General features: G+C 41.4%; 1 protein-coding gene and 1 pseudogene across 6 annotated transcripts; one reads left to right on the forward strand and one right to left on the reverse strand.

Annotated features, from left to right (window-relative positions):
- Positions 1 to 3638: 3638 nt before the first annotated feature.
- On the reverse strand, positions 3639 to 7141 carry LOC139634258 (uncharacterized; annotated as a pseudogene).
- A 4611-nt stretch (positions 7142 to 11752) lies between these two features.
- On the forward strand, positions 11753 to 57522 carry LOC139634138 (NLR family CARD domain-containing protein 3-like). Of its 6 annotated transcripts, XR_011693906.1 has the most exons (17): positions 11755 to 12905; positions 13782 to 13847; positions 14353 to 15979; positions 16153 to 17944; positions 24034 to 24210; positions 26502 to 26675; positions 27476 to 27649; positions 30622 to 30662; positions 38927 to 38989; positions 39565 to 39644; positions 40730 to 40785; positions 41171 to 41385; positions 46997 to 47274; positions 48638 to 48751; positions 48835 to 48970; positions 51139 to 56965; positions 57044 to 57522. XR_011693906.1 is itself a non-coding variant. In XM_071500418.1 (16 exons), exons 3-16 carry the CDS (start codon positions 15694 to 15696, stop codon positions 51435 to 51437), a joined length of 3885 nt encoding a protein of 1294 aa, XP_071356519.1. In that variant the 5' UTR covers positions 11753 to 12905; positions 13782 to 13904; positions 14353 to 15693; the 3' UTR covers positions 51438 to 57522. The 6 variants fall into 6 exon arrangements, 5 of the variants coding, with proteins under 5 accessions (XP_071356519.1, XP_071356521.1, XP_071356517.1 ...); XM_071500418.1 differs by having other exon boundaries at positions 11753 to 12905; positions 13782 to 13904; positions 51139 to 57522; XM_071500416.1 differs by having other exon boundaries at positions 51139 to 57522.
- The last annotated feature ends 3426 nt before the right edge of the window (positions 57523 to 60948 follow it).

Here is a 60948-nt window from a genome sequence, read left to right on the forward strand (position 1 = left end):
TACTAATATACTTATACTATATACTATAAACTATATATATATATATATATATATATATATATATATATATATATATATATATATATATATATATATATATATATATGTATATATATAAAATATAAAATACTATACATTTACTATATAATATACTTATAATACATCCATGGTTACGGGCAGCACCAATGGTATGAAATGGTGTACACTGCCTGTCTCTTAAGTGGGCGTGGGCCTGATGTCACAGCACTAGATACAGTTTGAATTTTTAATAATACATTTATCTCTGTTAACCGTTTGTTTTGAATGTCTCAAGGTGTTTGAAAGCGTCCATGCTATTGGTTGGCCTTAACCATAGACTGTATATAAAAACCTTAACATACTCACCCTTTTTGAGTATATAGTGGGGCAGGTAAGCATGACCGTGTATTTTATGACTAAAGCATGAATGTTTCAGTATATAATCTACATATACCAAGGTCCTATTTTTGTCAGTCTCCATTATCCTGCGTATCTTTGCCAAAATTCAATCTGTTCAATTTGTTCTAAAGAAGATGCCACCATTTCCAGATGTTAAGGTAGCTAAACCTGGTTAAGAACTTTGACCATTTTTGCTGTATGTTCTATAGAATTACATGACTCATTTGAGAAATCATGTGTGTTTATTCTGACTGAAAGCTACATTATCAAGAATATAGAAGACATAATAATAATAATAATAATGATCATTATTATTGTTGTTGTTACTATTATTATTATTAATTATACAGCAATTTTCTTTAAAAAAAACTTCACAAAATGATAAAAACAACAATAAATAAACAAAACCATTATATTTCATATGATTAAGTTGTTGGGTATTTTTTTTTTTTTTTTTTTAAAGAATGCTTTAAGAAGGAAAACTTATCTCAGTAGGCCGTTCATTCAGATTAGGGGCCTGGACTGCAAAAGCACGACAGCCTTTAGTCATTAATCGGGCTCTGGGAACAACTGGCAGCCACAATCATCTGGTCTACATCCACACTACTATGTTTTTCTTTGAAAACAGCATTTTAAAATGAAAACAATCTCCGTTGAGACTAGTGTTTAGCTCCATATCAGAAACAATCTGCATCCATACTACCACACCTGAAAACGCATACGTGTGACCATTCACGGAAACAGGGCATGTGCAAGCCGGTGTAAACAGGTAGCAGATTGTTTACGCTCAGGTGTATTCAACTGATAAGTTGCAGAAAATAATACAGCGGAAGAAAGCAAAGCTAGTTGTAGTGTTAACATACAGGATTTTAATGAACAACAGCAACTAGCAAAGACAACAAAGTCAGTTACACTTGTAATTCATATTTTCACTACCGGTGGCTGAGGCTGATAAGAGCCAATCAGGGAGCGACCCGGTGTGTCTACGTCATTGTTTCCAAAGGACTCAGTTTTTGCCCAACCATACCACAACCATAGACTGTATATAAAAACCACAATGCAGCCCCGGAACATTCGAACTAAAACAGAGCCATCAGCGTTTCCAAAACGCTCCGTTTTCGAAGAAAGATTGAATTAATTCTTTGTGTTTGCTAATTGTTGCATCTTCATAAAAATATAACGAATGTCCACACAGCAGGAATGTAGTTTAGCGGGTTCTTTACTGGATCATCAACAGCATGGTGGGATAACAACCTCAACATGGACTCCCTTCCGGTTATACTTCTTCTACATTCAACACCAACCTTGACCTCTGCTAATCCACATACGCCCCCTACAGGGCGCTCAGGTACTACAGCCTCAAAAAGGGTGAATTACATATAAACGACCTGTAACTGCAACTGTTACTCTGTGAGGCACAAACAATAATTATCCTACTATACCACATCTCCTCCCCCTTAGGTTAACAGCTCCTACATGTAAATGAACACTGTATCATACACACAACAAGCATTAACATATGATATTGGAACTTTCTTTTTTTTTTTTTTCAAACCTAAACTTCCAGTGAGATCAGAGCGCATTGTTGCTCTATTCCTGGAAAGATCTCACTCTATCTAACAAAGTCCTTGAGACACACAGGCAGATGTCTCTCTCTCTGGGAACGTTGCTCCACTGGTGCAACCGATCCTGGTTGAACCTGAGTCTCTGGAGCAGGCTGCAAGTCCTGTGGCTTGGACGATGAAGGTTGTGGTGTTATGTCCATCATTGAAGGCAAGAGGCCCTCAGAGTCTGCTTTTCTCTCAGGCAGTGGCTCCAACACGACGTCTGGTTTGCTGGGAACAGTGTCTGCCAATCCTGCTCTAACCTGATGCACGTGTCGTTTCAAGGTGTGACCATTCCCGATGGTGACGGTATATGACACTGGACCTGATGAGCTTGTGACGACAGCTGGGATCCACCTTGGACCATAGGAGTAGTTTCTGACAAACACATTGTCCCCTGGTGCAAAACTTCTCAGCCTTTTCTTGGTGTCATGATTTTTCTTCTGTTTCAGTTGCTTTTGCTGCACTTTTGTTTTTACATCAGGCATGAGAATGTCTAAAGCTGATCAAAGTCTCTGTGACATCATCAACTCTGCAGGTGACGAGCCTGTTGTTGTATGCGGCGTGATGCGATAACTGAACAGAAATCTTGACAGTCTGGTTTGTAGTATGTCACCTTTTATTTTCTTCATCCCCTCCTTGAAGGTTTGGACCGCCCTCTCAGCCAGACCATTGGAGGAAGGGTGGAAAGGTGCTGACCTCACAAGATCAATGCCATTTTGTTTCATGAAAGTATCAAATTCAGCACTGGTGAAACATGTTCCATTGTCTGAGACTAGCATTTTAGGCAGACCAAACACACTAAAACTCTGTCGCAGTTTCTCAATTGTAGTCTGTGATGTAGCCGATTTCACAGGGTAAATGTCCATCCACTTAGAATGAGCATCGACAATGAGTAGAAACATCTCCCCAAGGAAGGGACCTGCGTAGTCCACATGGATCCTGGACCATGGCGACTCGGCCACTCCCAGGGGTGTAATGGTGCAGTGAGTGGTGACTTGTGATGTTTTTGACACTCCTCACATGACTGCACTTCTCTCTCAATGTTCTCATCCATACCTGGCCACCATACATATGACCTCACCAAACCTTTTTGACATGCCGGTATGAGTCTGGTGCAAGAGTTTCAGTATTTTGTCTCTGCCTTTGGTGGGGATAATTACTCTGGCTCCCCAGAGCACACACCCATCCCTCACACTCAGTTCCATTTTCCTTTTTTGATATGGCTTGAAGCAAACATCTGTCTGTGCAGGCCAGCCTTTTAAGGTGTATTCATGGACTTGGGACAAGATGACATCCTTAGCTGTCCAGCGTTTGATTTGTGTAGTGTCAACCAGTGTGTCATCCAGTACATCCATCATCAATACTTGTTCAGTCATTTCTTTTTCAGGTGCTGTTTCTGACACCGGCAATCTGCTGAGCGCATCTGCATTTGCATGTTGTTTGCCTGGCTTGTACACAATGTTGTACTCATAGGCGGTCAGTGTCACAGCCCATCTTTGAACTCTCTTTTTAACATTGAAGAGAGAGATCAGCAGCTTATGATCTGTATAAATACTTTTCTCAGTAGGTGAGAGTGTGCGTGACATGAACTCCAAGGGTCTTTCAGTGCCATCATCCATTTTGTGTGACAATACAGCGCCCACACCATATGGGGAAGCATCACATGAGAGAACTAACTCTCGGTCAGCAGAGTAACTAACACATCTGCTGAGTTGAGTAGATTCTTTGATTTCTGGAAAGCTTCCTCTTGTTTCTTTTGCCATGTCCAGCTCACATCATGTCTTAAAAGTTCGTGCAGGGGAGCTAACAGGGTTGCCAGGTTGGGAAGGAATTTATTGTGGTAGTTCAATAAACCCAAGTATGCTTTGAGTTCGGTAACATTTGTGGGAGTATGGGGCATCCATGAGGGCTTTAACTTTCTTCTCCACAGGATGGAGCCAATGTGCGTCCACTATGTGCCCTAAGAATTCCACTTCTTTTTGCATGAAGGCACATTTACTTCTTTTCAACCGCAAACCAGCCTCCTCCAACCTTGACAACACCTCATCCAGATTCCGCAGGTGGTCTGCCTCATCCACCCCGCTCACCAAAATGTCATCTAAGTACACCACTACATGAGGTATCCCTTTTAAGAGACCTTCCATTGTCCTCTGAAATATGGCTGGCGCAGATGCCACTCCAAAAGGCAGTCTGTTGTACGTGAACAGCCCCCGGTGTGTGTTCACTGTCACATACTTTTTGGATTCATCATTCAGGAGTATTTGTTGGTAGGCGTGGCTCATGTCCAATTTGGAGAACTGCTTTCCTCCAGAAAGTGCTGCAAACAGGTCCTCCATTCTGGGTACTGGATACTGTTCCAGGGAAACCACTGTATTTACAGTAAGCTTGTAATCTCCACACAGCCTTATAGTCCCTGTTGGCTTCAGAATTGGTACCACCGGCGCCGCCCATTCAGCATATTTCACTGGCGAGATGATGCCTTCTTTCAACAGTCTGTCTATTTTCTGGTCTACTTTTGCTCAAATGGCAAAGGGAACAGATCATGGACGGAAGAAACGTGGGGGGGCATCATGTTTCACATGAATGGTAGCTTTGGTGCCTTTCAGGGTGCCCAACTTGTCTTTGAACACATCCTCATGTTTATTTAACATTTGCTGTAGTGGATTTTCTATTGTCTTGACCTGGTGCACTTTTCTGGCTTCACGACTGTTTTTTATTTCTCTCCAGTCCAGACATATTTTCTCTAGCCAGCCTCATCCTAGCAAGCTGGGGCCGTCTCCTTCGACCACCACAAGAGGCAGATTCCTTTTCTGCTGCTTGTATTTGACTCTGACAAGTGTTGCTCCAATCACCATAACAGGATCCCCTGTGTAAGTTTCCAGCTTAATTTTCATGGGCCTCAGACTAGGGGGTTTGGTGTGTTTCCATGTCCCTTTGAATGTCTCTTCATTCATTACTGTTAAGCAACATCCTTTTCCATTAAGTTGCATATCTACAGTGTAGGGGTCTACTTTTCTCAGGCACACCACACTCCGGCGCCCTAATCTGTACAGCTTGCCATGATGCTCTTGTGTGCACTTGATGCAGTTTAACTTGAAGGGGTCCTCTTCTGAACTATCACTCTGTGTAACATCCTCTGCATTGTGTACTTTGTGAGAACGATAATGTGAACTCTGCTTTGTCTCCTTCTTTATTTTTACAAATCCACTCTTTTTAGCTTTGCTCCGACAAGCTCTTGCTATGTGTCCCACTTTACCACAAGCATGACATTTTTCTTGTTTGTACCTACAGTTCACTGCTGTGTGCCTGGTTCTGTTGCATCGATAACACTCCCTGTTTTCTCCCTTAAAGGTGCGAGTCTCACGCTGCCCTTTGGTTATGCTGAAGCATTTTGCTGTCACGCCTGAGGTCTGCAGATCTTGGGCATTTTTATTTGCAGTCTCCAGTGACACGGCGATTGACAGAGCCTTGTCAAAAGTGAGCTCCACTTCTGACAGGAGACGCCTCTGGATTCTCTCATCGTTCATTCCGCAGACGTTCCTGTCTCTCAACATCTGCTGCAACGTGTTGCCATAGATACAATCCTGAGCCACACGACGCAGCTCCGCCACGTATTCCATGACTGTTTCATTGGGCTTGCGGGTGCGGGAGTCAAATTTCAATTTCACTGGGTTTTGGATCAAAGTGATTTTTCATCAGGAGTACCAGCTCTTGGAAGGTTTTGTCTTTGGGCTTGGCCGGGCTGAGCAAGTTACGCATCAGGCTGTAGGTTGCTGCTCCGACTACACTTATCAGTATAGCTCTTTGTTTTTCCGCCTCGTTAATTCCATTGGCCGCGAAAAACTGCTCGAGTATTTCAGTATACTCATCCCACGTCTGATTGTTGGGGTCAAACGCTACTAGCGTGCCTATTGTAGCCATCTTTACCTTCGGCTTTATTTTCTCCTCTTCCCGGCTGGCGTTTCTCCCTCTTTTCTTCTTTTAACGTCCGAACGACGGCTTCCTTCCCCCAAAAAACACCTCGTCGCCAAAAAGATGTTGCATCTTCATAAAAACATAATGAATGTCCACACAGCAGGAATGTAGTTTAGCGGGTTCTTTACTGGACCATCAACAGCATGGCGGGAAACACCATCAACATGGACTCCCTTCCGGTTATACTTCTTCTACATTCAACACCAACCTTGACCTCTGCTAATCCACATACGCCCCCTACAGGGCGCTCAGGTACTACAGCCTCAAAAAGGGTGAATTACATATAAACGACCTGTAACTGCAACTGTTACTCTGTGAGGCACAAACAATAATTATCCTACTATACCACACTAACGATCTGACCTGAAGGCAGCACATACATGGAAAAGGATAACGGACCCAGGACTGACGCTTGGGCTTTATGGCTGTAAAAAGTGGAGAAAAAAAAGTGACAACCTGAGATTTGGTCATCCTCTGCCCTGTCACAGGGGTCAAGTTTGAAATGTCTCCACATCTGAAAATAAACTTCATGGTTTATAGAAAGCAACTGCAACTGGGGGGATTATTTTGATAATCAGATTTTTTTAAATCTTACAATACCAAACTGAAAGTCTGTCGAAACAGAGAATCTCCTCATACAGCTCCGCACACAGCGCCTGGTTCAACAATACATCTCCGTCATAGCAGAAACAGTTACCCACAGAATCACTTCCTCTTTAGCGATTTTGTCTTCAAAATAAAAGCCCAATAGTGTTCGTTATTTCTGCAAGTCTTGATACAGTCTATGCTGCAAGTCTATAGTTTATGCAAGCTTGTAGCTTTTATTATGAAAAGTTCTGACAGGACGTTATAAAGGTTCTGCCGCTTGCTTGATAGACCTCTGAAATAGCAGACATAAGATGTGATATGAAAAAATAACAACAGTTCAATGAATCAGTCAAACGTGTATATGTGATTGTGGCCACACAATAAAGTAAATTTAAGATGTATTTTTATAAATCCGTTTCTTAAAATTAGCCTTTGATTATGTTCTGGCCCAACATGTGATGGGTTAGAAAAAAACTTACCCGAAGCCAAACTTATTGTGGGGGAGATGGGAGAGGCTGCAGCCGGTCCCTGTTGGGGGAACTTAATTCTCGACCCCTGCACTAAACCTTCCATATAGAAGCTTATCTGCTGCACTGTCATGTGGGCCCTGGCTGGCTTTGATAACGGAGGAGTTAACTTAACTTGTGATTCAGCTGCTCACAGTTGATAGACATTGTGTCTGAGCGTTTATGATGCCAGTTATTTATTAAACCTCTCCTGGTTAATGGTTTGTTCAAATACTGAAAATATAGGGTACTGTACTTTGCTCTATTTGCTGTGTGTTTGGCCTCTGACAATTCAGAAAAAGGCAGAGAACCACTGCTTCATGAACACATACCAATATTTTTTCTCCCAGCTGACAAGACACGCTGAGCATAGCAAACTATTCAGTCACATTAATTAAAGGGAGACAGCTTCACACCTGCACTGCTAAAGGGGATCAATGCAGACACCAACCATATATTGAACCCAGGCGCAGAGCAGGAGAGTGGACTCTTGCAGACATCAGGGTTCAATGATGTGGGTTGTAGAAAATGATGAATAGTCTCCTCCTAATTCATTAAAGTTTTAGCAAACTTTTCTAGTTTAAAATCAAACTCCATGAAGGCGTGAGCAGAGTTGAGCGAAACTGCTCCATGGCCACAAGGCTGTGTGTGCTCTGCTCCATCACTCCTCTTTCTTACCTCAGTGCTCTCTGCTGGAAAAAAAACAGCTCAGAATTCACTATTCATTATTTATGCTAATCAGCCAAAAACTGTAGCATTAAGTGTTTAGAATAAAATTATTCCTATGATCTAACTCATGCTATTTATTCACCACAACAAGACAATATTATAGCCTAAATTTTAGATTTAAATAACAAGGAATACGTATGTGTAATGTACATGTTCTCCAAAGACCAAAATATGTGTGGCTAATTACAGGGACAGTTACTGAGGGAAAACAGAAAAACACCAGGTTATCACTGCATTCAGGACATGGGAAAGGAAGGAATCATAGTGACAGTGAAACTTTGACCAATGGCAGCTGCTTTAATTCATAAAGTCACAACGGATGGTGAAATATGGGATTTGAACATTTACCAAATATCACTGGATATGCCAAATACTATCTGGACAAGGGTGCAGCTTAGGATATATGCAACTTTGGGAGCAGGTTTAAGTGATCTGTTGAAGTTGGTATAAAGTACCTATATGTCAGTGGTTCAGATGTGCTCCTCGCTCTGCTTCAGCTCCGCCCCGCTCACCTGCTCTGTCTCTACAGCCTCTACAGGTTCTCAGTCCTGTCCAGAAGGTGAACAGACCACGTGTGTTTTCATCCAGTCACATTTTCTTTCCAAACACAGATGTGGTGTTTAAGAGGGAATCTTCCTGATCCACAGTCTGTTCATGAATGCACAAATGTACAACTCAGTTTTTTTAAATCATAGTTACAATGTAAATATAATTCACACCACAGTTTGGCTGCAGTGACACTCTCACTAGTCATGAGAAAACATCTTAAATAGTTTACATTGAAATCAATTAAACCCCTTTTGACGTTGAAAAATGTGCGTGTTAAGATGGTATTTTCCCAAGATGGACAAATTTTACGCATTAACGCGTACGTCAAATTAGACGTTTTGGACCAATCCATGTTCCATAGATGTTTTTCAGTCTTTATGGAAAAACGTACACATATACATACAATACAAATGTGCTCAAAAGAAATAAAGATGTAATGAATACAAACAGTAAAAAAAAAAAAAGAGTATAATGGAAATAAGAAACAATACACCTTATTATATATTATAATACACAGTATACCCACTAAAAAAAGTACACTACACCACTGGTCACAATCAACAGTTTGACTCTGACTGACATAAGCTGAATAATGTATGTGTGTGTGTGTGTGTGTGTGTGTGTGTGTGTGTGTGTGTGTGTGTGCGTGCTATCTCACAGTCAGTGTTACTGGTTTCCCTCTCAGACTGACTGAAGTCCTGAGGATGAGTGATTGTGTGGAGGAAGATGAGGGCACAGCAGAGTCTCCAGGATCTGACCAGTCCAAAGACCTTGATCCTCCAGACTACAGTCTTGAACCTGGACCCTCAGACTCACAGTAAGAGACCTGCTACAACCCTGTGAACCTCCAAACTGTCTCTGTAACAGTCTTTAGTGTGTCAAGCTCCTGCTGATGACATCACTTCCTGTCACAGCTGCCGTGGTGTTGCAGAAAACGTCTTCTTCCTGGTTCTCCTGACATCTCAGTGTATTAATACTGACTGCTGAGGAGTTTGTTTTGGGCGAAATGGTCCTATCAAAGAACAAAACTTTTTCTTGTGCATATTTTTACTGGAGCTGATGAACGAGACAGATTTACAGATGTCAGTGATTAAAGGGCTGTGGTGGAGCAGAGAAGCAGCCACAGAAGAAGAGAGCAATACAAGGGGGTAGGTTTGGTCTCAACACTGGTAGATACTCAACAACCCCACCTCCCTCCAAAACAAAGAGGACTTTTTAATGCTGTCAACCAACTGGTTTATTAACATATAGGATCAGTATTTACATTAAGAAATGTATTTACATTTAAATAAAACTATTCAGATCAGAGACTAAAACTATATGAAATTATCCTGTGTTATGATAACTTACAAAGTGACATCGGAATAGGTTCACTATGGTTACTTTGCATGTAAGTTATTAATTTACAATTAATCCATAAAAGCACATGTTTAATCGTTTCATCATTTTAAAAAGTGAAAGCCTGAAGGTCCAGCTGCTTCTCCCTCAACCTGCTGCTTCTTTACTGGATTTCTGAGTTTCTTATATGTGTAATGAAATGATGAACTGATGAATAAGATACACACAAACATAGGCTTACACTTGGAGTCCTGTCATTTTGAATATTGAGTGAATAGTATCTTATCAAAGCACTGTGGTGTGAATACTACTTTTAATTTATAATGTGAATCGTTGAAGGGCACCATCCCCCGATTGTGGAGAAACTAAGAGATTCATTAATTTATAAATCAATTAATCAGTCTGATATCAGAAGCAGTGACTTCATTGATCTCCAATGTCTACTTCAAAGGAACAGACAGGACAACGGCTGGGTCAAATTAAAGATGTTTATTAACTAATCGCTAACACAGATGAAATGTAATCAGTGATGACCATGAAGATGTCGCTGTAACAGATGGTCACTGCATCTCTTAGCTTAGTAACAGGAGGAGCTGGGTGATGGGGACAGAGGATGAAGTTAGGCTATGTGGAGCAGACTTATTGTCAGCGGTTACCTAAATATTTACCACTAAAACTGTAAGCTAAAGGTTTATTTCATCATCAACCCAGTCTAACCCAGGAGGAGACGGGACCCAAAGCAGCTGATGTTGCAGTCGGTGATCTTTGACAACAGACTCTTGGTGTTGTCTGTTACCAAGGTGACAGGTTTTTCCTGTGTCTCAGTGGTTTCAGCTTTGGTGAAGTCTGCCAGCAGACTTTCCTTCTTGGGGTCTTGAGGACTTGTCAGTCACTCCTGGGCTGGCATGTAGCCAGTTGATGACAGAATAAACTTTTTCAGTTGTTTAACTTTTGTTAGATAACTTTAGAAGGAGTTAGTGTTGGCCGAGTGATGCAACAACCTTCAAAAATCTTCTAAACAAAAATCAATCTTTTAATTGAGAGAAAAACTACAAAAATGTTCTAAGGCACATTTATTTGTGTGATTCAAAATCAGTTGGTTTTGGTTTGTCAAAGCAATAAAACAAAAATGACATATAAAGGAAAACTTTCTCTGAAAGTCAGTAGTGAGGAGAACAAAGAACACAAAGTGAAAAGACACAAGGTCAAGATTAAAGTAAGAACATAGGAGCGCGAGTGATAAAGCGTGAGAGAGTAAGCAACAGGAAACAAGAGTAAGAGCGTGCACCAGGGGATCCAGCTCTTTCACCCTCTGGGTGTGTGTCGTGGGGGGGCCTTGTTGGTTGCCACCTCCCATTAGACTTTTCCCTCTTTTTCTTAGTGTCAAGCATAGAGGAGAATCATTTTTTAATAAACTTTGAATTATTACATTTAGTTTTATGGGCAAATATTGTGTGTCCTCCTTCCACCATGGACAATTTACATTCAACAGGTTGATATCCTCATGGAACTACATTACTATTACTGGAAGAAGGGGAATGAAACGCACAAGGTCTATAATGATAATAAACAAAAACAGTACATTAATTAAACAGTTTCTAATGCTACTAATAAAGGAATGAGATTATAATGTCAAATCTTAATAATAAAATAACACACTAATAAAAACACATCTATTTCCTGGAAGATACTGAGTCAGGAGTGGTCCCTAGGTGGCAGTATTGTGATGTAGGGTTTATTTACATCAGCCCTGGTAAAACACATCTCTACCCCCCTTTAAATTAGAAATGTGGATTTTGGACTAATCTCCATGAAAATCTTTCCAGTGTAATAATAACTGTGTTACATAGTGATTACACGTTTATTTTGTGCATTAAGACGTTTCATGTTGCTTTTTAGTTGCTTTTCAACCATCAATCCAAGATCAGTTTTAAATAAACTCAGCAACTCCACAGTGGAAAGGCTCCCAGATAGCATTCATTTCCAGTCCTAATCTGGGCCAACTGTGGCACAGACAACTCAGTTCTGGTAATTATATATATAGTTTTATAACTATATATTGTTCAGTTAAATAATGTTAATTTTAAGGTCAAATGTATAGACCTATTAATATATACTGTAATTTAATGTAAAGTCCTCCTAAATATGGGTCTAATTTGACACTTAAGTGAAATTTGTGAGTTGTTGAATGAAATAAATACACATACCTAGTTCGTTTTTTAAACCGAGTCCTCTTTAACAGGTAGAACATAAACTGAAGACTCATTACAGCCACAAAAGCTACTTCATTTGATACAACATTTTTGAATTTTGAATTTCCCCATGGGCATAAATAGTATTTATTATTTTAACATCACTGTGCTCAGTGAATGGCACAGTCAGAACGGTACATTCACCTTAATGCATCGATCATTTAGGATGTGTTAATACATTTTGCCAAGGGTTTTTTTTTCCAACCTCATCAAATCCCATTTTATATAATACATTATGTACACAAAATAGTTACACCTTAAGGATAAACATGTTTTTTTTCCCCCATTAAAGCCAATAAAATGTTTGATTTCATTGTCTCTCTGACATTACTACAGTGGTGACTGCATTATTAGTTTTTCAGTCTCAAGTCCTGCCTCCAGAAGTGTATTTTTTTTTTTCTGTCCTTGACAGAATGAAGTCATATTTGGCTGATGGAGCAAATAGAGTCATTTTCATGGTTTTCAGGAGGGGCATTGCTGCTTTATTATTGAGCACCTGTAGGCCATTGGAATAAATGACATTCAAAGTCAATAGAGTTTGTGTTTGCCTATATGTGATTGTATGTCCATATAAGCTGAGAGCCAGTGGTTCTCATGTTATATTTCTCCCTTTAGTATTTAGTATATGGAAAATAATACATAAAAACAGCAGCATTATGCAAACAAAGTGGGATTTAAAGGGTTACAATCCTGAAAATGAATAAGTATTTAGCAGGTATGATGAAGACTTATGATTGTTACCAAAAATTAACTCAGTGAATGTGGAAAATTATCGTATTTTTATTGTCCTCAGTAGAGGGGTTAAGAACGTCCGAGACCGTGGCGTTAAAATAAAACGCACACTGCGCATGCTCTGAAGCTCACTCCATGAACTTGGAAGAAGGGAAACAAGAGTGGCGCGAAAGTGGAATGAAGAAAGGGGTGACAACTGAATAATTATCTGAGTAAGTATGTTTCTCTAATGCAGTCTGTGAAGTTGACATGTCAGTATGTGGTTAGAAAGTGACATTGATGGTGTTAGTTTACATTACTGTAGAAATATGGGCAATATGTGAGGACAGGGTAGCTAACGTTAGCTAGCTAATACATAATGCTAACTAGTAGGAAGACAGGGGAGTAGCTTCTTAACTGCGGAGTTATAGTTTAGCGGCCTCACCCGAAAGCCCCATTATTTCAGAGTTTTGTGGCGTGTGGGTCTTTTAAGTCCATCTGAAATGACAATTACTCCTGGGGGTGAAGGGAGGTAAGAGTGGCGCTTAGTCGGACACAGAGGGAGCTTGTCAGGAGTTGGGATGTGTTTGACTGACAGCGGTCAGCCCCGGAGCTGTCTGTGGTGGGGTATGAAAGACAGACTTAATATACTTGTGTTGTGCAGTTGTGTAGAAAAAAGGTCCTCATAATGTTTGGCGCCACTACTGTTTTAGCAGCAGTGTGCAGGCTAACGGCTAATGTTCAACAGGTGAGTGAGTGGGGCAATCTAGAGTGAGGGAGCGGTGGTGCTTTCACATTTCTGTGAATCATTGATGAGCCCTGTAAGAATTTGTGCTTTATTTGTGATGTACTTTTCCCACAGTTAATTGTTAAGTAGATGAACAGTAACTCTCTTCTGTATATTTAACTTTATGAATACAAATTGCACTTGCAACACAAAATTATTAATATATAATCATTGAAACTCACGGTATATTAGCCAGACCTGTATCAAACCCTGAGTTTGACATGTATTGACTGATCCAGTATTGTCAGGTTTTAATGTGCTAAAGACTGTAAACTAAAAGTGTGCTTGTTCTACTATTTTCTGTTTTCTTCTAAATGTACAGGAGGAGATAGCAAATGACAGATAGATGCAAGCACAACTGAAACTTCACTCAACCGATCTTCCTCAGGTGCACAGTCCAAACCAACAGCTTCATACATAGAGGAAACCAGGACCCTGGAACAAGGTTTTGCAGATCACTTGTAACTAATAGTATAAAGGCCACAGGTAGAAACAGATGAGTTTCAGCCTGAAGCCATCATCAGCATTTGTCTGTGTTTTGGTATTTGGTTATATATTGATAAGTATTTCATAGGTGATAAATTGCAGATCTCTTGGTAACTGGTCAGTGCTGCAGCAAATGTAATGATTCTGTGATTGCTCTAGTGGAGGCATCTGTGTGTTTAGGCTACAAGTCGACAGAGAAGAAACAAACGCTGAAACATGTCTGTTTCTTTCACCCTGGTACTATTATCTATTATAACAGTGACCTGCAAAACTATATCCCATAGTGCTGGTTTCTTCTGTGTTTAGTTAATTGGAGATCAGATTAACAACACAAGGCTCTGTGTTGGCATCATGCTCAGCCTCTGCATCAGTCTCACTTTAGCTTTGTTTCTGTTTCCTGCCTGCAGAGAGGATAACGACAGTCCACAGTGAACACCTTGATGGACAACATATGAGTTCTCTAGTGCCAGTTTTTTTTTAACATTGTGGCTGTGTGAGATTGTCCCATTTTGAACGCGACCCCTTCAGTCAAGTCTGGACTGATCAACCAGGGCAAGTGGCAAGTTTTTTCATAATGTTTATTCATAACATTATGGATTACCCTTCATATTTATTGACTTGCACTGTTTTTTCATGATCTCAACACTGCTTTGTGAGTATACTGGACAAGTTATTGGATCAGTTCAGTCTGTTTTTCACAGAGAATGTGGAAATGTAAAAACAGTTTCTTAAAGTTTATCAACGATTGTGTGCATCTTTGTTTACAGTGGGCTTATTTATTTCCTTTGTAGTTTACAATAAGCATTTGTTGACTGTAAAATCTGTGCCAACCAACTGTATTGCTTTATGTGTTGTACTGTATTTTTTATAAAGGAACTCTGGAAACCACAGCTGCTGGTAATTTACTGTTAAGTTTAACTTTGCAATAAAATACTATAATATATCATACAGTTGTACTGTGTTTATCACTGAGATACACTGTAATTAGGTTTACAGTATATCTGTTGTTTGTAGAATAGCTTACATGCTGATGAAATGTGAAAATAAATTCTACCAACCTCATGAATCTAAAATATGACATTCCCAGCAGCCACAACAGGACCAGATGTGGGCCACCTCTCACAAATGGTATGGCCCACATCTGGGTCAGATGTCCTAGAGAGTGACTGACTGAAGTGTGGGCCACAACTGGACCAGATGTCATTTGCTATCTGGATATGGTGATGTTTCATTTTCAGTCAGTGTGGCTGTTGGCTGGTTAGTTTACTACCTGTTACTGACACTCTGGGTGGTGAAAAAGCTCCTGATGTCTCTTTGTTTGGTGGCATGATATCTACAAAGTAGAAAACCTGTTGGCATGGACAACATTAAGTTGTGTGTGCTGTGCTGTGCAGGTAACAGAGGAAAGGGAGTCATTTGAAATATTACATTTTTGCCCATGTTTCAGGTCTGGACTGACACTGTAGCCAGGCTGACAGTCATAGCTCTATTGAGCCGTCTGTTCCTTTAACTACCAGCAGTAATGACATCATGAGCTTCTTTACAAGTAAAATTGTAACTATTAGAGAAAAAAATCACCATCTCCTCCCGACAACTGACTCATGTACTGTCCAGTTCAGCAGCCTCAGAGTCAACTGTAAGGCCTGATTTATATTTAGACTGGTTCTCTCCTGTAGATCTCTCTGAACTTCAACAGTTTCTTCACTTAAGGCACACCCTCTTGAGGTGTGCATCCAATTGGAACAGAGATGTGGACCTGTGACTGTGATATGTTAGTGATGAAGAAATGTCTTCACAGAGGGAGGAAGAGGAGCGGTGTCTCTGTGGAGGAGCAGCTGTCCTGCTGTGCTCTGTGTCAGGACGTCCTGAAGGATCCAGTCTCTACCAGCTGTGGACACTGGTTCTGCAGACAGTGCTTCACCTCATACTGGGACCAGTCTGGGTCTTCAGGAGACCCCTCCTGTCCCCAGTGTGGAAAAAGACTCAGAACCAGACCTGGACCGCAGACAGCCAGTCAGAGCAGTACTGTACAAAGTGAGACTGAGCATGTGTCTGCTGATATCAGATAATCATTTCAGATGATTATAAATACCACAATATGAAAAAGCTTTTCTTTGCTGCTCTTAAGTTTTTCTGTAGCTGATGAAAATAATCAGCAGATTCTCAGATTCTCTGTCTTCAGTCTGACATTGTCTCTTCTCTTTCAGCAGATAGTGGTCTGCAGGAGGTTTTAGATCAACATAAGATCAGTCTGAGGAGCAGATGTGAACGTGTGACTGAAGGAAGTGATGGAACAGGAAGTGGAACCCTCCTCAACAGGATCTACACTGAGCTCTACATCACAGAGGGACAGAGTGACGAGGTTAATACCCAACATGAGGTGAGGCAGCTGGAGACAGCTTCCAAGATGAAGACCCTCCATGACACTCCAATCAAGTGTCAGGACATCTTTAAAGCCTTACCTGACCAACAGAGACCCATCAGAGTGGTTCTGACCAACGGCGTCGCTGGCATTGGAAAAACCTTCTCAGTGCAGAAGTTCAGTCTGGACTGGGCAGAGGGCTTGGAGAACCAAGATGTCAGTCTGCTGGTTCTGCTTTCGTTCAGGGAGCTGAACCTGATCAGAGAGCAGCAGTACAGTCTTCTCAGGCTGCTCCATGTTTTCCATCCAACATTACAGAAGGTCACAGCAGAGCAGCTGGCTGTCTGTAAAGTTGTGTTCATCTTGGACGGCCTGGATGAAAGCAGACTTTCACTGGATTTCACCAACAGGGAGGTTGTGTCTGATGTCAGACAGACGTCATCAGTCAACCTGCTGCTGACAAACCTCATCCAGGGGAATCTGCTTCCCTCGGCTCTGGTCTGGATCACTTCTAGACCTGCAGCAGCCAATCAGATCCCTCCTACATGTGTTGACAGGGTAACAGAAGTACGAGGCTTCACTGACGCCCAGAAGGAGGAGTACTTCAGGAGGAGATCCAGTGATGAAGAGCTGTCCAGCAGAATCATCTCACACATCAAGAAGTCCAGGAGCCTCCACATCATGTGTCAAGTCCCAGTCTTCTGCTGGATCACTGCTACAGTTCTGGAGCACATGTTGACTACAGAGCAGAGAGGAGAGCTGCCCCAGACCCTGACTGACCTGTTCTCACACTTCCTGCTGGTTCAGACAAAGAGGAAGAAGCTCAAGTATGATGAGGGACATGAGATGAGTCCACAGGAGCTGATGGAGGCTGACAGGGAAGTTCTTCTGAAGCTGGGGAGGCTGGCGTTTGAACATCTACAGAAAGGAAACATCATGTTCTACCAAGAAGACCTGGAGCAGTGTGGTCTGGATGTCACAGAGGCCTCGGTGTACTCAGGACTCTTTACTGAGATCTTCAAAAGAGAGAGTGTGATCTTCCAGAAAACAGTCTACTGCTTTGTTCATCTGAGCATTCAGGAGTTTCTGGCTGCAGTCTACATGTTCCACTGTTACACCAACAGGAAGAGAAAGGTCCTGAAGAACTTCCTGAAGGTAAAAAATGTTGATTCAACCTTGTATGTCTTCCTAAGAGCAGCCATGGAGAAATCCCTCAGAAGTAAAAATGGTCACCTGGACCTGTTTGTTCGCTTCCTTCACGGACTCTCTCTGGAGTCCAGCCATAGACTCCTAGGAGGTCTGCTGGGTCAGAGAGAAAACAGTCCAGAAACCATCCAGAGAGCCATCAACAACCTGAAGAAGATGAATAGTGGTAAAATCTCTCCTGACAGAAGCATCAACATCTTCCACTGTCTGATGGAGATGAAGGACCACTCAGTTCATCAGGAGATCCAAGAGTTCCTGAAGTCAGAGACCAGATCAGAGCAGAGACTCTCTGAGATCCACTGCTCAGCTCTGGCCTACATGCTGCAGCTGTCAGAGGAGGTTCTGGATGAGTTGGACCTGAACAAGTACAATACATCAGATCAGGGAAGATGGAGACTGATCCCAGCTGTGAGGAACTGCAGAAAGGCTCGGTGAGTTGGCGTATTCTCATAAAATAATTTGTGATGCTCATGTCTGTAAAATGCATGCGAGATGACTTAAGCTAAATACCTGTTCCTGCGTGATTTCACACGTCGTGCAATCAAATATTTGTTGTTTTGAAGTCATAACATACACAGCTGTGTCTAGCCGGTCATTCTCCTAAATTCTCCCTCAGAGACAGACAAGGCCATACGGATTAAAACAGCTCGCCTTAGTAGCCAGGGCTTGTTGGCAGCAGGGCATTAAAAAAAGGTAGTGGGATCACCAAACTTTTTTCGGACAAGATCACGTAGGCTGCTCTTTTCAAAATATAGACATTATTGCAGCATCCGTCGTCCCCATTTTGAGCATTTTATAGATATGCTAGCTTAGAGTAAACTGACCAAAAATAAACTGGAAGAGGGTCCTGTGAACTTAAAATAAGTGAGGCAGCCCGCCCAAGTAAAGTCTATGTGTGGGAAACCCTGCTGTCCATTGTGAGTGTCATGGGAGAGCAGTGATGAGTCTGTGGAGGTCTGTATTCAGGACAAGAGGTTTCTATGACAACAGTCATCAGTGTTTGACAGCGAACAGTGAATGCAGTGAAGCTCTAATGAGCAGGTTCTAGTAGGTGTTTAGTAAATTTAGTATAAGACCTGAGTCATTGTCCAGAGATGACTGAAGTCATGATGAGCATGGAGGATGTTAGGGATGCCTCCCCCCTTTTTAATCACAGGAGACAAAAACAGTGGGCTCCAATGAAAGCTGCTTTTAAAGTGGAGCTGAACAGCAGCCACTGTGGTAACAACAAACACTGATGGGATAATGGTTCATGATCAAACAGAATGTAACAGCTGCATAAGCAGAGAAAACTCATTGCATCAGTGAAATGACTCAACTGGTCAAAGCAGACCAAGAGTGGAGATGTAAACCCCTGAATGTATTGAACTGATCAAGGCTGAGCTTGATTGATTATTGAACTTTTCATGTTGAAGAGTCAACTTGTTTTTTTGAAGTGTCATGGTGGAGCTTGTAAGTCTTTCCATAGATTGTGTTGAATGAGACAGAAAGTCCCAGGTGTTTTCTCTCTTGTTGCTGTAGAGGAGAGTCGAATCAGGGAACGTTCAGCTTCAGCCAAGAACACAGGTGTGAATCTATCAGAGCAGAATGGGAGGATTCAGTCTTCTTCTACACACCAGAGCTCAGTGTCATGTTTCTGTGAGGATGTTCTGTGTGTCTGTCATTCTGGGTGCACATGAGAATGCAATGTGAGCGTGTGCAGGGACTGGCTCACTGACCAATCATGACAGGCTTTGTAATCGACCCTCACCCACTCAGGTCTGGTGGGTGAAGGTCATTATGTGTCTCAACATGAAGCAGTGGAGCTGGACACCAAACCCTCAACCAAACTGTCAACTCTCCCGTGATCACGTGATCAGACTCTGCTGCTCTGTGATTGGACTCTGCTCTGCTGCTGCACGAAGCAGACACTTCCAGGTTATAACTGTAGAGTCTAAATGTTGATCACTAGTGTTTTACTGAGGGCAGTTTATTCATTGATCAACGTGGGTGCTGCCACTGATACACCACAATGAACCAGATGTGTTTTATGTCTATGAAAATGATGGGTAAGTTATGAAATTGGTGTGTGTCTGAACACCTTGTAACACCAGTAATGCTAACCACAGCACCAACTCTAATCTGGAGTCAATTGTTTTATCAAATCATATGATGGAAGCAGAAATGTAATGTAAATGTAAATGTTCCCTCCTTTATCTGCAGAACAAAGATTCTATTAAACTCTGCAGGTCTGAGAGAGAGGATGAGAATTATTGTTTCATATCAAACACAATCAGATGAGATTAGCTGAACCGCAGATGTGAAGCGCAGATGTTCATCACATCATCATCTTTTCTCATCAGATGCATTTTAACTTCAGCTTCTTTTATTACAAACTAACTAACTAACATATGATTGACACATTGTGGTTTAAATTTTGACTGTCCATCATGTTTTGGATGAAAGTTAGTTTTTTGTTCGCCTAAAATGTCAGCGTTGTTCAGCGTCTGGTTGAACCAAGAGACACTCTAAGGAATCGGCTGATCAGTTTATACGGTAAGTACATTTTATTTTTAGAGTAAACCTTTTCGCTAGCCAAAATTAGCATCACAATTTCCAATTGATATCGTAGTGTAGTAATTACAAATGCACCTGGCTAACCCAGCTGGCTAGCTAGCGCTAGCTGATTACCAAGCGTTTTCTATGCTAAAGGGACCTGGCCCCGCCGGGATGGTGACCTCTGTTTATTCTAGAGGTGTTAATACGTGCTTGAATATAATGTTAAAAGCCCAACTAAAATGTGCATATAACTAATGTTAAGGTACCAATGTTATTTTTGTGTTTCTGGAACACAGGATCCAGTTGAAGTGTACTGCGTTAGTGAGTTGTGCTCATATTGAACTCCATTAATGCAAGTTCTTAAAATGTCAGTTTGGATGTTGTGAAAGTTCAGGTTAACTTCACCTTAATGTAATTTAAATGTGGTTAACATGTAGACTGCAAATTATGCTGACTGGAACAACAGAAGACAATACTACATTTTCTGATCAGGTCCTCAGTTCACAAGAGGCAGATAGTAGCAATAGCATTTATTGGATCTGTCCTTTGTATTTTACCCAGATATTCTTATTACTGGACAATAAAATATACTCATAATTTGAAGTATCCTACATTGTCCTATGTTGTCGTGAAATCAAGTGTTAATTGTGGTTTGTTGATGTTTTGTAATAAAGAGTGTTTTATATAACATATGTCTTCATACTTAGGTCCATGTATGTGAGTCTGTAAGTGTCCTGTGTTACACTGATGTATTTCTTTTTACCTCTGAAGAAGAAATTCTGTTTGCACAAAAGGCACTCGTTAGATTCTCTATGTAGAAGTTCTGTTCATTCACTCCGATCATTACAATACAGTTAGAAGTTCTGTATAATATACAATGTAGAAAATAACATTAGTACACAACATGTAGCAGTTCATTCATTTGATACTGTAAGTGCATACACAACAGTTCTCAACTGAAGTAGACATGTATGCAGTTATCCTGGCAGCTGGTTTATGTATGTGATTAACTGCGATCCATCATGTCTGAACTTAAATCTTTTACTGTAATTTGAATGGTATCCACGCTGAAAACTGAATGACCACTACCAACAGAAGGAGGACCTCATGTATGGAGCACAATATTGTTTCCATTCATCTGGTTGTGGAGAAAGGAGGCTGCATGGACAACATCCTTAGTTCTCAAATGGATGGTGATGATAATGCCAGAAAACCACTTCAATTTCAGATGCCTCTGATGGAAAGACAGACCAGTTCTCTAGAAGTTTGTTTAATATTCTCTGTCCTTAGTATTTAAAGGATCAGTTTCTTACTTTTGACTTCTGCTGTTGTTGACAGGTGATGGTAGTGTTTTTATTAACAGAATTTATAAATGTTATAATGATGGATCAACTCTAGTCACCACTTTCACAAATGAAAGTATTTCCCAATTTGACATTTAAAGGAAAGGAAACTGCAACCAGGAGCAAAATTTGACTCCTGTAACAGATGTGTGCTGCTATTACCAATTCAGAAGTATTAGCCTTACAAAATCTTTGGTGTGTACTGAAGATTTGACTGAGATTTCAGAGCACTCAAGTTAAGAAAGCAGTAAAGAAATTGATATTTTATGTCCTTTTATGGTTTTTCTTTTGTATAGTGAAATACAACTTATGTACATTAGTTTTATTCATATCTGCTGTTACTGTCATTGAAATGTGTTTAATGTGCTTTTCTAATTTGTGATTGTAGTTTTGTTTATGGAATCTTAAATAAACCTACTGTGATTAAAGTGTACTGAGAGCATTTTCTATGAACTACAGAAGTATTGCCTGGGTTTTTCTACATTTACCATACACCTTGTGATGACTTTGACAGTACAGTTTGGTGAATGATGTTGTTACTATTGTCAAAATTTATACCAGATATACCATACCATACCACTTCATAGCATAAAACCATCAACAAACTTAGACCAAGAGATTCCTAAATACTTTTATTGCAGCTTTAAAAATAATCAATTTTAACAATATCATTAACCATCAACAACACTGGAAAGGTACAGTGCATCCAGAAAGTTTTCGCAGTGCTTCACTTTTTCCACATTTTGTTGTGTATGCCTTATTCCAAAATGGATTAAATTAATTTTTTACCTCAAAATGCTACACACAATACCCTGTAATGACAAAGTGAAAAAAGTTTGCTTGAAATTTTTGCAAATATATTAAGAAAAAAACAAACAAACAAAACATGTACATAAGTATTCACAGCCTTTGCCGTGACACTCAAAAGTGAGCTCAGGTGCTTGATCGGAATCCACCTGTGGTAAATTCAGTTGACTGGACATGATTTGGAAAGGCACACACCTGTCTATATAAGGTCCCATAGTTGACAGTGCATGTCAGAGCACAAACCAAGGCCATGAAGTCCAAGGAACTGTCTGTAGACCTCCAAGACAGGATTGTATAGAGGCACAGATCTGGGAAAGGGTACAGAAATATTTCAGCATTGAAGGTCCCAGTGAGCACAGTGGCCTCCATCATCTGTAAATGGAAGAAGTGTGGAACCACCAGGACTCTTCCTAGAGCTGGCCGCCCAGCCAATCTGAGCGATCAGGGCAGAAGGGCTTTAGTCAGGGAGCTGACCAAGAACCTGATGGTCACTCTGACAGTGCTCCAGCGTTGCTCTGTGGAGAGAGGAGAACCTTCCAGAAGGACAACCGTTTCTGCAGCACTCCACCAATCAGGCCTGTATGGTAGAGTGGCCAGACAGAAGCCACTCCTCAGTAAAAGGCACATGACAGCCCGCCTGGAGTTTGCCAAAAGGCACCTGAAGGACTCTCAGACCATGAGAAACAAAATTCTCTGGTCTGATGGAACAAAGATTGAACTCTTTGGCCTGAATGCCAAGCGTCATGTCTGGAGGAAACCAGGCACCGCTCATCACCTGGCCAGTACCATCCCTTCAGTGAAGCATGGTGGTAGCAGCATCATGCTGTGGGATGTTTTTCAGCATCAGGAACTGGGAGACTAGTCAGGGTCGAGGGAAAGATGAACGCAGCAATGTACAGAGACATCCTTGATGATAACCTGCTCCAGAGCGCTCTGGACCTCAGACTGTGGCGAAGGTTCATCTACCAACAGGACACTGACCCTAAGCACACAGCCAAGATAACAAAGGAGTGGCTTCAGGACAACTCTGTGAATGTCCTTGAGTCCGATTGAACATCTCTGAAAATGGCTGTGCATCAATGCTCCCCATCCAACCTGATGGAGCTTGAGAGGTTCTGCAAAGAAGAATGGGAGAAACTGCCCAAAAATAGGTGTGCCAAGCTTGTAGCATCATACTCAAAAAGACTTGAGGCTGTAATTGCTGCCAAAGGTGCTTCAACAAAGTATTGAGCAAAGGCTGTGAATACTTATGTACATGTTATATTTTTGTTTTTTATTTGTAATAAATTTGCAAAAGTTTCAAGCAAACTTTTTTCACTTTGTCATTATGGGGTATTGTGTGTAGAATTTTGAGGTAAAAAGTGAATTTAATCCATATTGGAATAAGCCTGTAACATAACAAAATGTGGAAAAAGTGAAACGCTGTGAATACTTTCCGGATGCACTGTATGTAAACATTTTTTACTAAATTCAGTAACTTTTATAAAAATAAAATACTTTTGTGGATCAAGGTAAAGGTGAACCGTAGAAAGTTTGCATAATAAATTGTTCAATCTTCAATTGTTCAATTTTTAGTAACAAGTAGTAGAGGTGTTACACAGCTCTTCCAGTTCAGACCACCCCAGCCAAACCAATGGGTCAGATCCACCCCTCACTCCTCCTCAGCTCCACCCTCTTATCCATATATGGTTTCTTCTGGTTTCAAAAAATCAAGATGGCGACAGCCAAGTTGCAAAATCGAGGCTTCAAAACGGCAGTTCACAAACCAATGGGTGACGTAACGGTGGGTTGCCACTTGATTCTAACGCACTTTATATTTTCTCTCATCACAGACTTGTTAATTGTGGACTCTCAGAGACTCACTGTGAAGTCGTGGCCACAGCCCTGAAGTCCAGCCCCTCCCATTTGAAAGACCTGGACCTGAGTAAAAACTGGGACCTGAAGGATTCAGGAGTGAAGCTGCTGTGTGCCGGACTAGAGAGTCCAAACTGTAGACTGGAGACTCTGAGGTCAGTTCACTGACTGGAGCTGTTGTAGTTTTATATTCAGTTCAAATCTGAGAAGTTCCAGTTTTTCATTGGTTGGTTCATTTTCAGGATTTCTGTGTGAGGATCTAAAAAATCAGCCAGTGAAGAGAAAGAAGGAGGGATGAGACTAGGAGCAGAGTGGTAATGGGGACGGTCAGGAGAATCGGGGGGCTGGGGCCGGACTGATTATTGTGTAGACTAACAATATGGTGTTATATAAAAGTTGTCTACCTCACTGCACCTTCCTGCAGCCTGAACTGAGCCTCGCAGCCTCTTGTCTCTTCCAACACGCCAGACGCTACCAAGTCTATAGTGCTCCTAGCTCAGCTCATATTAAATGTGGCTAGTATAGCTAGCTGCTAGTTGTTGGGCAGCAGCCCTGTGCTTGTGTTAGCTGCTGTTTGTCTCTGTGTGTTATTAACAGCTGGGACTGGTGATCTCCAGGTAAAATGAAGTGTCCCACTCGGCCCCTGGATGAGAGCAGTCACAGTGTTTGTGATTCAGAGCAGCAGAGAATTGACAGAGTTTGATGTTAAAATCAGAAAGTTGATGAGAATCAAACTGCAACAGTCTCACAGATCTTCTGCTGCTGCTGCTGATCTGAACACCAGCAAAGCTGCAGCTCTCTGCAACCAACAAATATTGCAGCTGTTGTTGTGTGTTGACAAGCCACAGACCTTCAGACTGCAACACAAACCAGATCAAAGCAGGGCCAGTAGCTGAGGCGGGAAAGTGGAGACAAGAGGAAACTCAGCTGGGACATGGAGGCAGGAAGGATTAGATTGATGCTGGGAGCAATTTATGAGCAGCTCCCACCCCCCCAACATCATAGTGAATTAACAGGTTAGAAGCCAACATGTCCTCTATTTTCAGGTGGAGCTTCATGTGGCTCCTTCTATCAGGGGGTGAAACAAGCCTGTCTCCAGGCCCACACACCTGGAGACATCAGCAGGTGCTGAGGTGTCTCCCAGCAGCCTCTGAGAGTAAGACCTCAGAGGTGAACTCACTGGAGGGAGAAGGAGAAAGGATGGATTTTATTTGTTTGTGAGGGTGAAGGACTCAGGAAGCAGCTGTGAACAGGTGTGATGCAGCTGTAGGCAGGGAAGGACTGGCCAATCAGAGGAGATCCAGGAAAACACCTCCTCCTCTGGATTACCAGTGAATATCAGCTAAATAAATCTGGTGTTGTCATGGTCTGCCCTGGGAGGACTCTGATTTGGACTTTTGGTTTATTTCCCGTTTTATTTTGAAATCACTTCCCCTGTGTGTATTTAGTCTCTGTGCTCCCACTTGTCTTTATCAGTTTGTCTGTTTTGACGATGTGAAATTTCCCTGGTGTCTTGTGCTCCCAGTGTTTTGGATTTTCTGTTTTTGCTCCTGCGTTGCAAGTGTTTCCTAGTGCTTCCGTGTTCTTTATTTTGGATTTTGTGTTATGCTTCCACTTTGTAGGTGATTTTTTTGTTACAGGCACATGCACAGATAGACCTCAGGTGGTGCTTAAGCACCTGCCCTTTTGGCCTCAGACCAGATAAGTGCCCTTTTTGCAAAACATTTTTTCTATTTCTTTTTGTAATTTTTTATTTTATATTTTATTTTTTTTAGCCCCCAAAATCTCTTTATTATGAAAGACCTTTTTTCCACCAACCTCTCTGCATTTGGGTCCTTAGTTCCTCAACCTTGACAGATGTTTGACAGCAGGAGGCTGTGAATATTAGCTGAAGGTGACCTAGCTATTGCTGCAGGTCACAGAATCGTCTGTAACACCAGCGGTAGACTGAGGCCGAGAACTTGTCCTCCTCAAGTTATCAACAGTAACACAAGTTCTTATTTAAAGAAGTGGGACGGTAAATGAATATTTCAAGAGAGAACGTTTCCTTCCTCCTCTAAATATGACATCTTACAGCTGACTTTGGAACACTGAAGTTGGTCCACCATGTTTGTTATTAACAGTGTGACTGAGTTCTCACTATTTGTTCACGTCTTTGTTTCTTTGCTGATGTCTGTAGTGTCAGAGAGGGAACAGACTTAACAGAGACACAGTCTGATTACAGACTGTTCTGAGGTCAGCAGCAGCTGATCAACCTGTGTTGACATCAACAGGTGTATGAATGTTGTGCTGACATTTGGATGATGTGTGTAGAAGGCTGACATGATGATGATCCATAATAACAGAAGGACAAAGTCACTCTGCTCATTTTAGACAAAGACCATTGATCAGGGCAAATCTGATTGATTATCAATCATTTTATCTACCTCTTCTAATCTTTATTCAGATTGAGGGACTGCTGGTTGTCAAAGATCAGCTGTTCTTCTCTGGGCTCAGCTCTGAAGTCCAACCCCTCCCATCTGAGAGAACTGGACCTGAGCTACAACAACCTGCAGGATTCTGGAGTGAAGGGTCTGTGTGGTTTTCTGCAGAGTCCAGACTGTAGACTGGAGACTCTGAGGTCAGACTCCATGTTTTCTTTCTGTGCTGAGATGAATGTGATGTGAAAGTTGTGTTGACACTGAGCTGCAGACATGAGGCTGATATTATACTGATCCACACTGAGGATCTTCATGGTAAAGTCTGTTTTCTTCTTCTCTGCTTTTAGTCCAGTGACTGTTTCTCTTCAAGTTTCACCTCATGACTTTTTCAAAGAACAACAGAAACACATTGAACCTGTGAGACAATAACTAATCTATCATCAATAGCTGATGGGTCCACCTCTTCTCTAAGGCTCTGTGATGTTTGTACCGACTCCAGTATTCAACCCCAAGTTGCCAGAGCAACAGGTTCTTTCAGCACTTTAAATACTGTAGGTTTGACAGTGTTAAATGTTTGACCTCAGTCACCAGGTGTCTGTGTCTCTGTGGTTCCATCAACCAGTGAATTTAACATGTTTCTATAGATTTGTTCTCATGTGTCCATAGTTCAGTCTGACACGTTTGTTGTCTTCATGATAAATAATAAATAAACATGAGTTTGTATAGATGGAGCCACAGGTGGAGCTGGCAGAGTTGAAGAGGTGGAGTCACTACGTCTTTATTGAAGCAGCAGCATGTTGTCATTAATATTAATGAGAGCTGTTGTCACTGTTTGTATTTGACTGTTTGAAGCTGTTTCCTGTTGGTTCAGGTGTTTGAGTTTCATTTTCTAAACTTCTACTTTCTAAACCTTCTTCAGCTCTGAACAGATGATGAAACACTGAACGCTTTCAAGCAGCAACTTTGTCTCCTAAACTCACACCTTTGATTCTTTATTCAGATTGAGAGGCTGCAGTTTGTCAGAGATCAGCTGTTCTTCTCTGGGCTCAGCTCTGAAGTCCAACCCCTCCCATCTGAGAGAACTGGACCTGAGTGACAATAGCCTGCATGATCCAGGAGTGAAGGATCTGTGTGGTTTTCTGGAGAGTCCAGACTGTAGACTGGAGACTCTGAGGTCAGTAGAGGGGTGGAGTCAGTCCATGCTGCTCTCAGCAGTATTGTACTAAACACAGTTAGTATCAGAGCAAAGATCCAGTGTTTCCTGTAAACCTCCAGCCCTCTGATTGGCTGCTTTCCTCAGTGAAGCTGTGAGAGGAGAACAGTGGCAGGCTTCAGGATTGGACAGAGAGACAGAGAGAGATCAGTCAGCCAATCAGATATCAATCATCAGGAATATATCAGGAATATCAACAGTCTGTCTCATGAAGCCAGATGAATGTCACTCAGCTTAGTTTGGGATTAACTCTGGTTTTTCAGTCTGACAGACACAGGCTCACTTTGTGGCGTGGTCGATCACCATGGTAACAGGCTGATCAACTAACCTGCTCTGAAGCAGGGTCAACTCAAGGAATCATATCACACTTTATGAGCAGCCAATCAGCTCTCTGGAAAAATACTGTCACCGTTCAGACGGGATCCCAACTGGACAGAATACTGCATTCACATTAAAGTCAAAGGCGACAACATAGCCACACTGTAACCACACTGTAACCATACTGTAAACACGCTGTAACCACGCTGCGAATGAATGGAAAACCACAGCTTGTTGTGAATTGAGTAGGAATGTGGTCGGATCCACAGCCGTCATCATTACCTGTGATAACACGGAGCTCAGACTGTACAGACTGCTGGTACAGTGAGAGGATGATCTCAGGTTTATTCTGACTTGAGACCACAGAGCGTTTAGTTTCTGGTCATGGGGAAGACGGCGGTAGAAATGCTCATCTCCTCCCAAAACCTCCACCTAACTCCACCTAAAACCCAAAACCTCCACCTAACTCCACCTAAAACTATAAAAACAACTTACTGATCCAAATATGATGAAGGAGACTCCACTTTCATTCAGGTCAGAAATGACCTGGTTCTGGTTTCAGTCACAGAGACGACGATAAAACATTGAGCATCTGAAGTAAAGAGACAAACATGGAGGAATCCTACATTGACAATATGTTGAGAGAAATCACAAAGATTTTCGAGGGGAGTTAAAAGACTTTAGGAATGAAAGAAAACGAGCCTGCTGATCTAAAGAGGGAGACAGGACAACAGAGACATGAACGACAGGGCAAGGCTGAAAGGCAGAGGCCGGCACAGAGGGAAGAGAAACCATTTTAGTGGAGGTTTTAAAACACTGACAGAAGCTCTGAGAGAGGCTGAGAGGAGACTGGAATACCCTGAAAAGCAATCTGGACAAAACAACATTAGAGCAGCATTGTAGAGCATTTCTCCACCTGGGAGGTCCTGAAAACTGCAGGGGGGGAGAAAGAACTCACAAAGACACTGATAGACTATTATTCATGATAAGCTATTGATTCATTATTGTTTATCAGTGGCCTTAAAACATGGAAGAAGATATGTAAGGTAATGGACATAAAGGATGACGTGCTCAATGTAGTCAAGCAGAATAAGGTTCCTTCTCTGCAGCATCTATAACATCCTTCCAGGCCTCACAAACCTTGTCACCTGGGGGCTAAGAGAAGATCCAGGCAATGTTTGAAGCGAGCAATTGTAAAGTGATTCTTGTCTTCTTGCAGTACAGCCCTGATAGAGGGAAGATAGAGACATGACAAGGTACTAACAACACTGACAGCATTTGTGGAGGAAACTGCAGGGAAATGCAGGGACCTCAACAAGAGGCTGCAGCTTATCACCTTTGTCAGGAGAGCAAAAAAAGGCCCCTCAGTCAATGAAAAGCAAAAAGGCTGAGAACTGACATCATTCGCTGCCTCACCTTCCCACAGGATCCGGTCCAGAACAGCTAAGACCGTCATCATGAAGAGCAAACAGCACCAAGGGAAGAGTGGATGGAGGAGGCTGCTCAAATTCCAGCCGCTGGTGGGGGTCTGCCCTGAGAAGAGGTGGAGAGAAAAGTGTCTGCACATGGAGATCAGAGCAAGAGGTTTCCCAGTACAGTTCCTCTGGAGAGCTTTGAAGGTGGTGGGTATCAGAGGACAACAGCAGAGGAAGATCTGCAGCACAGTGGAAGAGTTGGAAGAAGAGTCACAGTCGCTGTGGCTACATGAGAGAGGAGCAATGGTCAAACCACCAGGCTCAGGTCGGGCCTGATCAACCCGGCTGCTGCACCCTTCAGAGGAGGTTGTGACAAGTGCCGAAACATCCAGTGATGAAGAGTCACCTGATGATGAGCCAGGTAGCAGCAGCACCATCTAACTGTCGGTAAAAGGCAACGTATATAAGATCTTACAGAGGAAAGAAGAAGCTGAAATTGGTACTATTAAGAGAAAATGGGAAAAAGAATTGGGAACAAAAAATACAGCTGATTCATGAACTTTCTTGGAAAATAAATGAGATATTTCCTGACATGTCCTGTTTTATTTTTATGCCTTCATTTAATAGGACAGTGTAGAGAGACAGGAAACATGGAGAGAAGAGGAATGACATCAAAGAGTCCTGACGGCCTGGAGTTGAACCAAGGACTGGTACCCATGTGTAACACACCCTAACCCCTCGGCTATCGAGTCGCCTCATGTCCTGACATTTCTAAATATAAAGATGAAGCTCTCAGTGCTGGAGGACGTGTGGTGAAAGTAAAGTCTTTTATTCCTGCAAGTCACTGAATCCAGTTTGGTTGGAAGTCTTTCAGTTTCCAGAAGAGGTTTTTCCAACTGTTGTGTTGAACTTCAGAGCAGGTGATACTGGGAAAAAGCCCAACTAATCCAGAGAATCTTCCTGTAGAAGTGGTGCCTTCAGGTTTCTAGAGATCTGATTGGTTGAGAGGCTGCTTGTCTTTAAATTTTGATGTGATGTTTTAAACCTAACCTGGTCCAGAGCTGGTTACCATGGTGACACCATGGTACCCTGCATAAAAGTGAGACTAACCCACTGATCAGGGTTATTGATACAGGATCAGTTAATACTGATTACATTCCACTCACTCTGTAACTGTTGTGGTTGTGTTTGTCTCTACAGGGTCGACAACAGGGTGATTAAAGCTTCCAGAGACAAAACCTGTGAGTACTGAAACTCTGTCTCCTGTTCGTCATCTGTCATCAATAATTTTATCACCAACATATTTATAAACTGATTTTTACAAACATTTGGTTGAAGCTCTGGAAAACGTGTTTGATTTCTTAAAGAGCTACAGGCTGTGTTTGCTTTGAGGGACTCTGGGTCCTCAGAGTCTGAACAGGTCCTGGATTTGAAGGTTTATGAATGTTGGAGCTGACAGCAGCATGAACCACATGGTGGAGCTGGAGATGGAGGAAGAGCAGCACACACAGCTACATGATCAGAATATTTTCATGTACTGCAACACTACAGTACTTCAGAGAAGACGACAGCACTGATGATTGAACTGTGATCATATTTAACTCTGTAGTAACAGGATGAAGAACCACTGTGTTCTGGTTAAGGCTTAGTCCTTGCATTTATTGTTCGATTTGCATATGCATATATAGAAAGGATTTAATTGCCTCTTCATATTTTATATAGTGCATCTGGAAAGTATTCACAGCGCTTCACTTTTTCCACATTTTGTTATGTTACAGGCTAATTCCAATATGGATTAAATTCACTTTTTACCTCAAAATTCTACACACAATACCCCATAATGACAAAGTAAAAAAAGTTTGCTTGAAACTTTTGCAAATTTATTACAAATAAAAAACAAAAATATAACATGTACATAAGTATTCACAGCCTTTGCTCAATACTTTGTTGAAGCACCTTTGGCAGCAATTACAGCCTCAAGTCTTTTTGAGTATGATGCTACAAGCTTGGCACACCTATTTTTGGGCAGTTTCTCCCATTCTTCTTTGCAGAACCTCTCAAGCTCCATCAGGTTGGATGGGGAGCATTGATGCACAGCCATTTTCAGAGATGTTCAATCGGACTCAAGGACATTCACAGAGTTGTCCTGAAGCCACTCCTTTGTTATCTTGGCTGTGTGCTTAGGGTCAGTGTCCTGTTGGTAGATGAACCTTCGCCACAGTCTGAGGTCCAGAGCGCTCTGGAGCAGGTTATCATCAAGGATGTCTCTGTACATTGCTGAATTCATCTTTCCCTTGACGCTGACTAGTCTCCCAGTTCCTGATGCTGAAAAACATCCCACAGCATGATGCTGCTACCACCATGCTTCACTGAAGGGATGGTATTGACCAGGTGATGAGCAGTGCCTGGTTTCCTCCAGACATGACGCTTGGCATTCAGGCCAAAGAGTTCAATCTTTGTTCCATCAGACCAGAGAATTTTGTTTCTCATGGTCTGAGAGTCCTTCAGGTGCCTTTTGGCAAACTCCAGGCGGGCTGTCATGTGCCTTTTACTGAGGAGTGGCTTCTGTCTGGCCACTCTACCATACAGGCCTGATTGGTGGAGTGCTGCAGAAATGGTTGTCCTTCTGGAAGGTTCTCCTCTCTCCACAGAGCAACGCTGGAGCACTGTCAGAGTGACCATCGGGTTCTTGGTCAGCTCCCTGACTAAAGCCCTTCTGCCCTGATCGCTCAGATTGGCCAGGCGGCCAGCTCTAGGAAGAGTCCTGGTGGTTCCACACTTCTTCCATTTACAGATGATGGAGGCCACTGTGTTCATTGAGACCTTCAATGCTGCAGGAATGTTTCTGTACCCTTTCCCAGATCTGTGCCTCGATACAATCCTGTCTCGGAGGTCTACAGACAGTTCCTTGGACTTCATGGCTTGGTTTGTGCTCTGACATGCACTGTCAACTATGGGACCTTATATAGACAGGTGTGTGCCTTTCCAAATCATGTCCAGTCAACTGAATTTACCACAGGTGGATTCTGATCAAGTTGTAGAAACATCTGAAGGATGATCAGTGGAATGAGCTCAATTTTGAGTGTCATAGCAAAGGCTGTGAATACTTATGTACATGTGATTTTTTTTGTTTTTTATTTTTAATATATTTGCAAAAATTTCAAGCAAACTTTTTTCATTTTTTTTAAAATCCATTTTGGAATAAGGCTGTAACATAACAAAATGTGGAAAAAGTGAAGCGCTGTGAATACTTTGCGGATGCACTGTATAAAAAAATAAAACTGTAATGGGCATACCTGGCTGGCATCAGTCACAAGCCATTATAAGAAGTTCATAGGAAGGACATGCAGAGTTATGGACATGAAATTGACACTTTCTTACTGTCCCCATCATCAAACTATCAATTTGAGAAGATACAGACAAAGGACCCTTCTTTCACAAACAGACCCGTTTTAAGTACGTCACAGAGACATATACAATCAGACCATGGGTCAAGTGGTCATCTTCAGACGATCAACAAATGCACATAAGATTGTTTTTTATTGTTTTATTTTTTTTTTTATTGTTTTTATCTTTATATCTTTGATTCTGGGGATAAAATTACTCAAATTGTGGGCAGGATTTAACTACATTGAGGACACTGAGAAACTGTCTCCATAGGGCAAATTGGTCCCTGGGCTGATAATTTGAGACCCTTGGTAATGTCACATTAGCAGACACCTGATTCCACTCACCCCTGTTACTATTTATATATGTAGCCCACTGTGGTTCTGTGTGGCCTTCATCCCCCTCACATCTCCCCATCAAATTACATTTGGTTCAGTCCCACACTCTGGCCCCCCATTTACCATTTATGTGTTTGCATCGTTATCATTGTTTGTAAGTGCAACAGCAGAAGACTGTTGCTGACTGGCATTACACGAAGAACATATTATAACATAACAATTAGTGCAGACTTAAAAAAAAACAAACCACCATTTGAAAAGCTCAGAGAAAAGAATGCTTCAAGTAGTTGTCCATCTAGCAGCAGTAACTCTGCTCTGCAGTAGGCAGCCCTTGCTCTATTGTTGGATGGATTGATACCTCATTCAACAAGATCTACAAATCATGTGGATCATCTTGTAAATCTCTTGCTGTACAGTGCTGACATGAAAGCAGGACCTTTCTGTTCCAGAAGTAAAAACTAAGATTACCGTCTTGCAGTTGAATGTCTCCGCCAACCAGCCAAGTTGCAGGAAATATGGTCACAATCTCCCCTTCCAGCACTAAATAATGGGCAGAGTTTTTGTGAACATTATGATGTGAAGTTGACCTTTGACCATTTGGATATAAAATCGTATCTTTTCATTTTATCCTTATAGACATTTTTGTTAAATTGTGTCATAATTAGTGCATGAAATTGTGAGTTATGGCCAAAAATGTATTTTGTGAGGTCACAGTGATCAACTTAAACAGCTTATGCTTGAGTAAAAATTTGTGTTTGTCACAGGTGTGATTGTGAAATTCCCTCCTGATATATTGCATTCACAAGAACATGAGATCACTGTGACCTTGAACCTTGACCTTTGACTACAAAAATCGAATCAGTTCATCTTTGGGTCTGAGTGAATCTTTACGAAATCCATAGAAATTCCATCAAGGTGGTCTTGAGATATCATGTTCATACTACGGTGGCCCTGAAGGTCAAAACACAACAAAATGAAACAACAATTCGGAAAACAGAACAACATTTCACAAAACAAAACGACATTTCACAAAACAAAACAACATTTTACAAAACAAAACAACAATTCAGAAAGCAAAATGACATTTCGGATTACGGAAAGGGCAGGACAGCACCTCTTGTTTGTGACTGGACAGAGTCACAAAGTCAGTCAACAATTGCATGTCATTTCCTGCTTCTTCTTCGTGAAACGGTGTTTCTGAGGGAATTTCAAACTGAGTTTGAAAGAATGGAGGTGTTTTCTGTTTTCTGAAATGTTAACGTCGTTAATGTTGTTGTGTTTTGACCTTCAGGGCCACCATACAAAACCTTGACCTTGACCTTTGACCACCAAAATTTAATCAATTAGTCCTTGAGTCCAAGTGAACATTTCTACCAAATTTGAAGAAATTCCCTCAAGGCATTACTGCGTTCACAAGACTAGAACTTTGTTTTGTGAGGTCAGCATGACCTTGCGCTGTGAATACTTTCCGGATGCACTGTATTGCTATCCATCTATTATATTACTCCATAGTATATTTGTATTTATATTGATGTTATTATAGTATATTCATTTTTTTACCCATCCATTATAATATATATTTCTAAATATTATATTTATATCCATCCATCCACAGTCTCTAATGAAGGCTGGGGACTCCAGTGCAGACTTCATCATTTAGGTTTTGTCCTGCAGGTCTTTCTTTCTGAGGCTTAGATTTCTTCTAAAAACAGAGAAAATTAAATGTAAAAGTAACGATCATACTAACCCACATAACGTTATCAAGCCACGGTTTCTCAATCACACACACACACACACACCCACTGTCAACATAACACTGCTAACTAGGCCACCGTTAGCTTCGGTCACATACGTTGCTACAGAAAATAATTGCAATCCTGAACGTAAAATGTATGTGCTAAATAACGTTTATATTTATACAACATCGTCATATGTTGTACGTCTCTCTCACACACACGCACATCATGCAAGGAGGTCTGATTACCTGTTGCTTCTTCTCCGCCATTGTGCTTCATCTGTTTCGTCTTCTTTACGTGATTTCGCGGGTTGTCTTTTCTAATGAACTTTGACCCAAAACAGTATGTGAGGTAGCGATCCTCCATTGGACATTGTCTGTTTGGATGTGTAACCGGATCGCTACGTCACACCCCGATCACAGAACACCCCCTGGTCTGCAGGCTGCAGCCGGACCCTATTGCGTTATGCGGCCCATAGAGACTGCGTAGTGTCACTCCTATCGTGCCTTTGGGCAATGAGAACGTTCTCAATCTGGCACTGCGCATTGGACTTTAGGATTGTGTAATAAGACTTCTACAGTACTGGCCCAGGGCTTGAAACCACGGAATTATACAAATGGCAACAGCAACAAACAGTGAAGATAATGTTCTGAAAAGTAAGGTGGTATTAAACCTGCAGTCGTTGATATCATGGGTAATTCACGTTCAAGAGTTAATTTATTTGTGATGTTAGAGGGAAACGTGTCAACATTCAGTTTGAAGCTTGAGAGCCTAAAGTCACATTGGAATCAACATAATAAAAATCTAACCAGGCAAAAATATTATGTTTAAATTGTCTTTTAGGCATTTTTAAGACATGGACGCTGCATGTGACAGATAACTACAAGTCATCAGATAAAGTTATTACGTTCACTTTCTCTAATTGAGAAGCAGATTTATACGGCATATCTTCTTTAAAAACAGCAAAAACAAAACTGTGCAGTGCTGTAGTGAGGCTTTATGTCCTGTCATTACTTAGCCCTCTGTATATTTTTCACTGTTCTCCACAGCTATATGCTACAGTTAGGACTGGATGGATGTATTATAAGGTCTTATTTGTGGTTGAGCCCCCAGAACTTTCAACTATAACAGGCTGAACCTACAGTGTCACACAGCCCTCTCTTAAAGTAACATGTCCTGTCTCTCCAACCTCTGCCTTTCAGGAGAAAACATTTACTTATTTATAGTGGAATAAATCAAACACCTGTTGATTATTTGACCGTGTTGATATTTTTCAGTCTTACCACTTTATCCACCAAAGCTTTTCAGGTTTACTTGTATTAAAATATATATTTATTTATTAAGTCACTGTTAAATACTTCATTGTATTTAATATTGTCAGTATCATCCTTATTGGATGATACATCATCATCATTAGAGTTTAATATTCAGATTCTCTCAGGCTGCACAGTGTGACTCCATGTTATGAAAAAGTTCAACACTTTTACAATATTTCCTCAACTCTGCAGATGTTCACAAATGTAGGTGTCACAGAACCCAGGTGAAAATACCTGGAACGACGTTAATGTCACAGATATTTGATTTGGAAATGGAAAATAAATCAAAATGATTTTTTATAAAGATTTAATTTAAATGATAATGAATGCCACTGAACATTTAGCAAACTGTATACTGAACCCACACTGAGGACGTGGAGAGAGACACTGCTGGCAAACAGATCACAGAAACTATCACATATAAGGTAAATGACTCACGAAATTAAAATACCCTGAAGAAAACTGTTATGGGGGTAGTTATGAAAAATCAGTGAATCCAGTTATGTGGCTAATATATTGATTAAAAAACAATTACATTCCTGAGAAAAAGCGTAAGAAGTGACGAATAACTGCGACAAAAAAATCACAAAATCAAGTACCTTGATGTGGGTAGAAGAAAACTCGCCTTTGTGCCATTTTATTTACTTTTCATACGAATTTTTTCTCATCTTGACAGCGCTAGCATTAACCTAGCAACCATCCTCGTTCCCGAGGCACAGCACGACCGCGGATAGAGTGCACGTACACAGTGGTGACGTCACTCAGAGAAAAAAGACTTTCCTGAGCTTTTTCTGGGCTTTGAAAAACTTTTACAAAGATTAAAACCCCATGGCTTAAAAATGTAGAACAGAAAGATTGATATTGCGCTGTGTGCACAGCTGGAGGTGTCCTGTTAAAAGTTTTACAGGCCTCTTTTTTACTTTTGCGGTCTATGGGAAAAATGCTTTTTGGGCCGCAGGGGGATTTTCCGCTGCAATACCACGAGTGGCCACTGGGAAATATTGGCTGCAAGGCTGAGCGGTGGCGCCATATCCAGGTCTTATAATACATCCATTGGCTAAAATAACTCATTGTCGTAGGCTAATTGCTTCGTCAGAATTTAGTGATTTATAAAAAGAATATTGTGTTTGTGTCATGTTAACGCGTTAACCGCAGTGGGAGAACCTAGGCTAAACTAACTCATTGTCGTAGGCTAATTGCTTCGTCAAAACTTAGTGAGTAAAAAAAAGTTTGCTTATCACAGATTACTTGTTTCACTTCTAGCCTACAACTGAGGTCATGAGTTTGGGGGTGATTATGTTTTCTGTCACACAGAAACATACTGTCACACAGTGGAAGCAGTGCGCTGCAGGCATATACAGCACGCGCATCCTTTATTTTAATAAGTACCGATACTAAAAAAATGGGATATCGTACAGTTTTTTTGCGTCAGTGTAGTATCAGTGCACCGTGCAACACTACTCCTGATTGGACTGAGTCCAGTCTTAGACTGAAGTGTTTTTGACAGTCCTGTCAGTATGTCTGTGCACTGGGCTGCTGGGTTATAATCCTGTATTACATGTCGCTTTATCATTTTACAGATTTCTCTTGTTAAAGTTAAAGATTTCAAGCAAACTGGAATTAAAATCCACAAACACGAGTTATCTAAGATTTAGTTTTAGATGTTTGGAGGTTTTTGTTTCATGTGATAAATAACAGTGGAACACAGTTCATTGCATTAAACCTTTTGATTATTATATTTAGATAATTTTATATGTTATTTTTGCATCAGTTTGCATCAGTTTTGGAGGAATATCCATGTTAAGGTTATGATGGGTTTAAAACTTACTGCCCAGCATCTTACATTTAGTTCAGTTGAGCTGGTTTTATACGCTGAAGGACTGAGGACTGAGGAGCATGAGCCTGGGGGAAGTGAGAAGCGTCTGGAGACGGGGACGGAGGGGCAGACTGAGCAAAAGAAAAACAACCGAGGTTGTCGTCGTGACGATATAAGCCTGAGGTCAAATCTAATTACTCATGAAGAGCATGGTCAGTGAACAATGAGTTGATCATAATGCAGATCTGCAGTCTGTCCCTCATCACCTGCTTTCCAGCTCCTTTGGTTTGTGTCTCTCTCTGCCTGTAACATTGTCATCAGTGAACATCCTGCTGCCTTTAAGTTCCTCCCTCTCTTCAGAGCAGAGGACCGTGGCCTGTCAGCTCACTCTTTACACTTTCCTCTGTGATGTGCATGTTCAGCTTCAGTTGTTTGACTTCGGGTTCTGTGGCTTGCCATGACTCACTCCTTTCTCCAGGTACTTCATCAATGATGATGTTTTTCCTGGCATGGTGGAAAATGTTGAGGCTTTAAAAAGCTTTATTACATTTGATTTCAGATACCCAGTGCTTTTCTAATGTAAAGATGTTTGTGTTCATCATTTCACTCACTACAACTGAGTAAATGTGAGACTCAGTGTTTATCATGGGTTTCTGTCTGAAATGAATATGAAATGTGTCAAAGAGCTGCTGGGTCTTTATGGAGGCAGAGAGCAGAACTGGAGGATCAGCAGCTGCATTCAGAAAAACACATTCAGCCAAAAGTGGAAGAAAGTCATGACCTTCAGCAGAGATGCAACTGTGGTCAGAATGAAGCTGATATTTTTTCATGTTGTCTGTAAAGTTGTGTTTAAACAAAAAACAACACGTGACTTTTAATCGATTGATTTTCATGCTTTGTAAATGTTCTCAGTGAACGTGCAGCCTGCTGCAGGAGACGATCTGTGCTCAGAGGATCCATCATCATCAAATAAAGGTAAGAAAAGCTGTTGACACATCATGAGAATCAACAGGATTGTGATGGTTACGCCTCCTCGCCAGCGACAGTCAGAGCCGGAGACGTGATGTTTTCAGGTTGTCTGTCCTTCCCGTTCTTGTGAACGTGATATCTCAGAAACGCCTTGGTATCAACTGAATCCTTGTCTCAGTTCATCTGAGGCCAGAACAAGACACTGACACCTAAAACGAATGAAGTGCTGCCATGAGGAAAAGCTCATAGTCTTTGTGTCCAGACTTGACTTTCTACAGTACAGCTGCTGTTTATCAGAGCCGATATACAAAAACAACATGTGGCTGCAGCTGGTGAAGTTCTCTGAATAAAGGCAGCTGCAAACAGCTAGCATTTCCATATTATACGGCAAGTTGACTCAAGAGCAGATATTTGGAAATGCCACTCAGGTTGATACACAGCCAATAGAAAAGCAGGAGCATCTGAGAGGAAAGTGATGACAGGAGACGCTGACCTGCTCACATTCTCTGACTCAGATCTGATGAAGAGAGGAACAGGAAATGCTGATTTCTGATGTCTGGTCTGTCTTCTCCTCCAATCAGGTGACTCCGATGTCAAACTGGACCCAAACACAACAGACGCAAAGCTGGATGTGTCTGAGGACGACACAAAGCTGATGAGGGTGAGAGAAAAACCACTGTATCCTGGTGTTCCAGACAGATTTAAGGGCTCAACACACACCAGTCATGTGTTATATTCAGGATTCAACAAATATCTCCTGTAGCTGGGAACTTCTTCACCCCTTTGTCCAGCGGAACCGATGATGAGGTCTTCGGTGTAGAAACTGATTCATAGTTTAGATCTGGTTTCACTACGGCACTAGAAAGTTGTGTTGTACATTATCAGGCTGTATCAGGCTTTAACTACATACCCAAAGAAATTCTGTGTGCGTCTCTGTCTAATTCTTATTTCAAATTTTTTCAACACACACTTTCTCTCCCAGTTTTGGAGCCATACAGTCATATATGTGTAATTACATCAAAACAGGCTGTTTGATTAGAAAGTCTGTGCTGTGACCTCTGGTAGCCATCTGAGATCTGACGATCTATGAACACAGTTGGAGCCTTATATCAAATCTTTGTGGGCTTCAGAGGATTTAGGTGGAGAAAGAGAAATGTGTAAAGTGTCTCTTTGGCTCAGAAAACTCAAACAGCTGTTGTGTAAATTTTTAGTGGAGTGTGATTTGTGGATCTCTTCATACCTCTGAGCCAGTTTGTGACATGTGTAACCTCAGCAAACACATCTGTAGCTACTGGATTAACAGCCACAGAATGTAAAGGTGAAGCATACAGTTGGAGCAAGAAACATCCTCAGATATTCTTCAGTGGATACCATGAGACAGATTTATACTTTGATAAGTGATTGAACTTTGTTTGCTGAAGTCAGCTACTTGATGTCTTTTCTACCTTTTCAGATGTTTTCAGTTAATTTTTTTCTGCTTTCATGTCATAATCGTCAGTAGCCTTTCTCCACAGACTCAATCTGCACAGTCTGCTGCTTCAAACACTGTGATGTGATGTGTAAAAAATGACAGTGGCAGCTTGTACATGCATCACACTGTCAGTCCACTCGGACTTCATGTTCTCTCTGACCTGTACACTGTGCTTCAGTTCAGTGGAGACTGTGTAAGAACATGTGTTTGCTGCTGTCAAAGCAACTTGGTTATTTGTAGTGAAACAGCTGATGTTGTTTCTTTCTGAATCACAGCCTCCATCAAGCTTCACGCCTGAAGTGCAAACTGAATCTGCACGAGTCTCATACAGGTAATGATGTAATAAAATCTCTTCACACTGTTCTAATCAAAGTGCCTCTTCCTTCCTGCACAGCTTTCCTCTCCTGAGCCACAGAAATCTCCTGATGTGCTCTCTGACTGTTTGGTGGCCTCTTGGATGGCTCTTGTCCCCCTCTCTCTCCTTCAGGGCCCAGTGTGTTACTGTCTGAACCATCATCTGCAGCCACAGCTGTATCACAGCTGGATCAGCTGTCAGTCAGCTGTAACAGCTCTGTCGCCTCTTTGTACTTTGTCTTTGGAGATCTTTGTCTCCTTTGTCCTCTGGTCTCTCAGGGCTCATGAAGTGGACTCTGATGAGCACTGTTACATTTTCCTCTCAGGTCTGTCGTGGTCATTCAGCCTTCTGTCTCCTACAGGTTCAGGTGTCCTGGTCCAGGTGGGTTCCAGTGTACTTCAACTGGACTGGTGTTTGTCATGGCTCAGGAGGCGGAGCTGCACTACAGGACTGTCCAATGGGATGAGAGTCTCCTCCAGTCAGCTGGCAGCGTGGCTGCAGGTCCGCTGTTCAGCATCCAGTGTCCTGAGGATGCTGTCTGTGAACTCCACCTCCCACACTGTGAAACAAAGGATGGTGAGCAAATGATTGGGGGGGGGTTGGGGGGAGCCATGTATCGAATATACTCAATGTATCGCAGCTTGTTCCACGTGCGATGTAGTAAATGACTATATCACAAACATCAAGGATGTTTTAAGACATGACATGAAGTTCTCTTTGGCATTTGGCTCCTCTCTTTCTCTCCTGTGGCTGTCTGTCTCCCCCGCTCTCTCTCTCTCACTCACAGACACACTCCTTCACCCATCCACAAAACTGTGTGTGTGTGATATAGCCTAGGTGAGGAGGTGTGTGTGTTTGTATCTGGAGCCGAGGGAACTGGACAGAACAGGAAAAAAGAAGCTCCAAAGCGAGTTTATCTGTGTGGAGAAACTTGAGGAGAGAAGTTTGTCCTGCAGTCCACAGTAGCCAGTAAAGAGACTGATAGGGCCAGTCCAGACTTCATGTTTGTTTGACAGTCCTCTGAACACCGATGCAACAGCCCATCAGGATTTGACCTCAGAGGTTTCAAAGCCATTTATTTAAAGGATTTAGGTTTCAAAATGATTGGTGTTTATCCATTACCTTCTTCAGATCAGAATCAGGTTTATCAGAATCAGGTTTATTGCCAAGTATGTTTTCACGTACAAGGAATTTGTTCTGGTGAATGGTGCAGAGCGCACCAAAACACCGAGGCAGCCATCTGCGGCGCCATTTAAAAAGGAGGAATGGGGAAAAACAAGTGGAGAGGAGAGGAGAAAAAATACAGTACAGTGTGGGATTCGGGAAAAAAACCTCAGCAACATAGGCATATATAAACAAACACATCTTACAACACAGTGACTCAAGACAATTTGCTCCAGGGGAGGGGGTAGAGGGGGGAGGAGGTGATTCCAGTGCAGACAGGCAGCCAGCCGCAGCCGCTGCCATTAAGGCGCAGCTATCGGACCCCGCCCGCCGCGCTGGATGGGAGGAAGCGGCGAAGGCGTGGGATGGGGTTGGGTTGTGAGTTGCATATGTACATGTAAGAGGTGTCCGTGAATGTGTGTGTGTGCATAGGCCTGGGGAGTCGCTTCGTCTAGTTCACAATCAGTGCCTCAGTTCGCAGGGTGTCATCGCGATAACACAGCAAGTTGCCATGGAGACATCCTTGATCGGTTCCTGGACGGAGTCAACAATCCACAGGTGTCCGTGGAGGAGGGGGGGGGGGGGGGGGGGGGGGGGGGGTAGGAGTAGAAGCGTCTCACTGCAGCGATCTCGTGGGGGAGTTGTTCCAGCACCGGTCTTGGCCAAGGCTGGTGCTGCGGGGGCCGGAACGCAGATTAGATTATGATTGTTTGGGTTAGGGCGAGCAGTCGTATTTCAATAGACACGGCTTACTCTGTTAGTCCATTCTGGTCATCTCCATCCATTCTCCTTTGCAAAGCTGAAAGCTTCTCCAAGATGTTGCCCATATTGCGATTTATGACCACAGTCTGAGCATTAACAGCTCTATCTGTTACCACAGATAGAGTGTTGACAGCTCCTTCCAAGGTGGTTCCCAAGTTGCGGTTCACAATCACAGTCTGAGTGCTTACAGCTTTACTCACTCCATCAATTATGTCGGGCAGCGTGGGGATTTGGACTGCTGTCACCGTCTTCCGAATTTTCCGATACACCAGGGCAATGCCTAATCCAATCAGCAGAAAGTCTGATATCACAGTTCCGAATATATAGAGATCTTTCCTGGTCCAACTGGCAAACAGGATGTGGTGTGGTCCAAGGGCTTTTGTAGCAAGGGGGACCTGGATTGTACCATGTGTGGGGCAGTACAGAGGGGTGGTTCCTTTTAGATGGGAATATATGCTCTTTTACAGGCCTGAATGGGGCCTGTAGGGGTTTGCCTGTGTTGGGGTAAAGGGAGTGATGTGTAGACACATGTTTGTACATGTTTGAATGATTTCAAACTAACTTTGGTTTGTCTTGTAGGAGGGGCTTACAGTATTAAAGCAGGGTAGAGGCAGCAGTGATGGCAAAGTAAAGCTTTCAACATAGTTATATCAAAAAATAGTTAATTACTTGAAGCTTTTCCAATTACTGCTTATTGAGGACATCTGCTGGTCAAAGTGAGGAAAAGTGCGTTTCACAGCAACTGACCAACACATGAATCGCCTTGAAGCATAACTGAATGAATTGATAGATGAATACATGAATGGATTAATCAATAAATCAATATAAATAAATAAATCTGTTCCACTGCATACTTCAAGTAACTAAAAAATAAAGATCACAATTTGCATTGTGAACTCATAAAAAAAAAATTGTGGATTGAGGAAGTAAGAAGTAGGGAAGTAAAGGACCGTGGAGTGGATTTGAACCCATGTCACAATCATGAGAATCCACCTTCTAAGTCAGGAGCTGTACCTATTGAGCCACCTGAAGACCTATGGTGCTCAAAAATGCACACACATTTGTATATAGTTGTAGTGGATCTGTACAGACCAACAATGTACTGTGGGTCAGATAGGCAAAGCCTCTGGAGGCTATGTGCAGAACAATGTAATAAGTGCTCTGTAGAATTACTGATGCTTGGGTAGGGCGTCTGGTGCTTAGTGTTTAAAACTGGGAGCAATGCAGTGCTTAGAGACATGAGAATATATGTGTAATTGTCAGTTGTGGTGCTTTAACTATACAGCGAGGAAATATTTTATTATGGACGATGTGAGTGCTTGTGGACAGGTCAGGGGAATTTTATTGTGGCAATTGAAGGTGCTTATGGGAACTTATGTGGTTTGATTTTTTTATTCAAAACAAGATTTTCTCCGCAGTGATGGGGCTGAGCCTTTTCTTGTTGACCACTTTGTCAGCCTTTGATAAAATCCGTTCACATGCCACAGAGGAGGCAGGGGTACACATGGCCAACATGTACAAGTGGGGGTAAACCTGACCTAAAACTTCTATATGTTGGCGTTGAACGTGGTGATTTAGAAGATCCCACAGGCCTGTTCCTGAAATAGTGAGAACATACACAGCATTATGTTGTGCAGTACAACATAACATGAGAGTGTTGAATTTAGAGTTACCTGAGGTGTCTGCAGCAGCGGCAGAGGTTTCTGCAGGCTCTGGTGTTGGGTCAGGTGCTGCAGTTTCCCTTTCTTCAGCTGAACATTCTGCTGTCAGCCTTTTCACTGGATTTTGTGCATTGGGTGGATTGCAGAAGCCCATTGATTTAAAATGGGGATCAAGGAGAATGGCTACGGTCATTTGACTGGCTGTCTCATGATGATCCAACCTCTCAGACATCAGCCTCAAGAGGTGGGTGCAGAGCTGTGCTGCCTTTTTATCAGTCACTCCTTGTTGTCTTGTTGCCAACAACATACGGATGAGGGGAATCACCTTTAACCCAGATACAGTCTTTTCTGTGGAAAGTTCAACGGTTGCCTCTTTCAGTGGAGACAGCACTCCAAGGCACTCTGTTATGCTGTGGTTCTCAGCTGAGGTCAAAGCAGTCAAGTCTGTGGTCAGTGACACCAGTGCAGCACCAACTGGGTCACGCTGTTCATATAACCTTGAAATCTTGTTGGATGTGCTGTTCCACCTTGTGTCGACCTCCTTTACTAATTTATGAGCAGGTTTGTCCATTAGCTGCTGGAAGTTGACAAGCCGCTCCTTTGCCACAGTGCTTGTTCTGAAAAGGGCAACAATCCTCCTTTCCTTGCCCCTGATGTCATCTAGTCCTGGTGTGAAATCAGTCACTTTTTTGACAACTAAATTTAAGCATGGGCTGTGCATATACTGTGCCTCAGCTGTAAACTGCTGGCACATGCATTCATGTTGGAAGCTGCATCTGTAACATTGCATCTTGTCTTGGGTCTAATCCCCCATTCCTCCATGAGTTCTGATTTAACTGCAGCAATGTTTGCAGCCGTATGAGCTGTTGGAAATCCCCCCCCCCCCACGTAACACCGATTTCAGCTCTTCCTTGCAGTATTTAGCTGTGACCTGCCAAAGTTTTTGAATCCCTCATCCTCCACAATAGTGAAAGTCTGCAAGTCTTTCACAATCATGTTGACGAGGGCCTCATCAATCCTGTCCTTTCTGTTACCTACAACATAACAGAAGCACATGAATAAAACACATTCATGTTATACATGGATGTGGGCTACTGAAATGTGTGACAGACACCGATAGAGGTAGAGAGCATCTGAGGTCAAAGAATATCTAGTAATAACAGCAATGTTCTTTCTAATACTTTATTATTTTTAACTAGTTGAAAATGAGTGACTGAATAAAAGAAAAAGTAGGTCTATACCATGGCTGATTGCTACAGCCTTGCCTGAGGAAGTGGCACTTTCACACCTTGCAGGAAAGTGTCTCAACATCGCAGAAGTATTGATATTATCAGTGAACTGCTGGTAGCAAACCAAACACCGGACCTGAAAATGATGCGAAAGCTGAATTAGAAAAAAACACTACAGTTATTATCAGTATATAGGTAGATGTTTTATATACTGAGCCGCATGACAAACTAGTTCCAAATGTTTTACAAAGTAAGTAAGTATTAGGTATATGTATGATATTGTCAACCTTATTCGGTGAAATCAAATCATGACCGATCTCCGAACTCTAACTCGTAACACACCACAGTAGACCAATCCACAATATGCCTCAACAATCCACGAAGCTGCGCTGCATTTTGCACATTTTAAACCTTTAATCAGATTTCGAAGCAGTCACGTGGGGGTTTGTGTGAAACAAAGCTTTGAGTCATTGGTCTCGTGATTTTGATAGAACAAATCAAGCCTCGATACAAAACCTCAATTACAAATAGATCCATTTTTTTACCCATTCCTTGGAGCTTCGGTGTCACAGGTAACATCGCTAAGAGGCCATCCTCTCGAAAGAGTACAGCTTGGGGCAGTTCAGAGTTGTGCTCCGCTGACTGAAGGCTTCACCTCATTTTTATACTTTCTGATATACCTCTGGCCCTGTGTTTGAAGCTTCACAGATATTCCTGTACAGATGATGGAAGTAAACAATTGGGGTACAATAAAAGCAGGTCGTGACGTATCTCAGGAATTTACAACTGAGTGTAATCCCCTGTGGGGATCAAGATATCATCCTGCCATCTTCCCTATATCCAGGAAGTTTATTCCAGTGGGGCCATAAAAGTAGGGTTCACCAGGTCATCCTAACAGTACACAACTAAGGCTACAGACTAATTACAACAAGTATAAGATTATCTCATTGTTACTACAAAAGCATACAAAAATTCCATCACAATACTAGAGGGAATTTTGTCCCCAGGATTGTGTCAGAGGAAAGATGAGGAAGTCAACACAGTCAGTACTATGGGGATATAGGGATCCTGAATATATTAAACACCATTTTCTGAAAAAATCAGAAAAGTCAGATCCTCCAGGAACAACAGTTCTCTTCCCGACTGACTGACTGAAAGCAGTCTGACCTGCAGCAGCGCGGTCACAATCCCCCACCGGCTCCCCATCCACCAACGCTGATGATTGTATTGATGAATTGCCAGAAACTAGGCATCAGTTTAATTCCTCAGCGACCAGACTAAGTGTCCAAGATGTAGAATGAAATGATCAGTACCACTGTAACGAGGCTGCCGTCAGTAAAACAGATGTTGAATGTCTCTGTGTTTTCACAGCTCTGCTCTGTGAAGGCCTGCTGTCTGTCGTCCACATCACTGATGATGATGGTATGAGCCTCCTCAAACCGCTGGAGATCACAAACACTCATGTGATCATCAAAGTCCCTCATCTCTCTTCCTTTGGCCTGGTCTGGGCTCTGGATGTTTTATGGAGGATTTTGAGCAACATGAAAGCAATTAACGGCCAAGTTTTGCTGTTTCGACCACCAAACCATTCGGCAGAGAAGCAAAGCCTCAATGTGTTTCTCCTGCCGGGCAACGTCCCTCTGGAAGAGGTAAAGATGAAGGAAATGCAACAGCTTCACTTTCAGTCCAAACTCATCAGCACCTGTCAGATATCGTTATACATGTCCACAGAGCACAAAAGGAGAAAATGGTATTTTCTTTTCCACAACCAGGAACAAAACAGATGAACTTTCCAAACCACTTTTCCTTTCCTTGATGGAAAATGTCATGAGGAAAGATGTGAAGGAGAGGTCATAAGGACTTAGGAAAAGACAACAGCAATACAGAGAGAATCTGACTGAATTAACACTAGACTATTTTTCTTTTTAAACCAACTTTATTTATAACCTAATAACACTTGGATGATAAATCCTCCTTTCCAAACCACGAAAACAAACAGGATTGAAATGTTGAAATAAGAAACATGAAAGGAAAACACAAGCACAGAGACCTGAGAGTAAAATAATGATTAAATAAAAGAACTGAGCAGAGGTCAGAGTAAATTATACTCAGACAGAGTTTCCTGATATGGACACTTTGACCTTTTTATACATACAAAATAATTTTAGTGCTTTACACAATGTGAGGGGATTTAGTGAAATGAAATTTCTGTATATAGTATTTTATTTTGATGTTGTTACTATAAATCTGAAGGATTAAAGAGAACAAATCTATATTCATGAATCTGGAGCTCAGACCAGCATTTACATCAGTCTTGGATCAGGTCACAAACATTAAACAGCTGCTCTGTTGTTTCTATATTTATGTGGGTCTGTCAGGGTTAAAATATGATGGTGCGTCACTTTAAATGTTGCTGCAGCAAGGAATTGTGGGATGACATTTTCTCCTTTCCTTTCATAAAGCAAGGCCCAGTGTCTCCTCTGCTAAATGAGGTAAGATAGGAAGCACTGAAGCTCCTTTCCTCATCATTGAGAGAATTAGAAGGGCTCATGATCATGGCTTCTGCTCAAAGACTTGAGCTCATTTCACTCAGGAACCTTCCTAAGAAAAAAGACATTTGACTGCAGCCAGGGACTAAATACAGAAGGAAGGCAGGGGTAATAAGGAACAGGTGCAACTAATCAGGGCAGGGCAGGGAATGAAACGGGAGGGGAACACACAGGGACAGGAAGCTACACAACCAATAGACAAAGAAAACGATTTCAAAGTAAAACAGGAAACATTATAGAGTTTAGAGAGTCACTCAGATGGGCAGAAAATACCAGGTTTATCTTTGACCTTGTCCTTATCACTCCATTCCTCCAGCCCACTGTGGCCCTCACCACGACCTGAAGCCTGGCACCAGCTGATCCAGGAAGCCACGAGTACATATGTAAAACTGGCCTGTTGATTTATCAGTCAGGCTCTACTGAGGATGATGCCTCTAATGAAAATGTTCTGATTGTTCTCAAGGTGAAGGCAAAGCATGAAGATTCTCTGTACATCCGGAAGCCTTCCAAATGCACACTCATCAAAGGTCAAAGTTACACTGTTCACTGTCCGAAGGCCCATAGGGTCCAGCCTAAGGTGAGTATTTCACATCAAAGCTTTCTTAACCAGTTTACTTTGGATTCTGCGATGTTCCTGACACTGGTGCTGCTGGTTTTCAGAAAGATGATTTTGAGCTTGACTTTGGACCAAACTACCACCCAACGTTTGAGATCATCCTGCCTGCAAAGGAAGCGACTGTAACAGTCCGAGACCAAACACATACAGATGTCTGGGACTGTGAAGTTCACTTGCCTGGTAAAGTCTTTATTCCCCTGCAGCATCACTCCACCTGATAGAACAGAAGAGAATTACTCTTTACTACTTCACGGGGTGTTTGGGTGTTTTTATGGTTATGTATACTCACTGGCCACTTTATTGCTAGCACCATGTTGGACCCCTTTTGCCTTCAGAATTGCCTTAATTCTTTGTGGCACAGATTCAACAAGGTGCTGGAAACATTCCTCAGAGATTTTGGTCCATATTAACATGACAGCATCACACAGTTGCTGCAGATTTGTTGGCTGCACATCCAGGATGTGAATCTCCCGTTCCACCACATCCCAAAGGTTCTCTATTGGACTGAGATCTGGTGACTGTGGAGGCCATTTGAGGACAGTGAACTCATTGTCATGTTGAAGAAACCAGTTTGAGATGATCTGGGCTTTGTGACATGGTGCGTTATCCTGCTGGAAGCAGCATCAGAAGATGGTACACTGTGGTCATAAAGGGATGGACATGGTCAGCAACAATACTCAGATAGGCTGTGGCATTTAAACGATGTTCAGTTGGTACTAAGGGGCCCAAAGTGTGCCAAGAAAATCTCCCCCACACCATTACACCATCACCACCAGCCTGAACTGTTGATACAAGGCAGGATGGATCCATGCTTTCATGTTGGTGACACCAAATTCTGACCCTACATCTGAATGCTGCAGCAGAAATCGAGACTCATAAGACCAGGCAACGTTTTTCCAATCTTCTATTGTCCAGTTTTGTTGATCCTGTGTGAACTGTAGCCTCAGTTTCCTGTTCTTAGCTGACAGGAGTGGCCCCTGGTGTGGTCTTCTGCTGCTGTAGCCCATCTGCTTCAAGGTTCAACGTGTTGTAGGTTCAGAGATACTCTTCTGCAGACCTTGGTTGTAACGAGTGGTTATTTGAGTTACTGTTGCCTTCCTATCAGCTCGAAGCAGTCTGGCCATTCTCCTCTGACCTCTGGCATCAACAAGTCATTTTCTCCCTGTGAACTGCTGCTCACTGGATATTTTCTCTTTTTCAGACCAGTCTCTGTAAACACTAGAGATGGTTGTGCAGGAAAATCCCAGTAGATCAGCAGTTTCTGAAATACTCAGACCAGCCCGTCTGGCACCAACAACCATGCCACGTTCACAGTCACTTAAATCACCTTTTATTCCCTGTTGTGATGCTCGGTTTGAACTTCAGCAGGTCGTCTTATGTGCTGAGTTGCTGCCATGTGATTGGCTGATTAGATATCTGTGCTAATGAGCAGTTGAACAGCTGTACCTACTAAAGTGGCCGGTGAGTGTATATATAATTAGAATTACAAAAAAAAGAAAGAAAACAAACATCTGAAAACTGAATACCTTGTCAGCCTCAGCATCTGTCAATCAGATACAAATAGGAGCAGAAACTACCTGTCCAAAGTACTCTGTGGAGGAATGTAAGTACATTTTCTCAGTCTCAAGTACACATTATAGGTACCTGTACTGAGTGTTTACTTTTCCTCTCTGTTTCAGAAGGAAACTTCTTACTGCTCTACATTTATCTGACAGCTGTGATTACAGGTTACTTTACTAACCAAACATATAAAGCTCTAAGAAAAGACCATGTTTTATTCAAGATTAAACTGATCAACAGTAAGTACAGTTAGAGCTGAAACCATTAGTCAAATGACAGAAAATTACATTTTTAAAATTAGATTTCAATTTGCTGCTTTTCCTTTTTAAAAATGTTGATATTTTTATTTATTTCAACCACATTGAGGTTTGGGCTCTTGATTGGACAAACAAGCACAGTGAAGGTGTTACTTTGGACTCTGGGTGTAGTCTGATTAATTGAGAAAATAATCAGCAGTTGCCTCAAATAAAACAGTTTAATACCAATAAAGTGCTGCATAAGCATCAATGCATGAGAAATGATTTCATGAGATAATAGTGTAACAGTCACAGGGAACATTTCTCTGCTGCTTTAACTTTTCATACTCTTTTACAGTAAAGGGGTTGAGTTTGAGTTTTTTACAGTAAAGGATCTGTATACTTCTTCCACCACTGATATCACTGCTATGATATATGATTATATGTGCTTTTGTGTGTTTGTCTGAATGTGTTACTGGTGGTTAAAGTTATATATAAAAATATACTGTATATGGTTATTGAACATGAGTGTTTTTCTTGTTCATCTTGCAGGTCCTGGTCCAGCAGAGACTCTCAGTGTCCCAGCAGAAGAGAAGTTGAGGTCTGTTCGGACTCAGTTTATTGACAGAGTGTCTGAACCTGTTCTCCGTCAGCTGCTGGATAAACTCCTGCAGTGTGGGGTGGTAACTGATGGTGAATTGGAGTCTGCTGTGGAGACATCAACCAGGGCAGAAAAAGCTCGAGTGGTGATCGACACGGTGCGAAGAAAAGGATCAGGAGCTAGTTCAGCTCTGATGTCTGCCCTCTGTGAGGTGGATCAATGCCTTTCAACAGAGCTGAACTTCACATGAAACTGAAACAGTGTGATATAGATGGAGCAGATCAGACAGACGTTTATAGATATAAATGAAACAGATCAGACAGAAGTTTAAAGATATAGATTAAACAGAGGTTAAAGTTAAGTGTACATTTTCAGATTCTACTTTACATCTAAAAATCTTGTTCAACAGCATCAATGAGCAAATGAAAAAACAAAAATAAAATGTTTCTATAGTAAATAAAATGCTGTTGAAACAGTTTTAGACTCAGCAGCTACATTCAAACACTTGGTTTAGTCCAGTTCCTAAATGTTAAAGTATTTTCAGCTGCACAACTGTCATCCTCACTCAGAAATACCACATCATCTACAATATGACATGACAGCTATGAAAGGACTGTTCATCAGTGAGACCAGTCAGTCTTGTGTGTCTAAAGGTTTCACACAGATTATTTTATTTATAGTGATGAATGTATAGTAAATGTTTCAGTTCAGAGGGACTGATTGACAATCTGGCAGCTGTCTTAATGCCACAGAGTTTCAGTGGTTAAAAGACAGACAGTGCAGATTTTAATCAGAGCTGAGGATGAAGCCTCCATGTGTCATATCTGAATGTCAGAGATGTGTCTCTGTCCTCACACTGACTGATCATCAGAACAGAGGTCATGTTAGCAAAGACAGGTCTCAGGTAACAAACTAATGTCTGATCAGGATTTTAATCTTGTCCGATGTGAACTCTTACCATGGAAACTGACTCAGAGTTAAAGTGAAACCCAGAGTTTCCCTCATCTCAGGCTTAAGAAACTCAGTTTTCCCTAAATCTGCCTATCTCTCTTTACATCTGATCTCAGAACAGCTTTCTGTCCCATGAAGGATCTGATGCCCATTTGTATTCATGTAATTTAACGCCCTCTTGTGGTGGCAGCAAGGTATCCTCTGGAAACTAGCCTGACTTCCAGCTGCTGAACCTATGAAAAATCATTTTCATAGGTTTGAATATGTTCTACTGATAAGAGCTCATCAAGCAGAGAGGAGCATTTATGATTTTGCAACTTATAGGTATGTGCACACGTGTGTGGACATACCATAAAATAAATGAGTAAATTTACAATGATTTGTCATCTCTGTGCAGCATCTGCTGCAAGTTTGACAAGTTTGAGACAGAATATTGTTAGAGAGACAGAGAGAGAGAGAGAGAGAGAGGGAGAGAGAGGTTTGAGCTCCTGAAATGTTGCCATAAAGTGAGCTGAAGTGTTCTGGATAAAAGAATAGAAACTAAAGAATAGAAACAATCCTTGTTGGCTTCAAGAAGTATTTTCACTAAGTGCACCAACTTAGTGCCTAAACCTTTACACTTTCCAGAATTACTGTTTAATTAATTTTCAAGTTCATGAAATAAGAATTAACAGCGCGGTAACATGATGAGAACAGTGAGACAAATATTTAATGTCTCATTGTGGGAGTGGTATTTAGTTCCCTGCACTACAAAATTAGCAAACATATGTGTGTTTGCATGTATTTAATGTATGCACCTATGTATGTGTATGTACATCTATGTACCACTGTTACCTTACAGCAAGGAGCTTCTGGATTTGAACATGGGGCCTTTCCGAGTAGGGTGTGTTGTCGATGTCCTTGTGCCTGTGCAGGTTTTTTTCCAGGTGCTCCACTCTCCTCCTACAGTTCAGAGTCGTACAGGTTAGAGTGTCTGTTTTAATACTGTTTTTGGACACTTTGGGACTTTGTTCAGACTCTTTATGTTTGGACATTTGTTTATTTCATGTTTTATTTTGATACTACTTCCCTTATGTGCCTCGAGTCCTCCCTGCGTCTCTATGACCTCTCTGCAATCCTCATATAGGTATAGCAAATGGATGGATGTTAGTATTGATGAATATATCCTTGTTTGTATATGTGTATTTAGAACTTATCAATTAGTTTATATGTAATCAATTAAACTACATCTTATCCATCATGTCGGAAGAAATAATAGATCTAATACTTAACAGGAGATCAATTGCAGCACAATATCCTGCACAATAATGGAAACTACATATCATGTTGTTTGTGGTGCTGGTGAGATATCAGTATCATGTGTCAGCAACAGATCCCCACTGCCCTTCTGCTCAGTCAGTGCCGACGTTATTGCATAATGCGCACTCAAGGTGTCAGTGTTGGTAATATAATACAACTACTTTACAGCTTGATTTATTTTGTGACTAATGACATAGTTACATAAAGAGACATTGACCTCATACTTGATCATTTTCCTGAGAAGCAAAAATTCTGAGAGACGCAGAAGAACAACATTCAGAGATTTATATGACATCGTGCAACCACCAAGATGAAGCAGTGTGAGATTTGATAGCAGTACTGAGATGAAATTCTGCCACATAACAAAGCCATCAGTGACCCAAATAGTGTTTTTGTGAATGTAATTTCAAATTAAGGAGACAGAATTATTATTCAGCACCTACACACACAATTCTAATTTCATCATCAGTGAAACAGTTTCCACTCTCAGATGCTAAGGGATCTCATTGGCTGAGGTAGACGGGTATCATCCACAGTGCTCTTCTGGTGTGCTAATATATTGGCAAATGACTCAACATATGCAAACATTTCCTGTTCTATTATTCAGTAGTGGAAAAATGTTCATGTTTTCATCAACACTGTATCTCTCTGTTATGCAGCCAACAACTGTCCCTCTGTCAATTTAGAATGGGTTTTCTTTGTGCTCACCCTGTGCACTGGATCTGTTTACTGTCCTTTTGCGGCAGGGTGCTTGGGGAGGTGCACATATGTGCTCATGCATGAACTACATGGCGAAGCAGTGTACTCAGTGTGTATGAGAGAATAATGATTGGAGCTCGTGGAGGAGCTGCCTGTCATCTCCAGCAGCAGCTCATTAGGAAGGAGATGAAAGTGGGCTCTTCCTCCCAGAGCAGACGAAAGAAAGCTGGAGACCTGTTGCAGCCCAACAGTTCTCTCACTTTACAGAACATTTTGATATGTGCAATGTCAAGAGACAGTTAAAGCGACTTCATGTTCCATTCTGTGGGTGCCACACAGACTGTCATTTTATTGTGCCAAAGAAACACCTTTGAATTAAGTGATTTTATTGTGGATCTTTGATGGAATTAATTCAATCTCTGTTGCTGATTTGATTGACACAAAAGTCAAAGGCGTAAATAATGGAAATCATCAAAGATATTTAGAAAACATCTAAATTTGAAAAAAATGTAATTGGTGGAGAACAGTGAGCTGTTGGTTTTGTGATTAATTTATGTCGAATCATCATTTATGTCTCGTGAGAAGCATTACTACTACATCGCCAGGACCAAATTAAACAAATGCACCCACTATGGTACAGAATATTAAAGGTCCCATATTGCATAAAGTGAGATTTCCACATGTTTTTTGATTATAAAGCAGGTCTAGGTTCTAAATTAATACTGTTAAGGTATCAAAGTGATCAGTCCACAGTGATGTCAGAACAAAGCAGTCACTGCCCTCAGCCATGCCCCAAGCCCAGCTCATGTGGACCCACCATCCAACCTTACAGGATTTGTTTTCTTTGAGTGTTTACCTGAAATCTGCTATATTCTTATTAGATAACTCAGAAAAAAGTCAGCTCACTGGCCTCTTGTTACCAGCGAGCTAGAGAAGCCTCAGAGAAGATGTAGAGAGATAGTTTTTGGTACTTAAAATCACAAATACATCTTCTAATGGATATCAACACTTCCATTAAAACATCAGAAACGTGTAAAATGTGGGATACAGTGTTTCACCGTTTTCTCACCAATCAACATTAGTGCTAAATGATGAAAAAACGTGGGCTACAGGAAATCATTCTTATATTTTTGGTAGATCATTGATTTTGGTGCTCTGTGCTAACAATTTAGCATATACTAGCAATATCCACAGAAACATCAAACTTTAAGTAATAAAAATATGCTGATGAAATGTCTATAATATATTATGTATTCTAATAAACACTTGATTTTTGAACAGTGGACATTTTGACTTGTCTTTATTATGTGTAACTAATATCACAAAGAAGTGCTCTGTTACATATAGGTGTGTTAACCCAATACCAGACCCTTTGAATGAACACATCTCAGTGGAATGTAACCATAATTAAATATGCCACATTTTACAGTTTCCTGTGTTTCATTTGAAATTTTGATGATATATGATCTCAAAATTCCCTCTCTCACACTTCCCTCTGGAGCTCTAGCAACAATAGATCAGTGTGCCAATCACCTGACTTTGCTGCATGTTTTCTGAGCAAGTCAATAAAAATAGAGTAGATTTCAGGTAAACACTCAGAGAAACCAAATCCTGCAAGGATTGGGGTGTGACTGAGGACAGTGACTGCTTTGTTGTGACATCACTTAGCGCATTTTCACAATATTAATATAGAACCTAGACCTGCATTACAATAAAAAAGACATGGAAGTCTCACTTACACTATGCGACCTTTCATGTTATTAGATACACCAGTATTGGAGACTCCTATGAGACCATATTCTCATGTGGGAAGCCAGTGAGATATCATGTCTTTGATGCTACACTAGTAAGTCCTACTGGTTGGTTGGGGCTGCGGGTGTGAGATGAGGTAGGGATAGTGTGAACCTTTGTGTGCATTATGCTCTCCTAGGAAGTGGCAGCTGGTTACTCCTTGTGTATTGGACAAGGCACAAAGCTTTCTACTCAAACTGTGGCAAAGGACCACAGCACAGAGGAGTTGATATAGGGCAATAATCAGAATTACAGACAAATATTAATATGTCATTGTGTACAAACAGGTAGTGAGTAGTGGCCTGTATCATGAAGCAAATACAACATAGTCTGGCTTCACTAAGCCTGTGAACACTGGTGATCTTGAATAATTGGTATCATGAGGTATCAAATGGCTCAGTTAACTAAGTTTTCCAATCTAGAGTAATATCATGTGAATGAGGCAGACTTCTTTATTACTAGCAACATCACCGGAGCCATGACTGGATATTATATTCAATACAGTAAGAAGCTGCTGAAACACAAGGAACAATATGCAAATAATTAAAGCAAAGCTAAAAATAAGTGTGAGAATTACAAAACCACCTAATCTTCTACTTTACAGTAATGTTCAAAACAGAATGTGGTAGCCAGGGAGGAGGGGGTGGGCAAAATAAACCCAAAACCTTGACAGTGCAGAGAGTGAGAGTTGCCATTAGCACAACCACTAACACTGTGTCAGCCACTGCCAGTTACAAGCTAACAAACAACATAAACAAATAAAAGATGATAAAAAGAGATAAAGGATTTTCCCTGTGTGCTCCTGTGTTTCCCTCTCCTCTTGTGTATGTTTGTCCCCAGTCTGTCTTTGGGTCTCTGTGTGTGTGTGTGTGTGTGTATGTGTGTGTGTGGGTAGCTGGGCGTGGCTTCCTGGTTGCTGTTCCTGCCAGTTCTGCCTCCCCACCTGCTGACAATCAACCTCATCAGCTTCATCCTCTGCAGTATTTAAGACTGGCTCACCCCACCAATCTTTGGCAGATTGTTCAGTCACCTCACATGGTATCACGTCTGCCCAATTACATACCTTTTTGTCGTTGTCCTTTTTTTTGTTTTGATTGAAATCTCTTTATGCTCCAGGTTTTGTGCTCCTGCTTGCCAGCTTTGCTCTGCCTGCCTGTCTGCCTGCCCGCCCAGCTACATGTGTTGGCCTGCGTTTGGAGAAATTGACAACCAGTCCCACACTTGGACCAGCATTGACCCTGAAACCCTGCTGTCTCCTGCAAGCCTGCAACCCCCAGACTACAGTCTTGATTTCCTTACTCCACCTGCTCCAGCTCTGCACTGGCCCCTCCCGATCTTACCCCTCCAGGCCCGAACTTTTCCAGAGACTGCCACTTATTTGACAAACTGTACAATTAACACTCTTCTGGTTTTACCTCTGAAGTTTGAATTCTGCTTGTGGGTCCAAAAAGCACCAAACGTTACATAAGTAAAAAACCTGGAGCTGTTAATTGTGACAACCAAATTTATTGTGCCTTTTTTTTATATGACATGATCACATATCCCGAACACCCCACATTATGTTTGCATGAATAAACAACATTCTGATAAATACATGACTTTTTCAGTTTTGGTTCATTGTTGCTATGTTTGGTTAAGTATGATACCTTGTAATGATTCAATTTATTCCATTAGAAACCTTTTTTTCCTGCATGTCACCACAACTTACAACTGGTTTTCACATTCCATTCACATGGCTCTGCTTGATGTTCCAGCAACTTCGACATGAAAAAAAAACATTGTTGTCATTTATTTCCACCTGAAATTTCATTTCTGTTTCATCTCCCATCTGCGACTGAACAAAGCCATGAGCTGTGGTGCCATTACAGACAACCTTTTCCCATCAACTTGGCGATACAGCTCACATCAAAACTTAAGCGGACATCAAAAAAAACAAACCAACAAACAAAAAAAACCAAGCGAGTAACTACTTGAGTAACTACTGGCCTATTGGCCTATAATAACAATGAATATGAATACTTATTTCTGTTATTGATAAACTTCAGCTGGTCGGGTATTTCTTACAATTTAGTTTACCATCAGTGTCAAAGCAATGCTGTTCAAGTGTTGCATAATTTACATGGCAAGTTATGTCATCAAAGTTTAATGGTGATATAGAAAGTGTCTGTGACTGATGTAAAGTTGTTCTAGGACCATGCTAACATTCCCATTTATCTAAAAACTTCAAATGAAAATAAAAATTAAATATTCAGTTCAAAATCAAGTATAAATAATAAAAGCAAAGAGACAACTAGATTAAGATCGAAACTAACAATCAGTAAATGTAATGATTATATATCAAGTTATATTATATCAAGTGATCCAAGCTTTAAGAGAGGCACAGCTTCAGACAGTCTACTGATAACACATCGCTGGTTTGAGTTTATAAGCAGTCCATCATGGCTCCAGCTGGCTGCAAGTTTATCCTTATGTCTTTTACGCAAATCATCAAGCAGTTTCACTCTCTTGGCTGTTAGGTTTTCCAGAATGTGCATTTAGAAACCTTCTCCCTGATGTCGTATTGAGCAAACATGACAATAATTCCCCTAGGTCTGGCTTTCTTTTTGTTGGGCCTTGGTCTAAGGCAATGGCTCCTGTCGATTTCAGAAAGCTGAACATCTATGTTTATATTATTTTTTAAGACATCAATAATCACCTTTTTAGTGTCTTCACAATCATTTTCTGGTAATCCAAATACAACAAGACAGTTCCGTCGAGAGTATTGCTCTTGTTCATCTAAGGTGTCCTCCAGGTCATCTGGAATTTATCAAGTTTGTCAGTGGTGTTCTTGAGTTCATATTTTAGGGACTCCTTTACTGATTATGTGATGGATTTTCTCTTTTCTTTCCTTTTTCACAGGCTCAATAAGAGAACCCACCAATATTTTACTGATGTTACAAATAAAATCAGAGTCCTGGAATAAAGTGTCAACTTGCCTGGTTTTATTGCATCTGTAATATCAGTCCCGAGCACAGTTCGCTGTCTTCCTGATTCCACCAATGTACCCATGTCATCATTTGATATTATATTATTTTTGCTATGAGCAGTTTACCAGGGTAAATAAAATAGATACAATCTCTAATTACATTAAAAATCACAGTTTGTTGGTTGATCAAGCTCAGTTTAGACGCACCCGTCTGGTCCTTGTGATGTCATTGTCCCCATGATCCAGACCAGATTAACCGTTAAACAGCTAGCCCATTAACTGCCGCTGGAAACATCAGTCCTGGTTCTGCTCTGCAGCCTCTATGAGTTTGGTGCAGCTCCACATGTAGCAGTTCTCCACCAGAGAAGAATAAGAACCATCGTCGCCAGCTGCTGTCCATGATGGTGGTGTTACAGTCCATCTGCGGACCCAGAGACCTGTCTGCAGGAAGCACAACCCAGGGCGAGCTGGGGTTACCTGGTCAGCAGTGACTGAAGTTTCTAATTCAAGTACTTACTTATAGCACCTCAGAAATAAACACTGTCGAAACGAATATTCCATATGAACTATGCAAAAGTGTGATGGTTGTGATACAATTTGTAAATAGAAGACAGTGTTGTGGGTGATGAATAGCTGTGAGCTGACAAACATCAGAAAGAAGCATCAGTGCGACCACACGTGACATTTTTATATTGCATATTAGTCAATTTCTTAAATTAGCCTTTTTAATTTCTTAAATTAGCCTCTGATTATGTTCTGGCCTGCCATCTAATGTATTATTAAAAAATTGGCCTGAGACCAAACCTACGTCATGACCCCTGATGAATGATATTGTAGTAAACTTTACTTATTGCAAGGTTTTATTTCACCATACACATTCTTATCATGGCCTGTTTGAATGTTCTCAGTGAGATGGATGTACTTAGTTGAGATATGATGGGACATCTGGAGGAAACCAGGCAAGAGCTGTAAGATAGAACCAAAAAAATGAAGTCTGCACAAGGGTCCCCTGACTTCATAAAGAGACTGACTCATTATTGCCCCTGAACAAGCACTGCACCAGAATCATCATCTTTATTTGGTTTTTGATATTTGTTGTTTGGTTTTTTTAATAATATGGGGGTATTTGTCAGGGGCAAGTTCTCAATAAAAATATGCACCAATGCCTCATGCTAGTTGTCTTGTTCTTTTTTTAATGCTTACTATGACAGCATACAGAGTTTTGACAGCCTGCAAACAGTTGAGCGGTATTAATGGCAGAAATTTCAAATGTTCAATTTTTTCATGTCAGTTGTATGATGCTAAGGTGCTCCCAGATCAGCTGGGAGAGTTGCTCCAGTGTATGTGTATTACGGTATAACAGTATAACAGTATTATACGTTCCATATCAATCAAGTTCTAATTAAACTGAAAATATTAAATAACTTCTGTCTCACAGATACATTAAACATGGTTGGATGGTGTAAATAAACATCACTTCTTGTTTTTTACTTGATTATAGCATATCATTATTTCTGTCATCATTAATAGTCTATGAATACAATAAGGTGTAGTATGATGAGTACTATATCATAATAGTATTGTAATAATTCAAGATTCAGTTTAATTATCATTATACAATATTACAGATTTTTTTTGAATTTGCATGTGAAGGAATGAATGCATTAGACCAAACATGAGCCATGTCAGGGCAATTATTAGAAGAACAAGATCAACAAACTGCACAACTCACTTCACTCATGGTAAAATATGCCTCCCTCACAAAAGGACTTAAAACTACCAGAGACAATGCATAGTATCTGCCAAAAACAGTAACAATAATCACCATGCGCAATCGACATTCAAACAACATTTAGAATACATCTACACAACTCATGTCTGCAAAGACATTGCCCCAGAACATGCTGGAAAACTCCACCCACCCATCCCCAACATGCTACACAGACCCCACCTAAGTGGTTAGCTGTCCCCAGCAACCCACATGCCCATAACAAAGTCCTTGAGTTGCTGGGAAAGCGGATGCTGTCCCTTTGAGGCACCCCAGAGGCTTTTGGAG

Source organism: Trachinotus anak, unplaced genomic scaffold (genome assembly GCF_046630095.1).
Source record: "Trachinotus anak isolate AG129_WGS33_773 ecotype Australia unplaced genomic scaffold, CSIRO_AGI_Tana_v1 ptg000016l, whole genome shotgun sequence".
Taxonomy (NCBI): Eukaryota; Metazoa; Chordata; class Actinopteri; order Carangiformes; family Carangidae; genus Trachinotus; species Trachinotus anak.

Excerpts from the sequence above, each read along its gene's own strand:
- LOC139634138 (XM_071500418.1), top strand. The coding sequence starts at position 15,694 with ATGTGGACCTGTGACTGTGATATGTTAGTGATGAAGAAATGTCTTCAC. Across the intron at positions 15,980-16,152 it reads TCAGAGCAGTACTGTACAAA|CAGATAGTGGTCTGCAGGAG; the intron begins GTGAGACTGAGC and ends CTTCTCTTTCAG. Across the intron at positions 24,211-26,501 it reads TGTAGACTGGAGACTCTGAG|ATTGAGGGACTGCTGGTTGT; the intron begins GTCAGTTCACTG and ends ATCTTTATTCAG.